Here is a 72089-nt window from a genome sequence, read left to right on the forward strand (position 1 = left end):
ACACATACGACCGGCTATTTTTTTTTAATCAGTAATAATGCTTAAGGGAAAAAACATGTTTCAAGGCATTTCGTGGAAAACGCAAATGAAATAGTTGGAAACATAAGATTTCGCCTCGGAATCTTAATCGTTCATTCCCTCCCCTCATTACATTGCCACCCCACGCCAGGATGTTCTTTTGAAACATAGGTTAAAAGGGGTGGGGGGCGATCAAATCACTGTTCGGTATTGCCCTAAACTTTCATTACATTTGAGAGCAAGGAAGCAACAGCACTCTACTCCCTGATAGATTGTTGAGGGGGCCGTCTGAGGTTCTATTTTCCACATAGGGTCAAGACTGCTGACATGGGATTAATCAGCTACTCCTCCTAAACCATGAATCAGAACAATTGCTGTCAGTTTCATATGGTACAACTGCCTGGAAACAGAAGAGGTGGAAAGTGAGAGAACAGATCAGGAACGTAGGAGAGGGGATGTTAGTGGATAGTTGTCACTCCAATTTGGCTACTTGTGATTCGGTATAGTAACCAAATTAAAATGATGAAATATGCGCTCAACCCAGTGATTTTGGAACATCATTCCCCACCTTCCCCACACCCCCCACTCCCCGCTTTGAGATCTTGCTCTTATATCAATTGTGACATTTTATAAAAACTTCACACTCGTTTACTTTCTTTTGGTAGACATCATTTATGTTCAAGTCCACATTTAAACATGTCTGTTGACCCAGGGTTAAATTCAACGAAGCCTGTGCAAAATGCGTGCAGCTCTTCTGCTACATATTGCAAAGCCAACATTGTATTTAACCTCTCCGTGAATGTTTGCATTACAGAATTGGAAAATACTAGGTGCAAATGTCTGCATAAAGGGGAACTGAAATCCTTCACTCTTAGGGAGGAGTGTGACAAGCTTCTTTTTATACTAGGATACACTTACATTAAAATGGCCTTGCTCCTAAATGAGATTGCGTCTATTACTAACAATGATATGAAAATGGACACTTATTGATCACATGTTTGGAAAAATAACCATCTCTTGCTTTATAGATGACATTCAGACAAAACCAAGAAGAATTTTTCCTGGGGATAAAGTATTACACTCAAAATCTTTCTCTATTTGTTAGCATTAGGATTGGATATTTGCAGGAAAGCAAGTGCAATATATGATCAGGCTACACAGGCAAAGGTGATTAATTATGGTGCCATAAAAATGAAATAATATTTTATTAGAAAATAGGAAAATGCAGGGAATTTTTCAAAATGAAAATTTATTTTCAATTATTAACTTTAATATTATTCAATAGCAATATTGGGTTCAATTGTAAGATACAGTGCTCTGGAAAATGGTCCTGCCATGATTAAAAAAGTAAATGCATGTTTCTATGTTGATAGATTTTTTAAAAGAATTTGTTATTCAAAATGTTAAAAACAAAAATTATATATAAATATAATAAGTACAGAGTCATGGATAAATATAATTATTTTCTATGTACCCTGAGGTTTGCTTTTACACAACTGATTAAAGGCAATAAACTTATTTTGGTGTTTCATGATGCTACCACAAAAGTGATCATAGCACATGACATAATAGAAAAATATTCACACTGATAGTAAATAGTGCAAAAATTATAAACCTATAAACTAAATCCATTCAACTTATACTCAAATTATATTTTGCTTTTTTTATTGAAGTATAGTTGACACACAATGCTCCATTAAATTATATTTCACTTTATCTTAACCACATAGTACAGACAGACGAGCAATTAGAGTCCTGTCATTATTAAAACACGCTGCAGAATCAGTGTGTTAAAGGAAATGGAATTACCCCAAAAGAAAGGTATGTAATATAAAAAATACATATTGTCATTCTAGTGAGGCAATAGTAAACACTCACTTTATACCACAAAAATTCTATAGACATTTGAAATGCAAAATTTAGTGTATCTGTACTAAACTCTTTGAGACAATTGAATCACTGAAGAAATAAATAGAAGCATCTGTAACTATTTGTCACAAGAATGTATTCTTCTCCAAAAGAATTTGCCCTACAACTTTATGACATCACTTGAAAGAAATATATGGCTAGCATCTTAATGTCTTTAAGTTTAGAAAAATATTTAAAGTGTTTTGTAAATACATTTAGTTTATTAAATAGTAGGTAACTTGAAAGTAAAGCTATCAATGCTTCAATAAAAAGATGTTTGTGTAATAGGAAAAAGTGCAAAATTCTGTGAACATAAATTGGCCATGCAAAAGCACCTACAAGAAGCAATGCTTTTGGAAATAGCTCACTTATTTTTACCTAAATGGGATAAAAGATTAATGCATGTTGTAATTGATGAAATATTTGATTATAAAAATAATTGGATATAGTGTAATTCAAAATGACTGTTCAACATTACTCTGACAATGATTTATAAGAGGTTTGATAAAATTACTGCCAAATTTTCAAACTGTACAAGGCAGCCTAAATAATCAGTAAAAGGCTATTTAGAATAACTTTAATCTTTTTCCCGGTTTTATTAATTTTTTATAAATAAAAACATTTCCAAAAAGGTCCATTCATGTATGGATTTAACATTTTCCAGGATACATTCTAATTCAGAACACTTAGTGCTATTCCTTTTATTTCAAAAGAAAACCCATAGTATCAATGTTATTGCCCTAAAGCTTGAATGAAAGCATTATAATGAATCACAAATGATATCATACTCTTTTTTTGAGCATGAGAATATTCTGCTTATCCAAAATCAAATAACATGTGCCATATTATATATATATACATATATATTTTAAATGATTTGATAAGCGTGGTTGGAGATGAAAACACACAACATGAATCTCAGAGTAAAATCGGGGTAACCGAGAATAAATAAAGAAGAACAGAATTAAGACTTAGTATTATACCTGAATACAACTTCTGCAAGACAAAGTCAAACTGCTACAGAAATGCAGAGGTGTTCACAAAGAGTGGGCAGAGGGAGGAGGCCAGGGAAGGGTGAAGAGGGGATCTTGATAACCTTTAGTAAGGCAACCAATTCATTGATGTGACTCCTCCCATTCTGCCCAGAATGATTTGCACTTAGAAAGGCTGGACACTTAGATCAAAGCCAGACTCAGCCTCTGGACTGTTGCTAACTTGTCTTCAATTACAGATGACCTTTAGGCAAAGGAGGGGAAAGAAATATTTCTTTACCATTAAATGGAACAAAATTAGTATTTTTAAATTGCTGAGTACACACTACACAAATGAACCCCAGAACATTTTCACTTACCTTTCTCTCTAGGTTTCATCTACTTTCTGCATACAATTTGGGGAGAGAGTATTAAATTATTATGTATGCCTTTAAACAATATAATCAATACTTAACGTTTAGAAATTCCCTTTTAGTCTATGTAAAAGAATCAAGAAGCACGTATGAGGAAGACTGATGTAACATTTTTTTTCCTGTAAAAAATTAAATTGGCATAAGGCCTTGATTTCTTTTAATGAAAGTAGTATCGAAAGAATTGCTAATCATATAAAAACCCAAAATACTATTATCTCTATTTGAAAAAAGTCCCTTAACAATTTGCTTACCAAATATACAGATGATACCTCAAAATTAGAAAAGTGTAGAATGTAATTCAAGGAAGAGAGAATTCTGCTGGTCAACTAGGAATTTTTTAAGTATATGCCTGGAAAAGACTTTAGTATTTTTAAAATTATCTTTAGCTATATATAAAAATTTTAAATTGTGACACAAATAGTTTGGTTAAATAACAAAACTATCGCAGGATAATAATGGCATTGTCAAACAAGAATTCTAAAATATCAACACACTCTCCTTTGGTAGTATTTGGTTGATACAATTTTCCATACAATTAGGAATTTGCTCTCAGAGGCTTTAAATCACACAGATGATCTAGCCTCTACTCAAATTGTTTGAATCTGTTAAGAAAACTTTTTTGTGGCTTTAAAAAAAGCTTTTATGACTCCCTTGACTTTACAAGAGAAGTAACACTTGAAAAGTTTCTCACTGAGTCCTTTTTGTTCAAAGATAAACACATTTGTAATTATTTTTTTCCTTTTTTAACCCATTGTGTAAAATCTGGAAAAATAGGACCAATGTGTGATAAGAAAATAAATTATCTACAATCCTAACAACCGTAGGCAACTACTGGATATATTTTAAAATATTTCCTTCCAGTCTTTTTTTTCCTCTTAGGATTTTACTTCTTATAAAAATTTATATTAAAAATTTCATATAATTGGCATTTGGCTCTTTTGTTCCAAAGCATGTTATTAGAACATTTCCACATCACTGTATGCCCTTTGTAAACAAAACTGTAAAGGTTATAGGATAGTCAATCATATGAAAATGTTAGCTAGACCACTTGTATGGAAGCAAGAAAGGAAATTTGTTATTTGAATGATATTATGGTGAATATTTTGGTGAAGATAATAATTACCCCTGGCTTTTTTTTTCTTTTCTTTGTATAGTTTAGAATTTTGTCAGTTATTTAAAACAAAAGATTAAAATAAAAAAAAACCACTGTATTATAGCGAAAATGTTTATCAGATGAAGAGCTCAGCTTTAACAACACGCCTTGCCAAAAAGCTTTGCAAATCGTTCCTCACTTGGGAGCATGTGAGAAAGGGCTGTAATAAGAATAGCTGAGATTTGCTGGAGCCAAAGCTTACAGAAGGAAGAATCTGCAGGTTTAAAAAGGTAATGCTATCATCTTAAATTTATTTGGAGCAAATCACAGATGTGTAATGTGACCATTTGCAAATACCATTCTAAAAGGACACATAGCTATGAATTCCATATTTGTTTCAGATAACCTTGTTGTTTTGTATGCTGAGATGATATTTGTGTGTGTGATGTATATACATTCACCTTAAAGTGTTGTAGTGAGAATCAAAGTCACAGGAACGGCTAAATGAAATAATGAGGAGAATGTGCAATGAGGTATGTGAACAAGGTGCCCATTTTAGTATACTTAAGAATATTTCAGGTAACATCAAGATCTCTTTTCCTTGCCAACTTTCTCACTAAAAAAATTCCCCCAAAGAAAGCAAAATGGTCACATTTATATCAATAGGTTTTTTTTTTTTTTTTTTAGTTATTTAGGAACATCTTGTCGAAAAACCAACACAATCTCTAGTCATTGTTACATAGGATTTCTGGCATATGGGCAAACATTTTTTTTCCCTTTCACTGATCATTCTAATTGACTGAAATGACTTGATGCTGAAGATATGGTGGAATATCTTGAAATAAGTGTAATGATCAATTTAACAAGTTGATTGATTTTTTTGTATTTAATTGAACAGTTATTTTGCTTAATTGATCATCTTATTTACTTTGGGGGATGCAGTGTGTGTGTGTGTGTGTGTGTGTGGAGAGAGAGAGAGAGAGAGAGAGAGAGAGAGAGAGAGAGAGAGAGAACGAAGGGCAGGAAAGCTTCATGCCTAAGGAGAAGTAGAAATGATCACAGATGCAGAAAGTATTTAAAATAACACACGCAGGCATCTCTGAAGCCTTGATTACAAGTGTCAAATGTTTCTCACATGTTTAAACTATAAAATGATCCTGACTCCATTACTTTAGAAAGCCAAAATATATAGTGTGTGCATGTTAAAGATCTAAATGAGGTATTAATTGTGTTCTTTCTCATTGGAGTTTATTTTGAAAGCAAAGTGTTCAGGATATATTTAGAAATATGGTTTGATATATCCATGCTTGCAAAGGGGAACAGGGTTAATTTAAATGTTTCTGTAAAAAATAAATATGTCCTATGCTGTGCCTTTTTAATTGTTGTGCTGGTTTATTTTAAATTTTTTTTTCAACGTTTATTTATTTTTGGGACAGAGAGAGAGAGACAGAGCATGAACGGGGGAGGGCCAGAGAGAGAGGGAGACACAGAATGGGAAACAGGCTCCAGGCTCTGAGCCATCAGCCCAGAGCCCGACGCGGGGCTCGAACTCACGGACCGCGAGATCGTGACCTGGCTGAAGTCGGACGCTTAACCGACTGCGCCACCCAGGCGCCCCTGTGCTGGTTTATTTTAATATGAAAAAAATAATCAAATCTCTGCTTGTTAAGAAGATTGTGTAATGTATTAATTTATCTAAAATTAGGATACACTTGATATTGTGTGAGTTCCAGACATGCAAAAGCAGAGAAAAAATTATGAACCCAAACACAAAGGAAGGGTCTAAGCTTGAGTATCCATTTTATTGCAACCCTCATTTTGTAAAGTTACACAGTGTTCATTCTTCAGTTAATGAAAAAAGTAATAGTTTCCATTTTTTCCCCAGCAAATAATCAAACTGAAGAATGTGCACTACTAAATTTGAAGGAAAGTGAAAACTAAAGATGTTTTTTCCTGTTTTCCTTGGGGGTGTAAAAGGAGATTGTTCTTTTCCAATTTGCTTTGTACCAGGAAGTTAAACTTTATTTTGTGGATAATTTAATTACCTTCTATCCCTCATAGATTTAGAACTTTTCAAGGAATGTTTCCACTTCCCACTTTTCCCTGTATCTCACATAGGATATGTGATAGAACTCTTTGAAATGCTAGTGTTTTCACATGAGGCTAATTCCTTGAGAATATAATCTTTGTCTTTCTAAGGGAACATATGTGTGAATTAAAAATTCATGTCTTAATCTAGTAGAACATATCCAATCCTTTAAAAATACTCACTAAATATCTTTTTTTCCATTTAGTTACTTCCTTCTAAGATGCTATAAGCAATTCCACTGGCAAATTCCATTTGTGCACCATATAATTGCCTCCTGACTTTGGGTACCAAAATGGTATAAAACATATCAGGTTTGAGTATAAAGTTTGAGATCAATCTAACCAACAGACCCAAACTTACATTTTCAAATCAGTCTTTTCATTCAAAGGCATCACCTCAAGAGTCTGTATTTACTCCATTTGTGTAGCCATTCTTCTCTTTAAAATTACTCTCTTGATGGACGTCCTATTTACAAATCTGCAATGAAGTCCAATTATTGTGTATTGAGAGGATTTGTATTATCATTCAGTGACAATAATGGTGAAAAGATACATGACCTGGCTTGTTTTAGGTAAAGAAGAAGAAGAAAAAGAAGAGAAAAATTACAAGAGACTGGGTGATATAACCATGTGGTTAAACTTCTTGTGTGGTTCATGAACGTATTCAGAAGATCATTCTAAAAAGGAGCTTCAAAATAAGTTTTTAACAAAGAGTAGTATTGGTGAACTGGATGTTTGGGCTCCAAGATAGCCAGCCCATTTGAAGGACATTACACATTTGGGTCTATCCACACTAATTGGCTACTTTCTAATATACTATATACTCATTACTTTATGGCAACACTTTTATGTTTTTTTTTCCTGCATTTGTATCTTGAAAGAGAAAAAAAATTATGAACTCAGTAGTGAGAAACTGGACCAAGACTAGAGTCTGAAGCTTGGGTCCCAGCCAGTTGATTATTTTCTCCCAGGTTTGCCATTTGTATACAGAGAGATTTTACACTTGGTTCCAACTCATTGGGTTTTGCCTACAGAGTCCTTGATTTGGACATTTCTTCTATTAGTCACACAAGAAGGTCAGTCTTTTTATCTTAGCATCATTATTTTAGACCCCCAAAATGGCATTATACGATCCTCAGTTTATACATTAGACTTGACTTGGAATGAATTCTCATTGTTTCTCGAACCAAAATAATTCTCCAAGGAAAAATGTTTTCAGATTTTGATGGCAGTCTGTGTAGTTTAAGGAACATGTCACAGATTGTGAAAAAAAATTCCCAAAATTACTTTTAGTACTATTTTGATCAATGCCCACTCATTGGCTTAAGAGCCCTACTATTTGAAGAGGATAGCACTGCGAGTCTCTAATTTTTGATGTGTGCATCTAAAACATTTCCACAAAATTAATTTTCACCATCTATTTATTGCAAAACATACAATTACAAAATTTTAAATGTAGTGACTGTAAATCACATTAGTGCTTCCTATATGAATAATCTCTTACTTAGGGGTTAAAATCAATTCAGAAAAAAAGCTGGATTAAAAGGTACACTAAACTAACTTTAATTGTAAAATAAAATCATTATAAGATCTAATATTTTATTTTCTCTCCCCCTCTTCCTATTCCAGGATGTGTTGTTGAGAGAAATTGTTATTTTTGACCAGGGAAGTTTGGAATATGAAAGAACTAATATATTTCAATGCATTGTGGAGAAGAAATTAAAAAAAAAAACCCTCCAAAAGAAACAAAAAAAAAACTTGGTAATATTAGATTTATCAATATACAATTATGAACATTTTATCTACTGACTAACTTAAATTTGGTAAATGTCCATAGATTATATAGGACATTGTCTGGCAAGGGAGCCATCAAATCGATTAATATATTCCCCTGGGCCAATTTCTTATGTGTAGGTTTGGATATTTTAAAAAGTAAATATGTGGAATATTTTAATTCTTTTTAATTCTCTATTGCTATATTTTACTTAAATGGAGGAGTCTACAGATTTCACTTGAGGATAATCTTTATAAATGTGCTGTGAAAATTCTTTATAATTTGTTAATACGCTATTTCATGTCCTAACCATTAATGCTTAAAAGCCAACTTTAAGAACAACTTCTCTATGACTCAAGAATTTTCTGAACATTTTAGGCAAATCTTCCCTGTTCCTTCAGATTTCCCATACATTTCCTATAATATCAAACATTATCAGGCAAAGTTATAAAAATATGATTGATTAGTAGTTAATTTTCAGAGTAAGAAGGGATTTAGCAATAATTTCATCTAATGCCATATTCTGTATATGAGGAACCAAGACGCTGAAGGAGAATGAGACTTTGCTCAAGGTCACTTAGTTTATTGGTGCAAATGTGCCACGTGCAATGTGAAGAATTTTTCTAATATGTCTTAGGACACACCCCCTACTCAATGGGTAGTAGAAAGAAAAATATAGTCTCTTTTTCTTGATCTATTTGTATTTAGCTGCTTCAATGCTATTTAGATTGAGATTTGGAACTCAGGCTGACTTTTTTTTCTAATAATTCAAAGATCCATTTTTCTAGAGGGAATAAAAAGGAAGTCAATACTAAAATAGATCAAGCTTCGAAACCACCAAACTGGAACTGATTCAAAACTTTTCCAAAGCAGTTAGCATCCCCTCACTATCAGCAGTGTCATGAAAGCCAGCAACAGGCTCGTCTTTGGAGCCCTCATCAGCACTAAAGTAATGGCAGTGAGGGACTTGGGTGGCTGTGATGGGGGTGGCCCACTGCCACAGGGACAAGGTAAGCAGTGAATCCTTTCAGGAAAGCACAGGGCTTTCAGTATGTTCATTGTGTTCTTCCTTATTTGGAATTCTGTTTATGCTGCTAACATTAGCACATATTTTCCTTAATGAATACTTTCCAGCTGAAAGACGGTGAGAGATAAATTATGTGAATCTTTTTAATATTAGTTCATTAAATTAAAGCAGCTCTGACTTGCAATAAAGCCGTTTCTTTTTGATGCTAAGCTCAGGTTTGCAGATACTGTCCGTGGCAATACATGTGTGCCCTGCAAAGATGATTTTTTAAACCAAGTAAGGTAGTGTTAGCACTCTTGTGTAACAATTTCGGGGTTTTTCTGTTGGTGGTATGAAAGTAAACATAAAAATGCAGCTATTTTAGGGGCGCTTGGGTGGCTCATTCAGTTAAGCATCAGACTTCTCTGCTCACGGTTCTTGGGTTCAAGCCTGGCGTCGGGCTCTCTGCTATTAGCACGGAGCCTGCTTGGGATCCTCTGTCTCCTTCTCTGCCTCTCCTGCACACACACCCTCTCTTTCTTTCTCTCTCAAAAATAAACATTAAATTTTTTTACTGTGGCTACTTCATAATGTGGATCCATGCATTTAGTTGAAACTATTTTCTTCCCTCAAACTTGGTGACCCTAATGCCAAAAATACATATATCTTGCTTTTCATCTCATTTTTCAAAATACAAGTGTTAAATTAGGCTGTTTTTCTCATTTTCTTACAAATGATTGGGGGGAGGGAGACTCTTTCAAAATTCCCTGTGCAAAACTAAAGGGAAAACATCACCACATTCTCGATGATTGTATTTACTAAATCACTCCCAAATTAGATGCTTCAGAAACAACATGCTACACAAATAGCAAATATTCAATTTATGCATTGCCTGGAGGCTTTGGACTGCATTACCCTCCATATCTATCACAGGAACAATAGAATACAATGATTCTGCAAGGTTAGAGAAATCAAACCCACTCAGCCACTCTTCACAAGGAATATTTGGATAACCAAGGCTTGGTGCAAATATTTGTTACTAGCCATTATGACAAGCTGGGGACACTCCTTGATCTTATTAGTATCTAGTCATTCACAGTTTGCTTCTTCTGTATCAAAACATGCACACAGATAATAGGAATAAATTGTTTATTTCCCATGTTACTAGGCAATTATAAATATTTCAGCAAAAGGGTTACACTGTGCCAAGGTTAGAATCTAATAGAATAATTCAAGATGCAAATGCCATTGTCTGGTGAGCTAATGCTGATGTTCCCAAATAGTCCTCATTTGATTGGCTTTTAGAGAAAAGACTTAAAACAGAATAAAGTATGCAATAGCTTTTAAAAAGCTGCTAGCCTATCACTTATCACTTCTGTAAGATCTCCTTTGTTTTTACTTCCCTGGACAGCATTCATAGTAAAACATGTTATATACTGCACATAGATATTAACAGATGGGAGCTGCTTTATTTCAACTCCAGAATATTTTAAACACAAGAATTGTTAAGAGTTACCAAACTACTTGTTTACCTTACCACTTTCATTATATAATGTTTTTGGAGAATTCTGCCTAATTTAACACTGCAGACTTTTCCACGGTTGCTTTTCATAATTTATTTAATGGTTTGCAATAGCCAGTGTGTAGAGGTTTGTCAACAGGTTATATAGTCTCTGAAAAATAAAAATACAGCTACAGAATTATGAAACTGGAATGGACTTGACTTCCTGAGGCCAGCCATCTCACTCAACAGGTGAAAGACCACTGTGCCAGTAAAATAACACAGTTTGGCCCGAACTGAAGTAACTCTTTTGCAGGAGGGCCAAGACCAGAACCAAGGTCACATAACACACTGATTGCTGTAGTGCTCTTTATACTATATTATACTTTCACCTTTCTGGGACTTTTTTTTTTCCTTTTTTTTTTTTTTTTTTGGCAGGAAGGGGAATGAGAACAGGCCATTTAAGAAGCATACCTACCCTCTTTGCATTCTGCTGAGTCCCTCATAATCCTATATCCCTATGGCAACATGTAACACTTCTATGTTCCACAATCATTGCTTTCATTCCCTACACTTTGCATGACATTTTCTTTGGTGTTCTTTCTATTTCACAGAAGATAAAAAGGATCATCAAAATGCTGTTGTTCTTTTTCTGGGATACACAAGAACAATTTAAGCTATTTCAACCCAAGAACATTTCTTCAACTTCGAAGACGTAGAGGAGATAGAAAGGATAGGACATCCTTGTCAGCAGCCACTGAGATTTTCCTGTGGGAAGAAAACCAGGAGTAGAGTTTTCCAGAAGGCCTAGCCTATTTTGTGATTAAACTTCACAAATGAACTTCACAAACTACCTATCTGTTAAAACCAGTCTTACGCCTCTTTTGATAGAAAGGGATCATAAGAGATGCAGGAAAAAACCAAATCCTCCTTTAGCAGCATTTGAAGGAAACAAAATAAAATAGAAAACCAGGCCGGCTGTTCTAAATCTTAAATATAAGAAGGATGGACAGAAACAAAGAGGACATTTGTATGAATTTAGTATTAAATGATGCATTAATTAATAACCAACGCTTACACATATTAGTGCAGTTGGAGTTTTTTGGTATATGTGGTGGTAGTGAATATCTCAAGTGTATATCATTGAATTTACAAAAGTTCAGAGATATTCCAAGAAAGCCGAAGCACTTTTTATTTCTTCCCAAAATATTACTCTGAAATAGGAAGGATGTAACTATTTCACTCATTGTGCAATCATCAAATTGAAAAAAAGTCTAGTTAGCTGATGAAGATCATTCAGCTCAATATGGATAGATCACAGCATACAACCTTCTGGAACTCATCCTTTAAAGGGATGGCATCCAAAAATTTTAAATATTAATTAAAATATTCCAGCCTTTGAGATTCATATTTTATGCATTTTTCCATGGTTTATTTGTTTGTTAGCATAATACTTTTTTCTGGGTATAGCAGGATACACACACACACACACATGCTACACATACACACATACGCTATTTTATATGTAAACGCAATTGTTAATTGATATAATAAGATGTAAGAGCTAAAAAAAGAGAGAGAGAGAGAGACAGGCGCCTGGGTGACTCAGTCAGTTGAGTGTCTGAGTCTTGATTTCAGCTCAAGTCATTATCTTACCTTTGTGAGTTTGAGCTCCGTGTCGGGCTCTATGCTGACAGTATGGAGCCTGCTTAGGATTCCCTCTCTCTCCCTCTCTCTCTCTCTGCCCCTCCCTCACTTGCTGGGGTGCGTGTGTGTGTGCGCACACACACGCACACACTCTCCCTCTCTCAAAATAAATAAACATAAAAAAAGAAAAAGATTCTTTGTCTAAAGAAAAAGCACAAATAGTAAAAAAAAAAAAAAAATAGGCTACTAGGAGGCACTCAGAAAATGAGCATGAGGCCACTATATTTAACATTTCCCTTTGGAGAGGCAAAAATATTTTAGGAGGGTTATTTCTTCATTTCCAATGGCATACAAGGGTTGGGATACCCAATCTTTAATGCGCAATAAAATGAAATGGCAATTTTCCAAGAGCTGTGAGACTGTTGCTAATTAGCACATTAATTTATATAAATAAAATTCTCTTTGCTGTTCCCCAGTGTTCTGCCTGAGAAATGCAACAAGATGAATGAACATGACAAATCAAAGTGAAATTTACAGGCTTAAAAAAAAAAAAAAGAAAGATACAGAGATAATTCCTTGACCTAATTCCAACTTTTCTGACCCTCCTTCATCAGTGCCATTTTTCCACAGAGCCCCTAAATGTGTACTCCCCCTGCTGCCAGATTTAAATTCTAAAGACAAGTTCACAGAGAGGGTACACCTATCTCCTTACTCTTGGAGTTGGACTCCTGTCCAAAGGGGCCAAGATCAGAACTCAAGAGAATGACTTTCATTTATTCTTATATTTACACTTAGATTTTTGTCGCACATATTTTCTTAGCAAAACTATAAACATTTTCCCTGTTTTTAACAGTTTTCCTAATGTAGAAAATATTGTGTTTAATCATTTTTAGTTTTAACTAATTTTATGGTTAACCCAATTTAAAAAAATGAATATTGTCTCAAAGCTAAGTCAATATTTCAAAAGAAATGGCTAGTTGAATAAAAATCGTAATTTCTAGGAAATGTTTTACTAAATTTATGTTTTATAGTAACTCTGTTATTCTGAAAATAAATTTAATGTAATAATACTTTCAAATATGCGCATATGTTTACACTCTTACTTTCACACAGATAGATACATGAATATGGCTATAACCTCTTTGGCAGATACTGCCTGCAAAGCCATAAGTAGTAACCCTGTTTATAATCCATTTCTAAGTAGTAAAATCAGTTTTTTTAATAAATTTTTTTAATGTTTATTTATTTTTGAGACAGAGGGAGACAGAGCGTGAGTGGGGGAGGGGCAGAGAGAGAGGGAGACACAGAATCTGAAACAGGCTCCAGGCTCTGAGCTGTTAGCACAGAGCCCGACGTGGGGCTCAAACCCACGAACTGTGAGATCATGACCTGAGCCGAAGTCGGACGCTTAACCGACTGAGCCAGCCAGGTGTCCCAGTAGTAAAATCAGTTTTATGAAAAATAGAATAGAACAGAAAAAAGAGGGGTGACTGGGTGGTTCAGTTGGTTGTGTCCAATTTAGATTCAGGTCATGATCTCACTGCTCACGGGTTCCAGCCCCACGTCGGGCTCTGTGCTGACAGCTTGGATTCAAAGCTCTGCTTCGGATTCTGTGTCTCCCTCTCTCTCTCTGCCCCTCCCTGGCTTGCGCTCTGTCTCTCTCTCAAAAATAAACATAAAAAAAAAAAAGAACAGAAAAAAGAGAATGCATTTCATACAGTAAAGATAAGTACTGTTTTGTGAGACATACTTATCAGTTATGTGTAGGTTTCTGAGTGTATATATTGTGATGTATTATGTATTTCTTCCAGGGAATCATGTTCATAACAGTTGGGAAGATCTTCCAATAAAACAGCATATAAAAAGGATAGAAAAAATAGAACCTAGACTATGAAATGCATCCCTTAATTTATATTTCAGTAAACTTTTATCATTAATACTGCAGTGAACAAGACAAGGCCTGTGGAATCATGGAACCTATATTATGGTGAAAAGTCAGAAGGTATACAAGTAAACAAAATGCATGCATGATGTAGTCTCTAGGGATAAGTGTCATGAAGAAAACAAAGGAAGATAAGAGGATTAGAGAATGAAACTAGGGAGTAGGATGGAGGCTACAGCAACAGGACCCTTCAAGTTCACTGGGGAGGTAACCTCTGATCAGGAACCTGAATGGTGTGAAGAAGAGTACAACAAATGCAAAGTCCCTGAGGTGAGAACTAGATTAGCATGTATTGAGGAACTGTACAAAAATCAGGACAACTAGACAGGAAAGATCAAGGCAGGGAGTGTTTGAAATGACAGAGAGAGAGAGAGAGAGAGAGAGAGAGAGAGAGGCAGTTGCCAATTATGTGGGACCCTGTCGACTTGGCAAAAACTATGAATTTCATCCTAAATATGATGGTAAAGCTGTTTGGAGAACTATGGAATGATTTCCATTTCTAACAGAGCTCTCCAGGTACTATGTAAAGAATAGACTGTGGTGAAATGTTAGAGTTAAAAAAAAGAAAAGAAAAGAAGGGAAAGGAGAGAAGTTGGGAGGGAGGGAGATAGAGACAGACAGGGGCGCTTGGGTGGCTCAGTCGGTTGAGCATCCGAGTTTGGCTCAGGTCATGATCTCATGTTCGTGAGTTCGAGCCCCATGTCGGGCTCTGTGCTGACAGCTCAGAGCCTGAAGCCTGCTTTGGATTCTGTGTCTCCCTCTCTCTCTGTGCCTCCCCTGCTCATGCTCTGTCTTTCTCTATCCATCAAAAATAAATAAAAACATTTAAAAAGAAAGAAAGAAAGAGAGGGAGACTAGTATGAAGCCAAGACAAGAAGAAATAGCTTGGTGTTGGAAGGATGAGAAATGGTTAGAGTTATGATACATTTGTCCCAACATGGCCTGCTAATGGAGGTTATGAGTTATGATTATGGAGGGAAAAGACATATCAAGGATGATTTTTTGATTTTTGGTCCTAACAATTCTATAAAGGGTGGGTAGCCTCTCTTACTGATGCGTGGAAGGCTTGAGGTGAGAGGGTCAAGGTGGGTGATTGGGTAATTAGGCACTTTCACTTTTTTTTCTGATTGATATATTACCATTATTATAGCATTCCAATAAACATTGACCAAGAAATTGCTAGGATCCAGGCTCTGTGCTAAGTGCTGGGAATATAAAGTCAAAACAAAACCAGTGTTTATGCAAAAAAAAAATAAAACAAAACTAGAAATTGTACTATGGTATAATTGGTACTATGATAAGTGTATGAATACTATATTTGAGCAGCAAAACGGAAGGAATCTATATTAGTTTGAGGAATTATCAAGTATTTCCAATAAAGATGAAGCTGGAGGGGCGCCTGGGTGGCGCAGTCGGTTGAGCGTCCGACTTCAGCCAGGTCACGATCTCGCGGTCCGTGAGTTCAAGCCCCGCGTCAGGCTCTGGGCTGATGGCTCGGAGCCTGGAGCCTGTTTCCGATTCTGTGTCTCCCTCTCTCTCTGCCCCTCCCCTGTTCATGCTCTGTCTCTCTCTGTCCCAAAAATGAATAAACGTTAAAAAAAAAAAAAAAGATGAAGCTGGAGCTTTCGAAAGATGAATGGAAATTAACAAGAATAACAACTGGCATGAGACATGGAAGGATACTTGAGGCATTTAGTAGAACATAGGCAAATGCATAGAGAAATTAAGCACATTTGTTTGGGAAACTAGAAGCTCACTGGATTAAAGGTCTATATTGGGTATTGGCCAATGACGTTGCCAACATGCGAGGCACGGACAAAATCATGAAGGGTCTGGCCTAGCAAGCTAGGAGTTTGATTTTTATTAAAATCTATAAAAAGACACTACAGGATTTGAACAGAGGGAATAATATGATTAGATAAATTAGATAGAGACCAGACCACAATTGAAAAATGCAATGAGGATGCTCTTGCAGTAATAAAAAATACTGAGTTCCAGAGTTGCTGACTCCTTACACTTTGGTCTCCTAGACTAGGTCCTAATTTTTACCATAATAAACTCCCTGATCTTCATTTTTACTTTGTCCTGTACACTTCCTACTGCTCCATTACAAGTAATGTGTGTGGTAGAGTCAAGAGCAGTGGCAGAGGAAAGAACAGTGGCATGGACATCACAACTGGTGCAGAATTAGCCACCAACAAGTTTCCAGAATAGAAGAGTTTTCATGACAGGGCTATTTGGCATTGTGAGAAATCTGAAACATTCAGAATGCCCCATAATATGTAATTGATTAAATACAAAGTTTTGAAAAATCATAAAATATAATACTGCTTTAAAAGTCATGCTCTTAGAATATTTAATAATACAGAAAATGTGTGTGATATAGTCTCGCATAAATAGAAAGCAGTTTATAAAAGTGCACATTTGCTTTAAGCTATGGATAAATAGATATATATTACAAAAAGTTGAAAAAATATACAACAAAATGATATTAATGCTTATATCTATGAAAAGTGACTATGGGTAATTTTAATTTTCCTCTGTGGTTTTTCTGTATTTTTTATATTTTCTATATCAAAAATAGGTTAATTTTAGTTTAGTTTAGCTTGCTTTTTTTTTTGACGGAGAGAGCAAGAGTGCAAGTGGGGAGAGACAGAGGAAGAAGGTGAGAGATAATCTTAAGCAGGCTCCACACCCAGTATGGAGCCCCATGTGGGATTTGCGCCCATGGCCCTGGGATTGTGACCAGAGTTGAAATCAAGAGTAGGATTCTTAACCAACTGAGCCATCCAGGCATCCCACAAAAATAGATTAATTTTATAATGAGGAAAAAAGTAATTTAAATGATCTATGGTTTTCTCATCCTGAAGAACAATTTCAAATATAGTATAGATCTGATTAGGCTAAATTCAGCAGCAAGTAACAGAAAACTCAATTAAAAGTGTCTTAAAGAGACTTCTGCTTTCAATTAGGTTAAAGACAGTTACAGGATAATGTCCTTCCATCCTAACAATGAGAATAACCCAAATAATCTATACAATCATAACTCTGTGTGTGTGTGTGTGTGTGTGTGTGTGTGTGTGTGTGTGTGTTAATCATGATGCAAAGAATGAGGATGCAAAGAAACCCAAGTAACTGAAATGTAGAGAGTGACAAGCTCTTCCCACAACCACTGTCATTCTTGGAGGAGCAGTGAAGGAAGAAGGACAAAGGTAAAGAGAAATCACTGTAATTTTTAGAAACTTTTAAGGTCAATATGGACAGGCATGACAGGTTAGAATTCAGTGGGTAACAGTCACATACAGAATCTGCACCCACCCACAAACTCTTTCCTGTAGGCCTTTCCTAAGTACACATATAAGACTGAGTAGAGCCAAAAGCCTGAAGGAGGTTAAGAGCAGGGTTAGCAATCCCATCCCCCACAGAGTATGAATCAGTGGCTGCCCAAGGCTGGGGGAGAGCAGAAGAGCTGAGAGGGACCACTTCCTGGTGACCAGGCAGGCAGAGCCAGCAAAGTTGGGAGCAGAGCTAAAGAACTGAGGAAAAATTCCTGAAAGGTAATTCAGGCCTTCCTAGAATCTACCCCTTTAGTCCTCCAAAACCTGGGTTCATGGCAGCAGGAGGGGGAGGTGTGGGGGGGGGCAGTGTCCTAAGGCACAAAAAGCTGGGATCAGCAATGGAGAGCTAGGAATACAAACAATAACCCAACCAAGTAGTAACCTGCTGTGAACATGAGATGTCACATGGCTTGAAAACTTGGGGTGGACTATAAAGCACAAGATGTGTCAAGAGTCTCCTGGTGCTTAGATCTCCAGTCCTGCTAAAAGAAATGTCTTGATCTCCATCTCAAATCATGTGAAGCCAATGTTGAATTGGATCCAACTATAGTAACAACAATCTCAGTTCATCTAGAGATTAGATTGACTCAACCCCTCACCCTAGTGGCCTGAAAGAAAAATGAATCTTCATGCTTCTGAGTCTTACTATTATTCACTTTAGTCTCTACCATTTTTTAGATGCAATTTCTTGCATGCAATAAAAAAGATGACACATAAAAAGAGGCAAGGAAATGTGACCCATCAATAGAAGCAGATACAGAAATGGAATAGATATTAGAATGATCAGATAAGGACTTTGAAATAATTATGATAAATATGTTAATGAAAGTGGAAAAGTGGACAATATAAGTAAATAGAGAATAAATTTCATCAGAGCTGTGGAAACCATTTTTTAAAAGAGCCAAATGGGCAAAGTAGAAATAAAAACCATGATATCAGATACCAGAAATCAGGGATCATTTGATGAGTTTATCAGAAGATGGGTCACAGAATAGAAAGAATAAGTGAACTTGAAGACACTTCCAACAGAAACAATCCAAACTAAAACAAAGAGGGAAAAAAATAGAACACAGCATCTAAGATCTGTGAAACAACAGCAAACAATGTAATGTATGAATAATTGGAGTTGCAGAAAGAAGAGAGAAATCAATCTGGAAAGAATATTTGAAGAGGTAATAGACAAGAATTTGCCAAAATTGTTGAAATACGTCACCCAAAAATCCCAACCAAATAGGATAAATACCAAGAAAACCACACCTAGGCATTTTAAAATGGAACTACTAAGAGCCAATAATTAGAAAAAAAATCAAGTAACATATGCAGAAAAGAAAATGTATCATCACATCATAAAATGTCTGGAAATGGAATAGATCCAGAATTGACTAGTTCAGCATCTAACACAGGACAACAACCCATACCCTTTCCATCTTTCCTTTTTGTAATATTTAGCAGAGTCTGTTCCCCTTGTGATCAAAGATGCTTACAGGAGTACCAGGAAACACATCACTGCACACATCCAAATGCCAAAAGTGAGGATCTCTTTCTTATATCCCCTATTAAGAGTAATAAAATCTTCCCAGAAACTTCCTGGAACATTAGTTCTTCCAGCTAGAATGGTATCACATGCTCACTCCTAAAGTAATCACCAGCACAGAAGAAATAATTGATTGGCTTAGACTAATTAGTATTGACTCCTGAAGTCTCTCCTAAACTATATAGTCCTTCACACCTTTGCCCAAACAAGACTTCTTTTAGCAAAGAAGTAAAGGCAAGGTATAATGGTTGGATAGAAAACCAGATGTGGCATTTGTTAAAATGAAATGTTACAAATGCAGTAGGAAACCAAGGATGACCATAATCATAAATCTTACAATCACATTACTAATGATTTCAGTACATCTTTGAATTTTTCCTGTCACAATTTAATTATTGTTATATTCTTATATTTCATTCTACAATGTCTACTGGGTGTGGAAAATACTGGAGAGGCATTGTTTCTTTTCTCTGAGTTTGCTTTAGGATGCAGAGGTAGACCTAAAACAAATGAATACCATTGGCAGTATGATAGCAGCGCATGGATCTGACTTCAGCTCCTTCACTTACTAACTAAATTACCTTGAACAAATTACCTAAATCCTCTAAGCCTTAGGATCTGCATCAGTGACAGGAGCTAATATGGATCATTCTCATATAATTGTGGTGAGTTTTAAATCGATAATCCATGAAGTGACTGGTGAAAGCGTTCCATAAACATTGCTATCATTATTATTTACCAATGTGTTTACAAAGTTCAAGAGGCATGCATAAAAACAATGGTTGAGAAAGTCAACACAGAAATGGTAAAGCTTGAATGTATCTGGATACATGAACTCTTCACCTATTTGTAGAAAAGACCAGGATAGCAACCAAAGGCATTTCTAGAAGAATAACCAGTTTGAAAAAAGAAGAAAAGAAAAGAAAAGAAAGAAAAGAAAATGAAGCATGAAAAATGAAGGGGTAGGGATCCAGGAAAAGCAAATAACCCTCAGTGTAAGCTCTGTGAACGGAGTCTGTGGCTAGCAGATGAAAATGTAAAAGAACACTTGGGTGAGGCATGGAGCCTTATGCATGACATGATGATGGTGTCAAACTATTCTCTAGGCAAAAGGGAATCATTAAAGAACTTTTGAAGGTAGTAATAATGGCTGCCGTTTCCAAATATTATGGCAACAGTGTATTGAGATGAACACTGAGAGAGAGACCAGTGAGATAACAGTGTCTGTGCCAGAGAAACTATGACATACAGAAGGCTTGCAGTAATCTACTTGAGTAATCAAGAGGTCTAAACCGAGCCCGTTAGGAAAAGCTGGGAGAGAAGCAGAGAGTATGAGACTTGTTATGGAAAAGCTGGATTCTCAGGAGACTGGTCAGTTTGAACACTAGAAAGCTTGAAGTTTATGATTAAAAATTGAAAGGCAATTGAATGACTTTCAATTACAGGTACTAACATAAAAATACTAGGAAATAAAGTGTTGAGAAGCAGACATTCTACAAAATGTTTGGATTGTTAGAAAGAACATTTGAAGAATTATTATTTGTAGCCAGTAGGTACTATTAAGCTACTTAAAACCAGCCTGAATGTTTAAGTAAGATAAATATTTCTCTTCAGAAGAACAGAACAATTTTGTTTATTAACTTAATTAGGAAGTCTCTTAAAAAAAAAAGAAAAAAAAAAGGATAAGTGTTACATTAAAGCTCAATCCATTCCTGGTTGAGCTATAACAAATTATAAATTAGCAGATTGTGAAGTAATGAGATTTAAAAATATCTAGTCTTAATCTCTATTGCTTAAATTTAAATTTCTCTCTTATTTGTTTCTCTTTGGAGATGAAATAAAACTGCTTTAACCTTACATTTAGGATGTGGTTCTAATGGAGAGTACACATGAGTGTCTTCTGGATTTACTACTTAAATTATAAATAAATTAACATTTCCTCTTGGACAAAATCTCTTTCCCCATTAATCCTAGTGTTTTGACAATACCCTGAATCCCTCTTTCAAGTCTTTTCCAATCATTTTAGAGCAGTCTGTCAGGGTTATTCATTAATCCTCACTCTATATAAAGCAAAGCAGTCATAGGCTTTATTCCCATTTCACAGATAATTTATTTATTTAGGCAAAATTCTCTAACACATAATGCCATTCAAAAGTAATTTTTATACAAAACTTATTACATGTATTCTTGGTTGTCAGTTATAAAATTGGAAAACTTTTCTGCTTGCTATGCTTTTCTGCAACTCAGTTAAAGACACTTGAGGCTATAACCTGAAATTTACTATATTGTTGGTGATGTAGTGACATTTATCAAGTATAGAGCAATCCCATATTACAATTTCTATGATATTCTAATAGTCCAGTCTGCTTTATAAAAGAATTATATTCCAGTGACCATTTAGGCTTTAACAATCTAAGGAGGGAGCGCCTGGGTGGCTCAGTCGGTTAAGCAACCAACTCTTGATTTTGGCTCGGGTCGTGACCTCACGTTTTGTAGTGTGGAGCCCCACCTTGGGCTCTGTGCTGTCAGCACAGAGGAATTCTTTCTACTTGGAATTCTTTCTCTCTCTTTCTACCACTTCCCCGCTCATGCACTCTCACTCTCTCTTTTTCTCTCAAATAAATAAACATTAAAAAAATATATCTTAAGGAGTATAAAGGAATGAGGGCCAGTTTTAAGAACATTTAAATCGGTAGCAGGGCTCTAGTCTCCGCTCTGCCACTGGCTGCACTTCTTTGGGCAGTTCACAGAGAGCTTTCTGCACCCACTCGCACATCTCTAAATTAGAGGTCATGGTCCCTAGATCTACTTCATTCAAAAGATGTTGTGTGAATGGATGCAATCATTTGTCTTCCGAAAATGAAGAAAAGAAAAACACTTCCTATTTCATACCGATGATGCATAGGACTTGCTCTGCTGTAGATCCTCTACTGGTTTTTAATAATAAGTAAAAAGTAATTTCTGAATGTCTACTTTTTATAATACGTACAACTCTAATTCATTGGATTAACTGGTTTCTGATCCTTGCAAAATGCTTGGGTGGCTATAGAAATTTCCTCCAGCTGCTACAATTTCCTCTTTGTGTTCATAAACAGTGAAACTAATGCTACCCATTAGAGGTGAAGTAATTCACTGTGTCTGCTAGATACTCTGATCTAAGGCACAAATAAATTCCAAGTTACTCCCCTCTGCCAATTGCAATCTTTTTTAATCCCTCCTCAACCAGAAAGGCCACTCTACTATACAAAAACAACTATATAAAACACCAAAATAAATGACTCGGAGGTGGGATTGCTTGCGTTAATTTGTAAACCCCATTAGAACATCCAAATCAAAATAAAAGCAAAGTATGTGTGAAATATATGTATTTACAGAGTTTACAAATAGTGAATTAACATTGGAACTTTGGTAGGAGCTCTTAGATATTTCGAGATGCTGATAGTTACATTCCGATCTGAGAATGGGCCTATACTGTCGCTACTTTAGAGCTTCCAGCTAGCCTGCAGCATGAACCCCGTATCTGTCTACTAGAACTTACACTAAAAGGTGAAAACTCTTGTTACTGCCTAGGCTATGAATCCATGGATATCTTTATTTGAAGGACATGAATAGCTTATTAACTTACAGTCTGCTTTTCTTTCATCTGTGAACACTGCATCTTCCTTCATTCAGGCTGGACCCCAGGAGCCTGGCACGTTTTTTATACAAGAGAGTAAATTCCCATTTGGCCAATGCAAAGTTGTCCTTGGAATCCACATCTCTGGCCACAGTTGTGTTTATCCTTAGTATCTAGTTTCAGTTATCCTTTTTTGTGCCATTTTGGACTCTGATCTGTTTGTTTCATTTACTAAGTTTCCCATTACGGAATGGCGAACAGGGCCACGAAAAGGTGGCATAATGTGGTGAGGCTCAGCACTTCCTGGCCCTATGGCACTTAATTACTACACTTTGCTTGCCAACTATTTCTTGGCATCTAATTTAATTTGGGGACTTGCCTAAGCATTTAATTGAACTTGAAGAACTCCTTTCAAATATTTATTCCCATTTTCTCTTTCTCCTCCTGCCATATCATCAATAATTCTGCACCACATTTTAGATCAGGTCCACTTTTATTTTTTTCCAAAATGCTTGCCATTCCCCCTTTTCTATTAAGTATATTGCTCATGCACCAAATCCTAATACGAGTTCGTTTTTAAAAACATAAAGTTTGCCCTCCTTTTCTTCTAAACCTTTTCCTGCCTATTACAGCAGAAGAATTCTATACTTTCCCTGTCCATAAAGCTTTTATTCTCCCATTTTATCCAAGCTGTATCTCACCCCTCTGATAGGTTTCTTGTATAAAAATAGGCAGCACGAAGGAAAGAACAATGGATTCCTTATTCTGGTCACAGCCACATAAGCTTCAATATTCTTGTCTCTGACCACGACTCTACCCACTCAGTTCTGTTACTCTCAGTTATGTTGAACATGTTCTTGAATTTTGTCAACACCTACAATGTCATGATGAGACTCTTCTTTTCCCAACATGTCAGTGTTCTCCTGGTTTTCTCTCCTTCTGAAACTAGCATCGGCCCCATAGGTCATGATTTTACTTAGCCTTTTGTAGGTGTCTTTGAGCCCATATCAGTGCTGGAACAATCCAATCATATCCCTTCCTCACACTCATACAAATACACACGGTGCTGTATGGGAAAGTACAAGTCAGTACCTCAATATACATGTGGTTTCCAACTGCCTTTGGAATTGCAACGCTATTCGTCTATATTTTTCTTCAGCCCCCCTCCTTTTTTACTTTTCTCATTGCTCCTACCTACCTTTTCCAGACATTATTCAAAGTCCTGAAATCACAGAACCAGTATTTCCAGTCACAATTTTAGCTGGGAATTTTCCCTATGAAATCCTTATGTTAATAATTGATAAATAATGATTTTATTCACAACACCTGCAGTATTTTGAAAAGTGTAGTGCCAGTGCAAACATTAGCAAAACAAATGAATACAATAGACAATCCAGAAATAAGTACAATTGTATATAAGAAAATATTCAAATTAGTGGGAAAATAGATTATTCAGTAATGATATTGGAACAACTGGTTAGCCATTTGGAAAAAAAAATAAAGTGGGATGTCTTCCTCATTTCTTCCACCTAACAATAATAATGAGAATATACATAGTAATAATTCATTTTGCATCAACGCAATCATGAATTTACCCATAGAAAGTGATGTCTAAAATATTTATAAACTGGCTTTAGGGAAAGCCTTCTAACGATGTCATAAAACCTGCAAAGAAAAATTAAAATGTGGACAAATTTGATTACATAAAAACTGTGTTTTGAAAAACAAGACAAACATAAGCAAATAAAATGGAAAACCGGGATGGCATGATTATGTCATTGCAGCATTATTTGTAATAATAAGAAATTAAGAACAGTCTATACATTCACCCATATGGGAACAATTAATTAAATCCCAGTGTATACCTATAATGAAATACTATACTAAAATTAAAACTGAAGTTGTATTACAGCCACAACATATTATTGTCAAGGAAACAAAAGGAAGGTACAGTATACAGTATTATAATATTAAATCAGGATGTATGTGTGTATGTACATGTATATGTGAAAATATATATGTGAATTTTTATAAGAAAAAGGTTGAAAGGGCCTGGATTATTGAGTTAATAGAATATCTCACTGTCCATTTATAACATATTTTATGTGAGGGGCAGTATTCCGGGCAATTAAAAATACTATTTTAACCCAATTTATAGGCTGGGAACAGTCTCCGAACGTGTGAGCAACTTGCCTTGAATGAGAAGGTAAGGCCGTGATGATACCAGACCCCAAGAACCTTACGCTTAGTCCGCTGTTTGACCTACCACATGATAGCAGATCCTAAAGAGAAGATAATCATCTCAATCCAACCAGTTACTCTCTATCTTTACTACAGCAAAGAAGGAAAATAATGTAGATTAATATACCAGTGTACACACTATAAAAGTTCTTTCTTTCTGACTATACAGAAACTGATCGTGAAGTACTAAAATAGGTACCAAATAAAGTACCTTCCACTGATTTATCTGCAGCCTTGCCAAGGAGTTAACACTGCTGGTGCGCTTCCTGACGCTGACATCTGTTGGTTTAATATAGGCATATAGGATGGATGAAGCATAGCCTAGGACATATGAAACAGGTAACATCTACCTCAGCTGTCTGAGAACAGCTACTGAAAAGATGTTTCCTCCTCAGCTCGTCATTCAGTTCCATGAATCTCATCTCAGCCTCCTGCCCCCGCCCCCAAAGATAAACTTGATTCACACAGGGTATCTAGGTAGAGTGGGAGTAATATGGGGAGTGGGGATGGTTGCTGCTCACATCCCAAGTGGAGGGAAAGAGAAGGATCACTCATGAGTCTTTATCCAGATGACCCTTATTTAGGAAAGAGGTAGTTTACTGAGAGCTTTAGTGAGAAGTTTACAAGTCAAAGCTTCATTAGAAGAAAAGGGGAATTCACACAAAATCTAGTACTGTTGAATTAAATCTAAGGATTACAGGTGTCACAATTACAAGATTCCAGATAAATCCAAAGTGGTGAAGGGGGGAATGAATGTATTATTTATTAAAAAATCTCTGTGTTGTATGCAACTAGGTCCTTTATATACCTTATATGACATTTTAATCCTCACAACAGAGTTTACCTGACCCAAAATCTGTGCAGTAAGAAGCCAGCTTTGAAATATCTGAGAACAAAATGTACGAAACACAGAACTACCTCCCTATATTTCATTAGTTATTTCTCAGGTGATTATATAGAAAATCTCTGGCAAAAATATGGTATCTAGGTCAACCTTCTCATCCCCATGATATTTCATTCTATTAAGTAATGACACTGACGCTCCTATTTCTGATAAAAGTCTTTATTTGTGTTTGCTACCCTTCTTCAACTAAAGTGGTGTACAACGTCAAACTAAAGTTGATAAATGGCACTTTTATATTGCAGTTCAGGTAAACAGTGCAAGTCAGAAGAAGGTAAATGCAGCTGTTCCACTGGGCGTGAATCTCCAAGCACATAAGTCGGCTGTGCTATTTTGCAGACTGTGTGAAGGCTTCACCGCAGCACAGCTAGCCGGGACTGCTGTGCAGAAAGTCTTTTTACAACACCTTTTATATTACCGGAGTAGGTCTATTAAAGTAACATGCTTACTTTTTAGCAGGTGACATTTGGAATAAAAGTACATGATAGGTGATAAAGCCAGGGGTCAAGGTTAAAGTCACCACTGCGGATGCTTAAACCAATTATTTTAATAAACTGATTATCAGTTGTTAAAAAATATGCAAGAATCTCCAGAGCCTGGTTTTTCTTCATATTTGACAATTGGCTTTAATGTATGTGTTAGAAAACTACTGTACTGGTTATAGATACTTAGATTAATAGATTTAAACCTTTCAGATTAAACATCAAGTGGGTACTGTCACAGTATTGCAAATATAAATATTCAACGTATGTTTTGATCATCTAGGCAGGAATTATCTTCAGAAGAAACAGAACACGAAGGATATTCATAAGGATAAATTCCTAAAATTGCAATATATATGTATATATGTATATGTGTTTGTGTGTACATATACATATATAAACATAGTATGTATATATATTCATTGCTGTTGTTAAGCTACCAGTTTAACGGTTCTCTAAATTTCTTATTTCTTTTTTCTTCTAGTTAGTGTGAGATCGTCCATAGCTCACACTATCTGTGTATAATGAAATATGAAGACATTTCTTACTACACTGTTAACTGGGGTCATTTTTTTTAAGAAATTGAGGGACAACACATGCTTGTCTAAGCATGTTATGCAAATTATTGGCATAAAAGGATTTTTAACATGTAGGTAGTGTAAAACATGTCATAGTGACAATTCTTACATTCGGTATTCATTTATCCCGACAATTACCATGGTTATAACGCCTTTCTACATGTAGCCATTTTATATGCATGTTGAAAAGCAAGGCATGCGCATGTACCTGCAAGATATTGGAATTATATCCTCAACACTTTATCTTCAAGTTGGGGCTTGGACTCTGTAATTTTCCTCTGTTTATAAAATCGCATACATGAGATACCCCAGCAAGGTGAGTTTGTCTATTCAGAATGTTTGAAGCAGAAATATGTTAACACAGAAGGAATTTTCCCTCTGCTGATTTTAGACTCAGTCACATGGTCAGAGGCTGGAATTTATACCAGACGGTCTCAGAAATCTTCTAGTAGCCATATTATTGCTTTCTTCAAAAGACAACTGCACATTGCCTATTTTCTAGCTACCTTTGCAACACTGTTCTGCTCCCAACACACAATCCCCATTTTTAAAATGTACATTACTAACAAGTTTTCTGTTATAAAGCAGAACAGTACGAACACCATCTATGCAATCTGCTATTCTGTGTTGTCAGATATGTCTTTTAAAGGAAAACTCTACAGCAATCAATCACGTGACACAGTAAGGTCTCTCTCTTTTTTCTAAGAAAAGAATACCATATTTCATCTATGAAGGAGGCAGCATAAAATGCTACCAGCATATCAGTATGATTTTTTAGTCATTTGCAAATGCACTATTTTCCACATTTGCTGAAATAAAGTCTCAGAATAAATGCTTGTCAGTTGGAACAATTGTGTGGGGATGGGACAGATGGGCAGCTGTTTCTGTTTTAATCCCAGATTTTGTTCTTTTACTTTAAATAATGTTGAAAATGTTTTTTTAATTGTGAAAAAATAAACATAGGCCGTTTTTAAAAAAGAAAATAAGGTGGTAGTTACTGAATTATAATGAAAGATAGTTCTTATAATGTGGATTAAAAATCTCTAGCTCTCTTAACTGAAAACAATGGATTTCACTGGCTGTACTCAGCTGATACTGATCATTATTTATACTATAATTGATATGACCAACTGTCTTTTTAGTTTTATAGGAATACACAAAAGTTCCGGTGGAGTCAAATTTGCATGATCAACTGGGCATCATAATTTCACTGTTAGTGCTTATGGATTTTTCACATTTTAATCACAAACATGAACTCTTTTCTTAGCTGTACACTGCATTATGAATTAATCTAAACTAAAACTATTTTAAAACCCTTTTGTTCCCATAAAAAAACACGTAAGAATGCCTCTATTTTTAAATCAGCATTTCTTTCTTCTATCATAATTACTTCCTCATAATATGAAAGAATAAAGATTTAACTAATGCCCTAACTAAATAGGCCAAAGATTATAAATAATGACTTTTCACTAGGTACAAATCTTCTGTAATTAGAAAGGGAGGCAAATAATCTGTAATGAATGAACTGTATTTAATATGTAAGTACTGAATATTGAACACAGATGCCCCGACATTGGGCTCAAGTGAAAAAACAAACAAACAAACAAACAAAAAACCCAAAAAGCAAAAACAAAACAAAACAAACAAACAAACAGCAAAAAACCCCACATTTATCTCCTTTTCTGGACAGAAACTCCATTTTCCAGGAAGGTAAAACACTCAACTCAGAAAAGTACCACCAAAAAAAAAAAAAAGGAATTTTTATTAGTTGAAAACCAAATTGCCTTTAATAGAAAGATTTTAAATAGCAAAATGGTTATTATCCCACTATGTTACTTGAGATTACTCCAGATATTATAGCTGACCAGAAACTATTTCTGTATCCTACTCAAAAATCCGAATTATTCTGACCTTCAATTAAGTAAAAATCATTTCATTGGTCAATTCCATACCATACAGCAATGCTGATGTGGGATAATTTTATGTAGGAAATATAGTTCTATTGAATGCTTTTAATGGATTGAATCTGTTAATACAACAGTGGTTGATTAAAGAACCTATTTTAATATCTTAACTTTAAACAGACGACAATGCTTTACACTCTAAATTGTTAGAACCCATTTTTAATTTCTTTAAAACTGATAAGCCTCCCTGCCCTTCCCTAATTTCAAATTTAATTAAATCCACGACACCACCACACTGAAGAGAAAGGCCAGTTTTATTTACATAACATAACAATAGTAATAACAATGAATGGACTGCACTAAACCAACATCAGTCTTCACCACAAAATATTATTCTTGACCCCCTCAAAGACCAGCCTTTTTTTCTACCCAGCCAGGAATAGCATTCAATTTTGTATTAAAATAACTACTGCGACAGAACTCACAAACGAACAAATATATTTTTGGAAGTAAATCAGCATATTCAACATCACAATCATCACTAGGATTTTTTTTTCATAAACTGAGTAATCTTCCATCTTAACCCACATCGGCAGTGCTTAAATTTTATGTTTTTTAGATACTATAAAAACTACCCACTTATTAAGCTCTCAGGATGGGCAATGAGGAAGTTAAGGTACAGATTACAAAAACCTGGGACATCAGCAGGTTAAGGGGGCAAGATCAGAGAAATAAAAGTGGTGGAACCAGGGCTTTCAAGCAGTTCCTTTCCTCCCAGGTTATATTCAGACCTGAGGCCTGCCTCAGGCAGAGTCAAAGGAGGAGTTTGCCTGGAGCAGACAGTCCAGAGGGAGAACCCCACTACTTTATTAACCAAGCAAGTACCGACTGTGGTTGCCTCAGACTAACATCTACTCACAGCCTGAGAGCTTTCGGACTCTTTGGATCATGTGTACACGGACCACAAAATCTCTCTACATGCTTGCAGAGTTATGCACACGTATTGGTTACTTGAGAGTCAGAGTTACTGACTTCATGAGAGGCCCCCACCAAAGTTGAAAGGCAATTCACAATGTCAGTTTAATATTAGACACTTAAAACTATGTTCTCCCTATACTGAATTTTCTAATCAATATCTAAGAGTACTTTTGGCCGTTAGTTCACTGTTTTCACTTTGACACAGCAATTCCCTTCCCATGATGCCCTTTACACACACACACACACACACACACACACACACACACACACCCTTCTCAGAGTAAAACCTGACCTCCTTTGTCTTGGATGGGATCCATCCTTCAAAGAGACCACATCCCTACTAGTGCTCACTCTATTTTAGTTTTTTTTTCTTTAACTCTTATTTCCCCTTGAAATATGTTTGAATTTCCAAAACCTTGAAAATTCTTCCTATTTGAAACTACTGATCCATTTTAATCACTGTCCTATTATTTGACATTATTTTACAGCTAAGATCTTTAAACAAGCAACCTACCTCCAGACCCCACTGCTCTTACAAGCATCCCTTACTTCCTTAATCTCCTGTCATCTGATTTATGGACCCATCAATATCCTGACACTGTTCAATTAAATCATTTTTCTAATGGAATTGAATTTCTTTATTCTGACCCTCTTCAAATTCTCCACTACACTTTATACAGTTTATCTCATTTTTAGTTTCCATGATATTGTCTGTGATTTTTTTTCTCTGTATGTCTCACAAACTGGGCTTTTTCTTCTTTCTATGCTCCAATTTAGTGATTCTCTTTGTTGTCTATCTGCTGACTTTCCTCTACGCTTACATATTTTTTCCATTCAAGTGTTTTAATTATCTCCTCTATACCAAAATTCTTGCCTCCTGGACATCTTATTTCCTCCTTTCTCTCCTGTTCCATTCTCCAAAATTTATTATAGGGCCCTTCATTATTTATTTAAAAAGAAAAAAAAAGAACTGTTCACACTTCTACCTATATGCCAGGCATTCCTAAAGGCACTGAAAATAGAGTAGTGAAAAAGATAAAAATAAAAATTACCTGCCCTCATGCAGTATGTCTGGTATTGAGGGAGAGAGATAATAAACAGGATAACAGTAAAACATTAAAATCATGGAAATGAGTGTTAACGGGAAAACATAAAGCAAAGAAGGGATATGTGAAATCTCAGGGGTAGGCTTAAAATTTTAAAGGCTGTCAACTATACACTACAGAGACCAATGCAGAAGCTAAGGCATCAATTTTAAAAATGCTGTAATGATTCAGGAGAGAGATGATGAAACCATGGACCAGACATAAGAAGAAGGAATCAAGATTAATACCAAAGTTTTTGATCCAATGCCTGGAAATATGTCACCACCACTAACCAATATAGGTAAGTGAGAAGAAACTGCATGCTAGTGGTAGGGTTTGAAGCATTTTCTGTGGGAGTTGTCTGATAGATAAATGTTATGTTGACTGGGCAGTTGGATTGATAGATTTGAAGTTAAGAGGAAGATCCCAGCTGCAGAATACAAATTTTGTTGTCATAAATATAAAAATGGTATTTAAATCCCATGAGAGGAAAATCATATGACTTTGGAAGTGAATAAAGGTAGGAAAAAAAAGGTCAAAGAATTAGAGTTTAGAATAGAATTGAGAAAAAGAAGGAGGAACCGGCAAAGTAACTGAGAAGTAGTCAGACATGTCAGAGAAGTGATGGACATTATGAGAAAAAAGTGATTCTAGGAGAAGGATATCAGTTGTGTCTAATGCTACAGATTGTACAAATATGAAAACTGGCAATTAAAATTACCAATATGAATGTCTTTGGTGACCTTGACAAAAGCAATTCCCATGGACTAGGAGAGAAAAACCTGATTAAAGTAAATACAAAAGAGAAAGGCAAGAAGGAAACTGGTAACAGCAGACAGAGAAACTCCTCGAGAAGTTTTGTTTATAAAGGTAAAACTTGGGAACATAGCTGTAGAACTAAGTGTAATCAAGTGATGATGTTATGATGAGTGAATTAGTAGTATGCCAATATGGCAATGAGACAGAAAAAACATGATGTTGTTGGAAGTATGGAGAAATCCAGAACAGGCAAAAGAGTATGGTCTTTATGCACAGATGGAGACAGAGCCTGGGTAGAAACATAAATGAACACGGTAAAAGGAGGTACTTTGGAATATAATAGTATAGGTACTCTTAGGTGGGTGATGCATTACTAGGAACTTACAGAAATTCTCTTTAAAATGCTCCAACAATAGCATTTGTTGGGGAATGCTAAGACATCAGCTGGAAATAAGAATGAAGGAGGAGGTATTGGCAGGTTGAAGAAATAGAAGAAATCATGAAAAATCCTCCAGGAGAGTGGAAGGGAGAGTGGATGAAGAAAATATAGTATGCTTACATTAAGAAACTCCCTTGAAGCTATTTATAACTAATTTAAACTGAGATCAGTTATCATAGCCGTGTATTCCATGTCATCGAACTGTATATGTACAAGTGCATCACAGAAAGTTTTACTTTACTAGAGTTATAGTTTCATCAGGATAACATGATGAAACAAGAGAGCCATGAGGGTTGATGATATATGCAAAGGAGAGATTACAATGATTGAATACAAAATCTAAGGTCGGTATGGAGGAAATGAAAGATTATTAGGAGATGAGGGAAAGTATAAAGCTGGCAGGGTTGATGCTAACAAGGTCTCAGTGGCACTGAGAAATGTTGTAGTTGGGATTTTAAGGGTAGTGACTCAAAGATAGGAGTTGAGAATCAGAGAGTTGGATATTTAAAATATAGTTGATGGAGAGTCATTGTGATTGGGAAAAAAGGGTCAAAGGAATAAACATGGAGGTAAGGTTCAGGTAGGGAAGGAAACACCATCATTTGGTGGGGGAAAAGTCAAGGAACTGAGGAGCCAAAGCATTAAAAAGTTTATCTGTGTGGACATTGAAATCATTAAGAACTATGAAAGAAGGCATATTAGAGAGCATGACAGTGACCCAGTGTGGTGTAGAGATGACTACTACAAACAGTGACATTGGCATAATCTAATGATAAAAATTGCAAAGTGGTGATCATTAGGGAAGAAGGAGGGAACATGACCTGTGAGCAGGACTGATTAATAAGGAAGACACCTATTCCATTCCAAATGTTTATTCCTTCAGTTGCTCAACCACATTTTTTAGGTATGTGGGGTGTGATAGGCACTATGCTAAATGTTTATATTCACTGTCTAATTTTGATTCATGAAATAACATTATGATGTAGGAACTCTTATTATGTGCATTTTTACAGGTGACCAAACTGAGGTTCAATAATTTACTCAAGGTTATTCAACTATTGTTTCTTCTCTCTCATATTGTGCTTCCTTCATTCCAAAGTAATACCAGCGCAAGTTTCTCAACACTGAGGGTTGACCACTTTGGCGATGGTGGCGAGAGATGCTCTGCAGACCCCCTCCATAGTGAAACAACCGATGGAAATTATACACATACACGAAAGAACTTTAAATATCTAGAAGCTGTCCCAGGGATTACAACAAATCCAAAAACATTTCTTTTTCAAGAAAAGGTACTGCAACAGTAGATTTGACCAAAAAAAGGGGGGGGGGGCGGTTTCCTGGGTGGCTCAGTTGGTTAAGCGTCCTGCTTTGGCTCAGGTCACAATCTCACAATTGGTGAGTTTGAGCCCCACGTCAGGCTCTGTACTGACAGCTCAGAGCCTGGAGCCTGCTTTGGATTTTTTGTCTCCCTCTCTCTCTGTTCCTCCCGGGCTCGCACTCTGTTTCTCTCGCTCTCAAAAACAAATAAAGATTTTTAAAATTAAAAAAAAAATAAAGACAAAAAAAATAACAAGAGTCTATGGCTATTGAGCCTTTACTGTCTCCCTCCTTCTTGCACTCCCAGCTCAGCATGACAGAAGGTCTACTTGGGCAGGGATGGCCAAGAAGATAGGACTCCCACTCCCCATGCTCCTAGTCAAGGGTTATGATAGCTCCTTGGAAGGGGCAGGCCACCAGCATTTCTCATTTCCCCTAGCTCCATTTTATAGAAACTAAATTCCAAATGACTGCATCTAAGAGTTCAAGGACTCCCTTTCTCCACCAAGCCCCCACTTGTAGGTCAGATGTTTTACCCCAGATATAGCAGACTGACAATAATATCCTTTTAACACCCCAGGTTGCTTATACGGGGGAGATTTCACATGGAGAAAGATGAGTGGGAAAGACGAGAGGCTACTTCTCCTCCTTAGTACCCCACCAATGAAGCAGGGATGTCAGTCTGAAGAAGTGGGCTACCGTCTCCACTTCCAGTTCTAGAGCAGTGGCTCAGAGACTTTTTCCAAGGGGAGAGGTAGGCCATGACAGAGACCTCCAAGGATCTCTCTTAAAGGAACTAAAGTTCAAGCCTAAGATTGCTCTCAAAACTAATGGAGATTTGGGTAGTAATCAGTAAGAAGAGGCTAAGAAATCCATGAGAGCAACAAGCAAGACCTAACAGCAGCTAGTCTATAAAAGAGAATCAGGGTGAGAGAAAAATAGGAAGAACTCTCCTGGGATTGGAATAAACCTTAAAGGTTGGTCTCAAAACTATTCCTGTAAAGGGATTCAAATTTAACTGGCCTGTGTGGGCACTTTGATTCCAGAGTGTCATAAAAAACAGTAGCACAATTAGTTGGCAATTAGAGTAACCTAGTATTGGACTGACCAGAGAAAAATAAGGAAAGTCTAAGACAGCCTGATAAAACCACTGTCATCTCAGGGTGACTGTGCATGCCCAACTTTGTACCCACTAAAGAGTGACACCAGAGACTTCATATTATGGGGAAACAGACTTTACTAAAATAGTTCAGGAACGTCCACAAACAAACAAGCAAGCAAACAGCAACAATAAAAAGCCCTTAAGAGGAGGGCAGATAGGATCTCGAGTTGCTACAGCATACTACTGAAAATTATGAGACAAGCAAAGAAATGGGGAAGTGTGACCTACACATGGAAACAAAAGCAGGCAATAGGAACTAATTGTGAGAGGGTCTGGTTGTCAGACTTAACAAAGACTTCAAAGCAGTCATCATAAATACGTTCAAAGAACTGAAGGAAATCACCCTTAAGTAAATGAAGGCATCATTACAAGGTCTCATCAAATAGAGAATATCAACAAAGTGAAAGAAACTTAAAAAGAACCAAATGGAAATTCTGGAGTTGACAAGATCACTGAAACAAAAAATTCTCTAAAAATTCTCAACAATAGATTTAAACAGACAAAAGAATCAATTAGCTTGAAAATGCTCCCTCGAAGGACATTATGTTAAGTGAAATAAGTCAAACAGAGAAAAACAAATATTGTGTGATCTAACTTATACGTGGAATCTGGGGGAAAAATAAAAATCTCATAGATACAGAGATTAATTGCTGGTTGCCGGAGGTGGGTGTTGGGAGTGGGAGAGATGGGTGAAGGTGATCAAAAGGTACAAAGTTCCACTTATAAAATAAATAAGCCCTGGGGAGATACTGTACAGCATGATAACTACAGCAAATACTGTACTGTGTGTTTGAAAGTTGCTAAAACAGATCTTAAAAGTTCTCATCAATAAGGAAAAAAAATTGTTAACTATGTATACTGATGGATGTTAACTAGACTTATTGTGGTAGTCATTTCACAATATATATGTATATAGAATCATTATGTTATTCATTTAAAAATAATATATGTCAATTATATCTCCTTTAAAAAAATAGCATGGCAAGGTTTGAGTGTTGGTAACTGGTAAGATAACTAATTTAAGGGATATTTCATTGCTGCTGTGTACAGGACTTGGCATCTGATAGGAATAGAAATATTAACTTATAGTTATCCAATTATAATATATAAAGACCTTTTCACAATGAAAATAACAATAAAATAAAGTTCTCAAATCAGTGAGCTAACTTTCTATCTTAAAATACTAGAAAAAGAAGGAAAAAAATTAAACCTAAAGCAAACAGAAGGGAAGAAATAATAAAAATTAGAGTGTTAATTAATGAAATGGAGAATAGAAGTATAATAGAGAAAATCAATGAAATTAAAAAGTGGTTCTTTGAAAAGATCCACAAAATTGACCACCTTTAGTTGGACTCAACAGAGGCATGAAAGAGGGGACATTACTACTAACCTTACAGAAAGAAAGGATTATAAAGTAATACTATGAATAATTATATGCCAATAAATTAGTTAACTTTGATGAAATAGAAAAATTCCTGAAAAATAAAAACAAAATATTGAAGTTTAAAGAAATAAGAAACCTGAATTAGCCTTCAACAGGTAAAGGGATTGAATAAAAATTGGGGATCTCCAAGACCACTTTAAGGATTAGTGATTCACTAAGAGGACTTACAGGACTCAGCATATGATTGTATCCGTGGCTATGAGGATACCACGGCTAGTGAGAGGATACCAAACATAATCAGCAAAGGGAAAAAGTACATGTGGCAAAGTCCAAGGAAAACAAGGCATAAGTTTCCAAGGGTCATCTCTCACGGAAGTCACAAAGTGCATGCTTAATTCTCCCAATAAAAAGTTGTGACAACGCACATGAAATGCTGATTAATGAAAGCTCACGAGAGACTCAACATCCTGGGACTGGCCATTTAGACAGCATCTGCCTAGTACATATCAAAATTCTAGACTCCCAGAAGAAATGCAGGTGTTCAGCATAAACCACATTGTGTGCACAAATAGGTAAAGCAGAGTGAGCCACTCTTTATCAATTCTGGGAATGGTGGGAACCCTCCCCAAATCCAAGTTCCCAGATACCAGCCAAAGGCTATAAATTAGCCTTTCTAAGGATCTAAATTCTGCTATCTTAACTTCTTTCTGAACAATTGGAAATTTTCTAATTTCTGCACAATTAAAAATTTTAAAACTTTCTACAAAGTGAAGTCAATATCCAGTCTCCTCCCACCAACGGGTGAATTCTACCAAGCACTAAAAATAAATAGATAGATAGATAGATAGATAAAACATTAATAACAAATTTTCACAAACTCTTCCAAAAAAGAGGAGACAACATGTCCCAGTACATTAGGTTAGGACCTAATAAGGTTACTTTGATATCAAACCTATAAAAACACATCACAAGAACAGAAATCATCAATTAACTCTCTAGTGAATAAACATGCAAAAATTCTCCAAAAAATCCTTTGAGTCGAGTCTTACTATTTGCAGAAGTTATGTTCTATAGAGTCACTGAGAACCCTGAATAAGTGCATAGTGAGCCATTGCTCATAAGAGAAATACAGGGTTAGGTTCTCAAGAGCCTCTGGTCACAACATTTTCATCAATTGATCAATAATAGCTTTGTTTTATGTGTGTTTGTGTTTAAAGGCACTTTATTTAATATATATTGCTGACTCATTAACGTTGAACTCGTGGCCAACAGCACTATAACTCATGCCTGAATAAACCTTATCTAACAAACATTTTCTATGTAAGCCACATCACAACCTTCCTGCACTTAGAAGCTTTAGATAGCATTTGAGAACTAATATTGGAAGCCATTTTAAACACCAAATCATCAACAAATGCATGGCACAAATGCATGGAAAATATGACACTAAATAGGCCACAAAAGGATACTTGTTTAAAATATGAAAGATGAAATAGAAAGCAGAATATTGTCTTTTTCAGGGTGCCTGGGTGACTCAGTCCGTTGAGCATCTGACTTTGGCTCAGGTCATGATCTCACAGTTGGTGGGTTTGAGCCCCACATTGGGATCTGTGCTGACAGCTCGGAGCCTGGAGCCTGTTTTGGATTCTGTGTGTCCCTCTCTTTCTACCCCTCCCCCACTTGCTTGTCCGCATTCTCTCTCTCTCTCTCTCTCTCTCTCTCAAAAATAAATTTAAAAAAAGAAAAGAATATTGTCTTTTTCAACTTCAACTTGAAATGTGCACATTGGTTAACAAAATTTTCAGTGCTCTGTGTATGTTCACAAATGACCACAAAAGTGCCACAAACATTGATTTGGGGGTTACAAGTAGATTTTAGTGAGTAAGTGAATTTGCAAATATGGAAACTGCAAATAATGAGGATTGATTGTACCAGCAAATAGATTCTAGCAACATATAAAAAGGATTATACAACATGAGTAAGTGGGATTTATCTCAGGAATGCAAGTTGGTTTAACATCTGAAAATCAATTAATATAATACATCATATTAATAGAAAATAGTACAAAAGCCAGATAATCATCTCAATAGTTTCAGAAAAATCATTTGACAAAACCCACATCCTTTCATGATAAAAACACTCAATGCACTGAAAATGGGAGGGAGTTTATTCAACCTTACAAAAGCACCTACAGAAAGCTACCATTATACTTAATAATAAAATACTGAAGAATTCTCCCTAAGGTTGGAAGCAAGAATATGTCCTGTCTCAGCCCATTTATTCAACATTGTACTGAAGTTTCTAGCCAGGTCAATTAGGCAAGAAAATGAAATAAAAGGCATCCAGATTAGAAAAGAAAACTAAGATTAACTCTTTAATCTTACAGGTGACATGATCTTATATATGGAAAATCATAAGGAAGCAGCTAAAAATATTATTAGAACTAATAAGTGAATTCTAGATACTTTCAGAATTCACATCATATACAAAATCACTTATGCTTCCATACACTAGAAATGAACAATCAAAAAATGAAATTAAGAAAAAACAATTCCATTTATCATGTCATCAAAATGAATGAAATATTTAGAAATAATTTTTTTTAATTTTTTACCATTTATTTATTTTCAAGAGACAGGGAAAGACAGAACATCAGCAGGGGAGGGTCAGAGAGAGAGGGAGACACAGAATCTGAAGCAGGCTCCAGGCTCTGAGCTGTCAGCATAGAGCCTGATGCAAGGGAAAAACCCACAAACCGTGAGATCATGACCTGAGCTGAAATCAGATGCTTAACCAACTGAGCCACCCAGGCACCCCAGGAATAAACTTTTAAAATAAAGACAGAACATATACTCTGAAAGTAAAAAACACTGTTGAAAGAAACTAAGATCTTTATTTAGATTTGAATTTATTTATTCAAAGACATTCTGAGTTCCTGGATCAGAAAACTTAATATTGGTAAAATGGCAATATTCCCCAAATTGTTCTACAGATTCAATGTACTCCACTGAAAACCTCAGCAGTATTCTTTTTTAGAAATTGACAAGCTGTTCTTAAAATTCATGTAAAAATTCATGGTACCCAAAATAGGCAAAAGTCGTGAAATGGAAGAACAAAGTTGGAAGATACACTTCACAATTTCAACAAAGCTATAGTTATCAAGAGGGTGAGGTACTGGAATAAGGGTGGACACAAAAACCAATGCAACAGAATTGAGAATCCAGAGATAAACTCTCACATGAACAGTTTAGTTAATTTTGGACGAAGGTACCAAGACAACCCAATCGTGAAAGAATAGTCTTGTTGGCAAATGGTGTTGGGATAACCGAGTATTCATGTGCAAAATAATAAAGCTGGAGCACTGCCTCACACCATACAAAGGTATCATAAACCTCAATGTAAGAGTTACAACTTAGAAGAAAATACAGGAGTAATCTTCAGGAACGTCGGCTAGCCAAAGTCTTCCTAAATACGACATGAAAGCAAAAGCGAGAAGAGAAAAATAGATAAACTAGACTTCATTCAATTAAATCGTTTTTGTATTTCAAAGAAGAGCACCAAGAAAAATAAAAGGCAGTTCACAGAACAAGAGAACATATTACCATAATACATTTGATAAGGGATTTGTATCCAGAGTATGCAAAGAAATGTACAACTCAGTAGTAGAAAAATAAATAACCCACAATTTTTAAATGGGCAAAAGATCTGAATAGCTGTTTCTCCAAAGAAGATATACAAATGACCAAATAAACACAATGATAGTCCTTCAACACCATTAGTCATTAGGAAAATACAGATCAAGGCCATAATGAGATACCAATTCACACACACTAAGATGGCTAAAATTAAAAAGACATATTTTGACAAATTTGGCAAGGGAATGAAACATTGGAACTCTCATACACTGCTGGTTGGAATGTATAATGTTGCATCCAACTCTGGGAATTAGGTTGGCAGTTCCTCAAAATGTTCCTCTAAACATAGTCACCATAAGACCTAGCATTTCAACTCTTAGGTATATACCAAGAGAAATGAAAACATATGTCCATGCAAAAACTTGTACACAAACACTCCTAAAAGCATTACTCATTTTAGCACAAAAATGGAAACAACCCAAAGGTCTATCAACTGATGAGTGGATAAATAAATATGGCATCTCTATATAATGGAATATTACTTGGTAATAAAAGACCAAAAAACTGATTCATGCTACAGGACAGATGAACATTAAAAACAAGCCTAATGAAGGACATCAGTCACTAAAGACCACATATTGTATGATTTCTGTAAAATGCCCAAATCTGTAGAGACAGGTCAGCAGTTGTGTTCAACTGAGGTATTAGAGAGAAACGAGAAGCTGCTGTTAATGAGAACAGGTGTTTATTTAGGGGTGATGAAATGTTTTACAGTTGGTTTTGGTGATGGTTGTAAAATTCTGTGAATATACTAAAAACCATCGAATGATGTACTTCAAATGCACTAGGTGTATGAGATATGAGTTCTGTCTCAAAAAAGCTGTTACCTATATATTAGAAAAAGCAGATAACTTTTTTTATATCCATCCATGCCAAAGTCTAACAATAGTGCTAGCCCCTAGTGCACGCTCTAATCACCCTTACATAGATTACTATGAATAATCTACTACAGAAACTGTTTCCAGTTTTGATGAGCCAGCTGTCGCAATATTAATTTTATTAAAATACTATTTTCACTAAATCACTCCCTTGCTCTATATCAATAAATCTCTAATCTCTGCAGTCTGCCATGTAAGACCCATAATCAACTGGCCAGTGTTACCCATTGTGTTAGGCAAAATAACAAGCCTCTCAAAGATAGATGTCCATAGCCTAAATCCCAAAACCTTTAAATATGTTACTTTACATGGCAAAAGAGACTGTGCGGACATGATTAAATTAAAGTTCTTGAGATGTAGAGATTATCCAGGATTATCCAGTTGGGCCCAATGTAATCACAAGCGTCCTTCTAAGTGAAAGAAGGAAGCAGGAGAGTCAGAGAAAAGGTGCCACAAAGGGAACAGAGGTCAAAGTGATGTGTGCCACAATCTAAGGAATGTGGGCAGCCTCTAGAAGCAAAAGTTGCAAGGAAACAGTTCTCCCCTAGAGCCTCCAGAAGGAATGCAACCCTGCTGACCCATGTTTTTTTACTATGACATTCAGAGCAGTAAGATAATAAATTCGTATTGTTTTAAGCCAATTGGTGGCAATTTGTTACAACTGTGATAGGAAATGAAATGAATACACCCATGCAGTCATATCACTATGATTTTTTTGCTCTTTTCACATCTCTGATTTGAATAATACTTCTCTACTTAGCTGGAAATCCCTTTCTTTCCCTCACTGCTGACACAGGAAGTCCTGCCTGAATACGAATACCCTCAAGAAGTTCCCCCCCCCACCCCCCACTAACTCCATCCTCAGGTCATTTTAATTCTGACTGGAGATTTCTTTAGAATGTACTTACGCCATCTACATATTACTAGCATCTGAATTACGTATGACAATCATTTGATTTTAAGTTAGACATGGAAGGCACGTGGCACATTATATGGAAACAAAGCAGTGAAGTGTTAGGGTGCTGACGGCTCAACTTTTTCCAAAAAAAGCCCTGATTTATAGTGTTTGCTGATTACTCCCAACAAGACTGATTTCTATCATCATATTATACACCTTAAAACTTACATAATGTTATATGTCAGTTATATCTTGATAGAGCTGGAAAAAAAGTAAAAGACTGATTTCAAGCCACCAATGGCTTGACCACTAGATCACAAAATCCCTGACTATTTAATAATGTCTTTAGTGAGCTAGTTCATGCCTCTGGTATAAGGCATCAGATATTTCTCTTAGTTCTTTCTTTCCAATCTATGGTTATAAATGTATTCTCAAGTACACAAATATGCTTATTTTTTTTTTTTGCTATATGTCTAATAGTATTTAACAAATATTTCTGAGTCTTTGAATTTAATTTACTTACTTACTAGGTGAGGACTCCCTTACCAGTGGGGAGGTCTTTTCCCTACCATTAACATGCATTGGTATTCAGGATAATACCTTACGCTACTGGAGAGGGGATTTCTCTCCTCATCCCAGTCCCTATCACATCTTTTACACAGTTGCAGAAATGTTTTTAGTCAATAAAGAAAACTTTTAACAGTCATTAAGTTTAAAAGTAAAAAAAAAAAATGAGGTTAAAAGTCTCGAGCTCCCAATTATCAGCTTCATGAATAGAACCTTGTCATTTATCATCAGTTGAGAGGAAATCAGGGGTTCTGTAGCTGTGCAGAGCCTTGGTACCACCCACTGCAGGCCATAGTTCTTTCCCAGTGTGTGTCTTCTTTATTATGTCCCCCACTGATGTGATTCTTGTTCATTCACCGGACAAATACTTATGGACTCTCAAGAATTCTCAAAATAGGAACCAGAGATAATTTTTAGGGACAACTGGGCACTTATTCTGCTTTTCCACTCCTGCTCCTCACCTCCACTGTATTAGTTTTCTAGTGTGTCACAATAACCACAAAATTATTAGCTTAAGACAACATCCATTTATCACTGTATAAATCTGTTGGCTGAGCTTTATGATATCACAAGGCTAGAATCAAGGTGTTGGATAAACTGAGTTCTCATGGAGGAGGCTTAAAGAAAAATCCAGTCCCAATATCATTTCTGTTATTAGTACAATATAGTTCTTGCAGTTATAGGACTGAGTTTCTGTCTTCTTGCTGGCTCCCAGCTGTCTGGGGCTGATCTAAGATGCTAGACATCATCAAAATTCCTTGTCACATGGTTTCTCCATCTTTAAGTAAGTAATGGTGTGTCAACTCCTTATACATCCAATCTCTGACTTCCTCTTCTACAACCAGATGAAGACAACTCTTGGCTTTTAAAGGACTTGTGATTAGCTAAGTCTCACACAGATAATCTCTTTAAGGTCAACTGTGGCATTTAAGACAAGCTCATCACAAAAATAAAATTCATCATATTCACAGTCCTAGGGATTATTCAGGACTCACACACATGAGAAAGGAAGACAGAAAGTTTTGAAAGCCATCCCCACCATGGTCTTTCTGATGCTGACTTTGGTTCAAGAACAGGAGAAATTGATGCGGTAAATATAAAGACAAACATGTAGATTATTAGCATAAATTCTTATGGAATGGAGCCTCCCAAATCCAAGATCCTACTCTGGGCCAGAAACTATGTGCTGCTTTTAGAATCTCAATAAGCCATGGGAAGCTACACTGGTAAGTGAGATATACACAACATAACCACACCAATTTTTATAAAATCTCATTTATATGGATAATTAAATCAGGATCTTAATTTGTTTCAGGACGGCAGGGGGTTTCTGGTCTGGAACACCAGAAGCATTACTTCCCTTGGTGTCAAAAGTGAGATGAGACACCCTGTAAAGACAGAAATAGATGTTTTCATGACGCTTGCAGTCTAGTAAGAAATATACATAAGAAAATAGATGATAAAGAGAAAGCATGCTGACTATATCCTAGACAAAGGGAGCAATTTATGCAAGTGTCCAAAGAAGAAAAAAAGGGTATAGTGCATTGGAGGAACTGCAAGTTATCTCAGTAAGATTGGAAGGTGAAGGAGGAATGGAAACAGCGGCTCAGAGGTGAAACTGGAGAAGCAGGTAAGTGAAAGTTCATGGAGAGCCAAATACACCACGTAAAGGTAATCGATCCTAAAATTAATTGGGAGTTCAGCAATCCCATGAATAGAAATTTATTCTAAGGAGATAATAAATCAATAAAGATTCATGGATCAGGATATTTACTACAGCATAATATAAAGGCCACCCATGCTCCTGTGCCCATGGAAATAAACTCAGTGTTCATTAAAAGGGGATTGATAAAAAATAATGGATGGAGTTGGCCGCCTTAAAAATGATGATACACACTCCACTCATTGACATGGAATAACACTGTATTAAGAATAAGAATATGAAGGAGTAAGAGAATAGCATAAGTACTCATTATGCCCCAGGCAGAGAGATCAGCTTTTATCAAGTATTATGTCCAATCCCCTCAACAATCCAATGAGGTAAAAACTGCAATTGTTCCTATTTTACAAAAGAGGTAACTGAAGTACAAGTGGTTAGATAACCTGCCTAAGTCCATACACTTATTTAGAAGCAGAACCAGGCGTAAAACACAGGCAGGGGCAGTATTTTTCTGTTTCTACCTTGAATTCTGAAAAATAATAAAATACAAGGGAAAAAGGTAGAGAAGGAGTGGGAGAGGATAAGGAAAAGGAGAGAGAGACACAGAGAGACAGAAATAGACAATGAATAATGATGACCAGAAAATCGTAAGGGGCGCCTGGGTGGCTCAGTCCGTGAAGTGTCAGATTCTTGATTTTAGCTCGGGTCATGATCTCATCATGGTTGGTGAGATCGAGCCCTGAGTCGGGCTCTGTGCCAGGAGCACAGAGCCCGCTTCAGATTTTCTCTTTTTGTTTCTGCCCCACTCATGCTCTTTCTCTCTCAAAATTAATAAACTTAAATAGGAAGAAAATCTTAAGAGCAGTTATCTCTGAGTTGTAAGATTTTAGGTAATTTTTTCCTTCCTTACAATTTTTTGAGTTTGTATTCTCACAGAGAGTGATTTGATTTTTTTTAATTAATAGACTCTTTAAAAAGCTCAATTTTCAGTTTACACATAAACTGAACAAAAAGTATGGAGTTCCAATATGCCTCTCTCCTCCCTCACACATTTTTCTCTATTATTAAAACCTTGCATTAGTATGGTACATTTCTTATAATTGATGAGCCAATATTGACACACTATTATTAACTAAATTCTAGAGTTTACATTAGTGTTCACTCTTTGTGTTGTACATTCTGTGGGTTTTGACAAATGAATAATGTCATGTATCATCATTACATTATCACACAGAATAATTTTTCTTCCCTAAAAATTCAAAATAAACTCTGAAAGGCAAATAATCATCACATATATAAAGGATTTACGGTGAGTGTATGAGACAAGTTTAGTCCAATTTCCCTGAGTCTAGTCCTCTCTCTCATACGGGGATATGCTCTCATGTTGCAGGGAAAGGTCCTATATAAGTTGTTTCTCTCTTTGCATTGTTCTTTAGACTCAAGCTCGGGTTTTACTTCTATGGTATCATTTGTCTTCCTCCTAAATTCCATGGTAGTGTCAGCCCATGGAAGCCTGGATGACTGAGTTCAAGAAGTTGTATTCTTTATGATGGCCAAATCAAGCACAGGAAGAGCAAAGCTCTGCAATGCCCCAAATCTTCTTGATATGGATGCCCACACAAATCAACAGACTTTATATAGGTCTTAAGAAAGAATTAAAACTCAACATCCGTCACCAGTTTTAGGTTTCTGTACTTTCTCTTTGGTTTATCTGTAAACCTATAACTGCTCTTTTACTGAAGGATAAATGTTACTGTGTAACATTTTGATTCATGGCTGAAAGAAGGGACCCATGTAAGAATCACTGAAGTGTTTCCTTGTTTGTCTGATTTATTAGGTAGTTTTAGAGAAGGAGAAATATAGTTTCCTCTATTTACACTTATATATCTTATGTTGTGGGTTCTTTGTATTTGGATACTATGTTTATAATGTTATTATTTATGACGTTGTCTTTGTGAAAATATTAGAATATTTATCAGAATTTTATCTTTACAAAAAATGTTCATGTTGCTCTTCACTGAATGCCAGTGAGATTTGAATTTTTGTCTACATCTCCTGAGAGCAATTTACCAGTTTTAGATTTTATGAATGAGAATTTGATGTGTAGTTACCTGTTTTTTAAAATCAGCTTTAGCTTAATCCCTTGGAATTGTTTTCTCTTTTTACACTGTGGGTGATTTAGGGCGTTCAAGTAAATGAACTGAAGTAGTTGTGGAATTGGGTCAAATAGAGACTAATACATGGTAGTGAACATTAAGGGGATGAACAAAGAATAAATCTATAGTAACAATAAATACATACCATAATTCAGGCATATTATCAAAGTAAAAACTATACGCATTTGAAGCAAATTTCTCACTTTAAGTAGTGAAGACTTGAGGGCTACAATGTGTTGAAGGTGTGTTTTGTAAAATTAGTACACCTTCAATGAATGCTGCAACTCAAATGGAAAAGGTCATCATAAGATGGGTTCTTAATTAATTAAACAAGAGACAAAAACATGCTATCACTTTTAAAAGTTATGATAATAATCTTACAATAATAACCTTATGATAATAACCTTATCCTAACAATTTGTTTTAACCCGATAGCTGTAAACTTCATTGATACATCATGTAGCAGCTGCAATATATTTGCTAGTGGAGAATGTGTCTAAAAGGAAAAGTGAGCAAATTCATTGAGGACTTTATAAACAGAAAAAGGAGAGAAAATTAGGAGCAAATAAAGGGTGCACCAAATTTACCTATAAATCGGATCTGGAAAAAAAAATTGTCTTGAATATGGCTTCTGAACTATCACTGGCCACTTTTTGCCCCTTTTCAGCTGCTTCCCAGTGATTCCCAGAGCAATAGTTAAGTTCATAATTATCTCCTGAACTAGAGGCATCTCTACCCAGTAACATATGGTACAACATTTCCACTCACAATCCCAGTGGGACTTCAGACTCAACAGGATCCAAACCAATCTTTTTATCTCTTCTCTGCCTTACTTTGATCCAGATTTCCTCCTGGTTCTGCATTCTCTTTCTTGGAATGTTATAGCAGCATTGACCCATTTGCACAAGCTGGAAACAGAGAGGTCATCTTGCATTCCTCCTTTTCCCTCTCCTCATCATGAAATTATGACAATGCTGCTTTTATTACATTACACTGGTCCGCCCTGCCTTTATATCCTATCAGCTGACACCTTCTAGCTCAACTACCTGCTCTCCTCTGCACAGATCCTCATTTCATTCTGTATATTCTCCTTTGTTCTATTTCCCCACAGACAATCTTTCATGTACCTTTTCAAAAACCCTTTACTGATTCCTTCCATAGATTGATAAAGACCACATCCCTTTGAACAGAAAGCTACTTGTCATTCCCTCCAACATCCTACCTGTCCAAGGCTCTCCTGAAACCCTACCCACCAGTGTATGTATGGAACTATTTGCCTTTCTTGGAGCACATTATGTTTGGTAATGCCTTTGCGATTTTGTGTAAGTGATTTGCCTTTTCCAGAAGATCCTTTCATTTCTTTCCTTCTGATGAACATTAAACAAGTCTTGGACACCATTCCAACTTGAGCTGATCTTTACATATGCACAAGTATAAAGCACTGACCATACTGGATTGTAACTGCTTGTTCACGATGTACTACATGGGGGCAGAGACCAGTCTTCCCCTCCCCTGTCCCCAGAAACCCTGATGCCACACAGTTTCCAGCATGAGTAAGGGTGTAGTAATTATTTTTTGAGAGAATAAAATGGTTGCCAAAGCCAGATTCTGAAGGGCTTTGAATATCACAAAAAGGAATTTTATTCTATAGACATAGCTTTGAAGCATAGGAGGGATATAATCAAATCCATGTGTTAGAGAGAAAACTTGGGTAAAGTAATTAATTGATGGACTAAAGATGGGATATATTTGTTGTAGGGTTGGCAGAAATGTCTGGAGGCACAATTATGGATTTACTGGGATATTGGGCTGAAGAGTGGGGATATGATTAATGCAATGTTGTATGCCAGGGCTGAATTACATTTTGAATATACAGTAAGAAAAAAAAATAAGAACTCTTAGTCTGCTTCATATCCTACCCAGTACTGCAATTCAGATATTAGGTAGGAAAGCGTGATTAACACATTTTATAGTAATTAAACACATAAAAGACTTAGGCATTTATTTAAAAAAATACTTCTAACTTCTTATAATACCCTACTATGGCTGGATCAATCACAAATTTATGAAACCAAGTTGTACTTGTTTATATTTAAACTCTTGGAGCAACACTTTCCACAGCTTGACACTGTATGTAGAAATTTTCTTAAATTCTTCTACCTAGAGCCTTATGATGATAACATGTTATTCTAGTAGTTGGTGAAACTGTCTATGAAAATAAATAATACATATTAAAAACATTTTTTATAAATTTGTGAAAGAAGACCACCAAACTTTCAATAATGAATTATATTAATGCCCAGAATTTCTGCCAGAAATTCTTTTAACTTCATCTCAATTTTCTTAGAAATGAATTGTTGGATATAATCTAAGAAGGTCTTCTGTAAAAATTTAATCTAAACAAATCTCAGATAATCCCATGATGTTTTCCAATATTTTATAACACAACCAAATTAAGAGACCATCCTGTGCTGTTTTATAGAATTCAAACTTCTGAAATATTAAGGCAGAGGTATGGCACATACTTCCATTAGAAAATGGATGGAAATAAGTAAAAGTTGGGCAGAGTCATAAAAATGTTGCTGCTTCATAATATCCAAGTTTTTTGTCAGAACATATTTAAAATCCATAAGATTTTTTTCTGTGAAGCAAGTATAATTAGATATATTTCACCTATTTCATACATTTAATGTAAAAGAATGAAAGGATTTCATATAATTCTAAACTTTAATATGAAATTATTATTATCACCACTATCCTCATTTAAGAGAAAAATAGATTGTGGTAAGAAAAGAAAGGTTAAGGTAACACATTAAAAGTAAAGTATGGCCAAAGAAGAAATAATTCTCCTAAATTATATAACCTATGAGTAAATATACTAGAAATAGGGTAACTGCATTTCAAGGGGTCAGCACTGAATCTATTTTATTCCATGAAGGGTTGTTTATGACAATCAATACTGTCACTCATTTTTGATAATCTTTTGTGTCCTCTGTGCCTCACATTAAATGCATCAACATGTTTGATTTTTAATTTAGCCCTGTTAAAGTAATTTAGTTCAACCTTCACTGAGGAAATGCTGTTATTTGCAATGACAGTGAATGCTATTTGGCCTCTTAGGGCAAATGGGACTGTCAGCCACATTGTCAAATTTTGAGTTGACACAGTCAAGGAGCTAGTGAAGAGGGAAAATGGTAGGTTCCAGCTTTTAACAACATTGGGTGGTGAGATGCCAGGGGTACACACTGGTTTTTAGTTAGTTGTTGTCGTTGTTGTTTTAAGTTCATCATCTATCTTTGATTCAGTGAAAGTTTCCACTCTTCTCTTTATCACTGAGGGTCAAAATGTCAGTCATTTTTTGTTCTTCTGTCTTCCATAGCACCCATCCCAAATCATGTCAACCCACATTTTATGTCTAATCCAAATGTCCTCGTCCTAATTCAAACTTTTGTCACTTAACAATTGTGTAGTTTCAATGGCATCATAACTGATCCCTCACCTTTACTTTCTATGTGAGCCAAGCCACCAAATAGATTACCACTATGTTAATTTCTTAAGAAGTCTCATTCCCAACCATGTCTCCCCCAGATTTTTAGTGTCTTATATGATCTACAAACTAATGTCAAAAATTCTTTGCCTAATACCTATGTTTTTTTCATAATTTGCTCAAGCTTTTTGTCTTCCTTAACCTGTGTTCCTTGAGACACATGGGACTTATTGGTTATATCTATCACTAACTTCCATTGGCTATTGATAATACAGGATACATAGAAAAAATAACTCCTCATGCTAGAAAAATCAATCTATATTTTCTAGTAACTAAAAGAACAAGTGTGTGTGTGTGTGTGTGTGTGTGTGTGTGCGCGCGCGCACTAGTCTATAAAAGTAATTTAAAAATTCAAACAATTCAGGAATCTCTAAATATTGCTAAACTTTATAAAAGTTGGACATTATTTATTTAGTTGTTTATTGTCTGTCTACTGCTTCTCATTCCACTAAAATATAAACTCCACAAGAACCAATGTCTTGGCTCTCTTGTTTACCACTGTATCCTTAATCTCTAGAATAGAGCTCAGAGTCTAGTAAACATTCAATAAATAGCTGTTGCATAAATGAATGTATCCCCAGTACTTGGCAGAATGCATGGTGTTTAGTAAGCAATCAAGAAATATTGATTAAATGTAAAAAACAATAAATGACAAACATTAAGAATTAGCATGGTAAGGTCAAAGGTAGGAATATGCATGAATATTTCCAATACACTTTTAAGGACCCCTTAGAACTACTACTATAAATTTTGGAGTTAGCATTTGACTCAAGGCACTGTTTCTTAGGGAACAAATACTCAGGCACCATTAGGGCATGCAAAGTCACAGGGCAATGTGGCTGCACATGACCCTCAGCAGATCAGCTCTCTCTGGCTAGGATTCAAAGTAACCGGTTGGGTTGAAAGAGAGAACAGGGAGGGAAGGTGAATGGAAGATTCAGAGAACAAACCAAAAGGTAGGACCTATTATGTAATTTCAGCTCAGTGAAAAATGAAAATCTCTTGTTCAAAAAAAAAATATATATATATGTATATGTATGTCATTAAAGGTAATAAAATATAAAACGTGTCCCTTTCTCTGTGGTTTCTTTCTTGACCTCTCACGTTGCTTTTATTTGCTATTTAATGTCACCCTCATTTGCCATAGAAATACTCACCCACAAAGTACAGACCCTTGCAGGAGCCCAGGGACCCCACCTGAACCTGATAGGCATGCAGGCCACCACTTCCAGGATGCCTACCTAAAGCCATCTGACAGACCTGCAGACCTGACTGCACAGGGAAGTCAACCTCCCCTTCTCACCACTGATACCCAACATAGACAGGACCTACCGGCATCCTTAGAGATTGGAACTCCTACATCTGTACACACTGTGCCCCTGGACCCTGGACCATGAGTGGCAGGATCAGCACCACTGAGTCACCTACTGGAGCAGGGATGCTGCTGCCATTGCCTGCCCTGAAACATCGGTGGGCACCCTTTATCTCAACCCACTCCAAGTCCTTGCCCAGGCCCCACGGAGCTCAAAGCAAGAAAGAGAAATGAGAGTCTCATATGAGTGGCTGCCCCAGGCAGAGGGCAACAGCAGTCATGGGAGAGGGGCAGGAGGAGGGCCCAGGGCCTGAGGAAGCAGAGGACAAGGAGTTGGGAGCTGGCCTGAGAACCCATCCTGAGGAGGAGCAGAGTGTGTGAGCCAGGCTCTGAGTTCTGGCCATATGCTCCAATGTCCCATATCACTTCACTTACAAGCTGTAAATTTACAGATAAAATTCTCAAGAATTTCAAGACTGGAGAGCAAAGCATTAAACCCCAACAATGGGACCTTCCTGCATGTGTGTGACCATTCCCATGAAGATGGCCTCCAAAGGGAAACCTCCAAAGGGAAACAAAGCCAGGGGCTAGGTCTTTTAGCTCCTGACAGGACAGCGAGGGGTAGAGCACAAAGGTTTATTCTTGTGGGTGATCCACATCACTACAACACATCCAACTGCACTATCTAATCTCCCTGCAGACTTAACATGTGCTGTGGTTTCTGTTTTCCATTGCAGATTAACTTGCTATAGTGCTATGAGACAATGATTTATAAAAAAAAAGGAAAAGAAGCTGGAAAGATAGCAAAGCGTTTGGTTCAGACACTTAAAAATAAAAATAAAAACTAATGAGGGGGCACCTGCGCAGCTCAGTTGGTTAAGTATCCAACTCCAGTTCAGGTCATGATATCATGGTTCATGAGTTCGAACCCCACCTGGGGCTCTGGACTGACAGTGTGCATCCTGCTTGGGATTCTCTCTCTCCCTCTCTCTGACACTCCCCCCGCTCCCCACTCATGTGTGCACATGGGCATTCTCTCTCTCTCTGTCTCAATATAAATAAATAAACTTAAAAAGGAAATAAATAAAAATGATGAAGGTAAGTAAAAAGGAGAACAAAGGCAATCTTCCCTGGGAAAGGTAATACTTATTTAAATCATGGTTTTCTGGCTTTGCAAAAGATGCCATATTATATCCATTTAACTATCAAACTAGGTTATGTGATATGAACGAAGCTACTTAAAAGATAGGAAATCTCTCAAATGAGAAGGCATCCTTAATATTTGTTAAGTGCAGTCTGTATACTAGGAACTTGAAAAACATTATATTTAGTTTACACACAACACAATATTTAAAGCAGACATTATCTTCATTTGTCAGTTAAAGATGTGGAATTCAACAGTTACTCTAGGTCAGTTATTATTCTGGTCAAGAACAAGTAACTAGTAAGTAGAATGGCAGGAGAGGAGACAGGACAAAAAAAAAATTCATTTTGTACTTAGATTTTCCTCAATAAGCACATAAGTTGCTAGTCCGAAAAAATGTAAAGAAAATTTAGAATGAATACTAATCATCTATTTGTACTGGGCAAGTTACATTTATGAAGACACAAAGCAGGTAATGCACAAATTCATTAGACCACTCTTATATTACTCATCATTCTTTTTTTCCCTCACAAATCACTAAAGAGAATGTTATGGAAAGAAAGTAAATCTCTTTTAGATCAATATATTGTACCTTATATAGTCATATATGCATAATATAAACACATTGCTCATAGCAGGAAGTAAGGGTAGAGCTGGTCATTATACTTTTCTTTGCAAATGTATTCCACACATATATTTTACCAAACATTCTAAATAGCTCATAATCGAGAATTCTGAAAGTGCTTTAATTTATAATTTTCCTATATTTGTACGTTCGCCAGGGAATTTGTCCCATTTTTAAATATTTAATTAGCATTCCTTGACTCCTGGCTTTTTCTACCTAAATTTATTTAAAGATCTTTAGAATCTGTGTGTGTGTAATACAGGAATATTACATTAATAATTCTAGTCAAATTGAGAATATATTAATTCTTTTTTTTTTCAAGAAATGGTCCATTTTCAAAAACTCTTCCTCAGTTACAGTTCTGAAGAGATGACATATTGGTTCAATTACAGCAAAATTTGTTAAAGATATATAAGTATATATATCAAGTATATAATATTTGAGCTGAAATCGCAAGTCATATAAGAGATTTTTATTAATTTGAAAATATTTAAAAATCTATAGTTTGCCTAAAATTCCAAACGGAATATTTTGAAGAAGAATGCATTTTTACAAATAAAATCTCAGTATATTTTCAAAAACTCTGAAAAAAAGTTTGTCTTGAAAAGATGTTAAGACTTCTGGGGCAAATGGTCAAAACATTACCTTATGTAAGATGTATTAATCACAGGGGAGCCTGGGTGGCTCAGCTGGTTAAGCATCCAAGAGGCTCTTGGTTTCAGCCCAGGTCATGATCTCATGGTTTGTGGGTTTGAGCCCTGCATCAGGATCTGTGTTGACAGCACGGAGCCTGCTGGGGATTCTCTCTTTCCCCCTCTCTCTACCCTTCTCCCGCTCACTCTCTCTTTCTCTGTCTCTCTCAAAATAAATAAATAAGCTTAAAAAAAAACTTAAGATATAACCCTAAAAAATCCTAATTCTAAAATGACAAGTCAAATCTCTATTATGCACTGATTGCCAAATTTGAGTTAATAGATTTCTATTATCAACACTAGGAAATTCAACACTCTTCATTTTAGTGAGAAAAAGCAAATCATCATCGATATGTTAGTATCTATCTATAACATCCTTAATTAACTTAATCTGAGGGGTGTTTGCCACCATTGTTACCTTTTTGCTAGAATAATCCAAGGTATGGTGCTATCTGGTTTCAATATCAATTCTAAAAGCACTAATTTGATTCATTTCTGAGACATAATAATAAAAAAGACATATAAGAAATTGGAGTTGTGTTCATGTAACAGCTCTTAATTACAGCCCCTGTAATTTGATATCTAAGGAATATTGAATGATAGTTCTAAACCAACTATCTGTTGTCTCTTACTCAAAGCATATCATCAGGGTTCCTGAATAAATAGCCATGATAGAAAGGGAATCCCTGTGGCAGAAATTAAGAAATAAAGTACAGGAAGGATTAACCTCCAGCCTCCCGTGCTTTTATCTCTAGCATGCCTCAAAACCAAAGAGAGAATGCCTAACCATTAAAAAAGATTAAAGGTGTTAATTAGACTAAGAGATAGAAACCTATCACCCTTATGTCAGGCAGACCAGACTAAATCTTCTAATGGATTAAAACACTCATACACCCACACACCCCCCCACACACACACAGAGGTTTTCTTTTTTTTTTTTGTCTTTACTGAAATTCTGCTGATGATGGTCTGATGTACATTTGTGAATAATTTTTGTCGAAGGTGATTAAAAATTGTCGACAATATTTTTATAGAAAAAAGTCATTTCAATTATTCTAATCAAACTTCTTTGTAACATTCAATAGTGAAATTTAACCATATGGGGCTGAGAAGAGTAAGCAAACTTCATAACAATGAAATTCAGAATTGCCAATTCTCACATTTCCTTCACTTGAGCCCATTATGAAGTTAGTATCAGATTATGTAGAGATTCTTTTATTTTTCTTTCAGGAGAAACACAGAATATGTTAGTCACGTACATAACTTATGTGACATCGAGATGGATTTGAAGTCTTTTTTTAATGTTTATTTATTTATTTTGAGAGAGAGAGAGAGCAGGGGAGGGGCAGAGAGAGAGAGAGGAAGAGAGAGTCTCCAGCAGGCTCTGTGCTGTTAGTACAGAGCCCAACACAGGGCTCAAAGTCACAAGCCTCAGATCATGATCTGAGCCAAAATCAAGAGTCAGATGCTTAACTGCTAACTGACTGAGCAACCCAGGCATCCTGGATTTGAAGTCTTTTAGTGTTAGTTGTCAGAAGAAGATAAAATTATTGTCCAAGATAATAATTACTTTTAAGTAAGTCATTTTGTCTTTTTATGTTTTACCATTTTAAAATTTATACATTTCCATTGTTAAAATATAAGGGAAAACCTCTATTTCACGCAGCATAAAATATGCCTATAACGTTAATTTACTTACACACATATATACATGCATACATATGTATGCATATACATAAATGTGTATATGTCTGTATGCATGTGCATATATGTATATACAACCCACGTGTATATGTCTATATGTATGTGTTTGTCTACACACATACATAAATATACACACATGTATTTTAGTTTCTATAGCAGAAGATGAAATATTCTCTATTTTCTCTCTCAAATGTTAAATATTTTCACTTCACTATACTTTAAAGGTAATGTAAAAGATAATGAGGCTAGAAATCAAAATAAGTTATATGAACGCACAACATTTTTTAGACGATTATTTAAAAAAGCATTACTTTAAAAGAACTCTTTGAGCACATCGTAAGGGCCAATAAAACCCAAAACAACAATTGTTGGTAAAGATACTATCTTTATATAAAATGAGCTCCACTAGCTCATCCCGGAGATGGTCTCCAATCCACCAATCCCCAAAAATCAGAGGGACTTCAGCTTTATTTTCAGCAGAGTGTGGACAGTGCAGTGACAATGCTGCCTAAACTGGCCACAGGTCTGGATGGCAATGTGTGATTCACAGGAGTCTCAGATTTTGAGTAGGCATCGGAGTGCAGGACCTTTGACTTGCTAGGCATATCTATACCACGGCTAGCTAGCTTGTTGATCCCCGGACTTCTGAGGCTGTGAGTGCAGTTTGGAAAGTGCGTTATAACCAGCTGGTAGAGAAGATCTTCACCTGCAAGTACGCCAGCGACACCAACCTCCTAACAGAAAGCCTGATTGCAGAGAGTTCCTGGAGACCGCTGAGACACAGCAAGGACTTACAATAAAATAGTCTCTGTGAGCTAATGGCAGCTGCCCAGGAAAGTGAACTTAGTGTCTTTTTCTAAACTTTGACTAAACATGAAAGTCGCTTGTACCGAATGGTCACCGACCAGGACTTTGCATAGGAGGAGCAAGTAGTGTGGGAAAGTTGCACAATGCGGGTGGTGACAGCTGCTTTTGTGACTCTGACTTGAACTTAAGTCATTCCCTGAGCAAGTTGGCCGGAAGCAAAAAGTGGGAGCAGCCACCTGGCTTGTTGGGCCTTAGCGACTTGGAGCTGGCCCAGCAACTTCAGCAAGAGGAGTACATACAGCAACAAGCAATCCAGCCTGTGCCAATGTGAGCCCCGTCACTGCAGGAGAGAGGAGCCCCATCTGTACGCACAGCTGGGGAGAGTTGGCAGCAGCTGAAGCAAGAGGCAGACCGCGTCCTCCTGTGCGCCTGCCCAGTGTGAAGCTGCCCTGCTCCTTCGTTCAGAGGCTATGGCTATTTTGCTTGCTCCCCCAGCTCAACCTGTGAGATATGCAAGGTAACTTATTTATGAACTGTTGGGAATCAGAGCATGCAGCAAATACCAAAGTCAGACTCAGTGACACTCACTGAATGCTTATTACATCGAGGTTTGAGTCACCTCATTCAGTCCCCGCAATATCCCAAGGCAAGAACTGCCATGCCTATCATCTTTTTATAGATGAGGATACTGAGGCACAGAGGAAAGCCGCAGTTCACTCAAGATTGCCCAGCTAGTCAATACGAGAACAGAAATTCTCCCAAGCTTGTCTGATTCTAGATCCCAACCTCCTAACTCCTATAGTGCAGCCTCATCCCCCATAACTTGGGAAGGAAATTGCTAGCTAAATAGAGACGAGTAAATGCCATTATAATGATGTATATTAGATGAGTTAGCAAATTTAGATACTAATTCAACCAAGTATATTGAAAATAGTTTTCGAAATGTTTTGGATCACTTCCCTTATTTCAACTCAAATGATCAAAGAATTTTCACCTAATTATCTTATCAGTACATTGCTGTCATGGCATGGTATGGCACTCTCAACAAGGTGACCAATGAATCAGAATCACTACATGCTTAAAAATAATTATCGTGAGTCTGACAAATTTCTTAACTTATCAACTTACACGTTTACAGCATCAGGTCAACATTGGATGCAAAATTCAGTCCATTGTTCCCCTCACAAAGATGAAAGACCTATGATCAGAATCCTTGTGCTGTGGAAATTTGATATGCAATATCTCTGCACACTAAGCTAATGGTGGGTTCTACAGAAATGCACTGGCACCCAGATTCTGCTGAACTTTCTCGGGGACAGCTCTCTACCATGGCAGCTACGATGGCTCTGACCGCTAGAATCCAATAGAACAGGGAGATTTCATCACGCTCGAACTTACTTTCTTACCCTGTGCCTTTTGACTGCTTCAAGGGCTAATGCTCAGCTAGTCAGGCCTTCAAGCCAGTGATCTGACATTTTGAAATAATAATTAAAAGGGAACAGGCACTTTCATTTTAATAAGCTTCCTTCCTTCCTTCAGGGAGAACCTCAGCTGATCCAAACCCAAGAGAAATATGCTTGGGTTTCTCTTCTTTTTATCTGTCTCTGACTCTTATACCCATACTTGACATTACACATGAAAATAAAAGCCAAAAAGTATTCACAGTGATTGCAAACATCCTGATTTTCCTGACGGAGGAAGGAAAATAAAATATACCAAGCCTAATAAATCTCTAACCTATGCTTAGTGGATTAATTCTAGTTTAACAATAATACATAGCTGGTAGAATTTTGTTTAACATATATGAAAAAGTACAGCTCATATGAGCAAAATAGGAGATTTTTTTAAGTGAGCATTGTCTAATGGTATCTGCCCTCCAACTAGCAGCCATCCACTTGAGAGAGTAGCTTCCATTCACTGCTTTCACTTCCTCATTTCCTATTTCTCAAACTGCAACATTTCAGCTCATACATTTACCTTTATTAAGTTTCTTCTCGGAAGCTCATGTTTGTCGGGACGTTCATGACATTTGTCAAGAAATCCAGTGACTCATTTTCATTTGTACTTTAATTGGGATTTGACACCTCTGTAGGATCTGACACTGCTGGTAATTCTTGCTTTCTTGATGAACTCTTTTCCCTGGCAGCCGGGCAACCAGGTAGATTTGTTTACATTTGCTTGCTGCCTCTTCCAAGCCTTCATTTTCTCCACCATCCCTTACAGACTTGGCATCTGAGGAATTCTGTCCTCAAATCTGATTGCATCTCATCTCTTCCCTTACATTCCCTGCCTTCTCTCAATCCCAATCGCTGTCTCTGTTTCTCCATCTCCATTCTCCCTAGTTGATCTCATCCTCTCTACACCATAATTTGCTTGTGTCTATATGAATAATATCCACACCTACATACATAGCCTAAGTCAAGTCCACATAGCTACCTACTAATTGGACATTCTGTGGATTTTCCATCTTCAACTACAATGCAACATACTTCAAACTGAACTCATCTTCTTTCCTTCTAAAACCTCCTCTGCCACTCACTGTAAATTTTTCTACCATTTACATAAAAACAGAAGTTAAAACTACCTAGTTACACAAAACAGAAGTGAGGGAGTCATTTTTTACTCTTTGCTCCCCCTCCCCCACAATTGTTCCCATGTTAATTTTGATGAATCTTTTAATACTCCATTCCTGTCCATTAGCTACCTTTACTGAGGTCACCAATATCTTTTACCTACAATTTTTCAGTGGCATCCAACTTTCCAACTATTTTCTACTACAGAGTGATGTTTCTAAATTTCAAAATAGTGTATGTCATTCTTCTGCTTAAAATTCCCTACTAGTTTCACATTGCTTTTGGAATCAAAATCCTTAGCTTTCTGTACTCTAAACTTGTTATATCTTCTTCTTAGGTCCCAAAGTCACTTTCCCATTCTACCTTCATTTTTCCAAATACCTCTGTGTTGCTCATCCTATGTTCTACTCATCTTTACGTCTAAATTTAGACATGCTCAGGATCAATAAATCTTCTATAACAACTAAGTGTGAGAACCTAGATTGCCCCATATTGCCCCATGATAACATTTATCACACCAAATCCTAGTTGCTTCTTCAGTAGACCACAGCTTTTTAAGATAAAAATTGTATGCTATACTTCAATACCTAGCACATAGTGGGCACTCAATCAATTTTTAATGGCTGGCTGTCCAATGATAACAGGGGTGGGGCAAGAGTTCATTTTATACACGGATGGCAGGTAAGACTGTTCATTCAGAAAAAAATGTCCTTTCTTCAGAGCTCTTTTCATTGAATATTTGAATTTAAATGTTGGAACAACCTGCCAAATGACAGAAACTTGGCAAAGATATAAGCTGGCTCAGTTGAGACATATTATTTAGTATGAGCACCAACATTTAGAAAATTGAAATCTCCTTCTGAAATCTTTTAATTAGGTAGTCTTTTGTTGTTGTTGTTTACATATGATATTGCACATCCTGTCACTAATAGAAATTAACTTGGACTCTATTTGGAATGCACACTGGTAATTATTCTCACTTCTCAAATAAATGCGGCATAGGATAGCAGTGAAGTTTCACTTTAAAACTGAAGTGGTGAAACTCCAAAAACCCTGAACATTCATTACAGGCTAGCTAATAAACTCAATCATTTCTAAAGATTACAACCAGGATTGTGTGCCTTGTCAGCTGTTTTTACTTCTTTCACCAACCAAACTTTTTTCAGTCATGATAAGCATGATAAGCTGTCAACTAACCTGAAATCTTATCTTATTCTAATGTAGGGCTTCTTACACATTCATGGATGAACTTCAAGCATTTTGTAAAGGCCATAAATTTGTTTCTAAGATTGTATGAGTATGTAAGCATTTATCTGGGGCAGGGTCCAAACCTTTCGTTGAGCTTCTCAAATCGATTCACAATGCTAAAGAAATTAACAATTGGTAACCAATTTATACGTAAAAGAAAAATTACAATCTATTTAAATATTTCCATATATAAAAAGATAATCTTTTAGGAGAGAGAAAGACATTTTTGGAATATCTGTAAAATAGTTAAAATTAGATAGTTATATTTTCATTTATCTCCCAGCCTAATTATAGTCTAGAAATAATAAAAAATAAGGTAGGTTATCTCTGGAATTTTAATTTTTATGTGCGAGTAAGGCCACAGAAGTGACTCTGCCATATAGACTCTTATTTTCCTACTAGAACAAAAGCACTTCTAGAATACTGCAAAAATGCTTCTACTGACCCCACAATGGTAATTTTCTAGTACCTTCTCCAGATAGTGCCTTAATCCATTCTTCATCTTTTCTGATGAGTGAGTTCCTCATATCTTCTTAATCGGTCTCTCCATTCCTCTCTGTCTGTGCAGATTTAATATTCCATTTGTTCTTTTGGCCTAAGGCTCATTGATTAAACTAGAGTCTATTTAGGGTCTAGAATCAAATGAGCATGAAAGTGATTAAGCATAATAAAAAATTCTCCTGAAATACCCAAATGCTTTACTTGAAAACAAAGAGAAGCATCTGCTATAAAAAATTATGCCTCAAATCTTAGAAAATTTCCTAAACTGAAGGGAAAATGACATAGATCAGCTAAAATGTCCAAAATACCAAAATATTCTCAAAAAAGAAATGACAATTTAAAATGATATTTTTAACAACTTATTAGAATATTTCTTTTTCATTCCAAATAAATGCCTAGAAATTACTTTGCAATAAAATTCCATTCTAGACATGATTGTGTTTGAGGCTTCTTACTAAGCAGCTAGCACATTATTTTGTTTGGCACTCAAACAACAGTGTGGCTATACCTTAGCCAATATCAGAAAGTAATGAGTCTTAAGATAAAGATGAAAGTAAGTGTATACACCCTTCAGTTGGAGACAATTTCATTTTTGCTAATCCTATTCTGGATGCCTATCACAGAGCTCCAGTGCCAAACCATGAAAGAATCATGGAATGCTTCCTTCAGACTACCTCACGCCTTTCACAAACTTTTACATAGACGACTTTGATCATGTCCCTGAACTCCAATGACATATTTTACACTGCCCTTCAGAATGCTATGGTATAACTGATTCTAAGAAGGGAGAAAACACTCTCTCTCTCTCTCTCTCTCTCTCTCTCTGTCTGTCTCTGTCTCTCTCTCTATCTCTCTCTGTCTCTCTCTCTCTCTCTCTCTCTCTCACACACACACACACACACACACACACACACACACACTACTGAGAATATGGAAAGTTTTGAGAAGAACTGGGGGATGGGATGACAGAAACAAAAACAAAACACACATACAAAACAGGGTACCATGATGGAGGATTGATCTTGAAGGTAAGTTTCTAAGTTAGATCTCAGAATGTCTTTGTTTATAGAAGACTCATTTTGTGCTATTTCCTTTTGCTTAACTTAGCAAAGAGATTCCTATCAGCAGTGGCTTTGGGATGATCCTCTATAACAGTGATTATCTTTTCTTCCACTGGAATCACTATGTTACTTTTGTGATGACCATGGGAAAAAGTACGTTACTTTTAACGCAGAAACAAGATTGACTGACTGAGTGCATAACAGAAACCAAGGTTTTGGGGGTGCTTAAACAAAGGTAGTGAGTAATACTGCTACTACTTAAATTCCTAGAACTTCATGGAAACTCAAAAAAAATGAGAGAGAGAGAGAGAGAGAGAAAGAAAAGAAAAGAAAAGTGGGGCATGAATACTTCTAAAGAAATGTTTTGAAGAAACTTAGAACTTTATTTACATTGTTCCAATAGATTACTTTAGCCTGCAATCTGGAAATAAATGAATTGTTTTGAATATGGGAGTTGTTCAGCCCAGAAACTAAAGAGTAAGGCTCTGAAATTAATGATTCTGCTTTAAGCATCAGGCAAGCTGCATGTGTGATGATAGAGGCGATGACTAGGAATTGATTATGCATCAGATTTCATAGGGACTCTTGTGCACTCAGATAATAACACTCACAGGTGTGTCATTTTTAAATATGTAGGGCAATGAGTGAGGAACACATACTCAGGCATTCCAACAGACCAATAGCCTGGTTGTCTGAGTGATCCAGAATCTGTTGACCTCCATACAGTGCCAGGTCCTTCAAATATTGATTCAGTTCAGTCTTTCCTTACTGAAATGAAATATATACTCTATGTTACACTGAGGTCTGGGCTGTGGATGCACTTCTGTAAATTGAAATAGTAAATTAAATACATTTTCTTTTAGTTACAATTGGATAGAAAGGTGGCTACTTTCCAGTGGAAGAAGTTATTAGCTCTCTGTATAGCTTCACATTTCTTTCTTAAGCTGAAAAAGGCTGTAGGACATTTGAAAAATACTGACTACATTCTGCCATTCTTACGACCATTCATCTAGAGTTTGCTAACTCTGACATATAAATTATGGCCTATCATTATAGTTCATGATATTTGAAACCAGTCGGCCCATCAAAAGAATGAAGAGAAAATGAGGAAGCAGAAAAGTCCATTTCACTAACCAATTTGCACCAACATCTAAATAGAGCCTAATGCAAAGAGAAGAAATAGCCAGACGCATTTTAGAGGGCTCTACGCAAGTGAAGGCTTTTTTTTTAACCCTATCTTTCTCTTCCATTTCTAGAAGGATTAATATTTTGTTTAGCCGTTAATAAAAGATAAAATATGTTTTCATACTCTAAAGTAACTTTCAAATATTTGATTTAAAACTACTACCAATAGTTGTCTTTTGCCCTTGCATTGAATTCACAGAATTGAGGCCAATGGCTCCCAAAATTAGTCTTTAGATCAGGGCCAATCATGATGTTTTTATTGGCCCATGACAAATTGAGAGAAATAAGAAGAATGCCCTGAGTTTTCCTTAAAGTTAAAGTTATTCATATTAACAGAATATCCTCTACTATGAGATTATGTCTGTTCTACTTTAGCGTGAATACATTGTTACATTTATAAAACGGTAATAGCAGAAGGAATTATGTATTTATTTTTATTTAACTACTAAAAATATTGAAAAATCAAAATTTCCTTCTTAGATACAACTAAGTGTGCTTCTCTCTAACTGTAGCTACTCATTTAATTCTTTCCTCTGGAGCCACAAAACATTATATAATCATGTCTCATAAGAAACTGACAAAATTAAAAGAAAGAAAACGCCCCCAGAAGGCTTCTCCAGGTTGAACTTTTCCAGTTTTCTCAAACCTTTCTCCAACTACATCGTACACAAGTGACCTTCCAAAATGCATGATTGAGAAATAGATGCATTCCTCCAAATGTGGTCTTCCCAGAACAGGTATACCATTACATTTCATTGTTATGTATTGATTAATGCAGACCATAGTTACCCTAATAGTTTAAAGGATGTCCATGCCTCTCTTAAGCTGCTACTAAAGTTGCATAACCTTCCCTTTGAGAAACCATCTTGGTGGTATTTCTTGAGCATATGGACAGCACTCAGTTCAATTCAATAAAAAATACTTAATCCCCAAACACTGCGCACAGGCATTAGTGATACTAAAAAGAGACACAAGGCACACAGTGAGATATGATTTTCATCTCCTTTGTTCTCAAATAACACAAGGAGTTTATCTTGGTAATAAACCATCTTAGAAGAAAAGGGAGACACAATGTAAAGAAATGAGCAAAGTCTATAATTGACTACCTAGCTGGATTTTGTTAAATGACATGTAACTGATGACTGTTTTAAACCATGGCAAAAAATATTCTTCATTCATTAATCTTTCTCACATTGACAGTCTCATACTATCTGCATATCTTTCTCACTCTGTCTAGAAAGTTTATAAGTTTGTAAAATGGAATTTAAAAAAATCACAAACTGTACCTGTCTCTCACATGTGTATGTATCTGGCATTTATGGAGCTATCTATCTATAGATATATTATTAATTTGTATAGTTGCCCACACTTGCCTTGGTGGCTTTTATTATAACCCACTAGAAAAAATTGGTCCACATATATGGGATTCTACAACAAAAAATTCATGAGGAGCTACAGAACACAGCTTGGGACTTTTGTCTTCAAAGCTGTCTTTGACCTTTATGAAATTCACTGAAGTTATTCTTACCCTGCTCATTTACCACAGCTCAATACAATTTCTTTCTTGGATCAACCATTTTGAACTACTTCTGGCTTTTTGCCTCCTGTCATAATATGAGTTTTCTTAACTTTTTCTCCTGAAATTTAAGAAAAGAGTAAACCAAAGATTTTCTTAGATGTAGTATATTTAAGTCCTGGCAGTGACTGCCACTTGAATTCATATGCAGCTTTTCTTCTAGGGAGCTCAAAGTCTTTATAAATCTCTCTTACGACCTCAGGATATCACTATCAGAAGGTGGAGCCTGACACCATTAGTCCTGTGAGCATCGTCATCCCAAACATTGAAAGCTTAAGTGATTTTCGTAAGTGCCAAGACCAGGCAAAAAAAATATATATATTAAAGCAAAAGCTATATTAATTATATTCACCTTCATAAGAGGAATAATCTTTTTTTTCTATAATTTGTAGAAGGACCCTGGAATTCTTCTATTTGTTCTTATGCATTAATTCATTGATTTACTTATTCATATTTTCTCTGCATTATCTGAAAATATGCCAGAGTAGTAACAATTCTTTATTTAAAGGTTTTGGTCTCAGAATAATAACAATAACAATAACAATAACAATAATAACAATAATAATAGGAAAATTGAACCACTAAAGTCATTAAAGATGTCTTGATTTTCTTAAGGAACAATCTTAATTTATTCTTACTCTATTTTAGACAAAGGCAAATTGAAAAGTCTCTGGCCTCTAAAATATCAACACAAAATTGTGAAAACCATTCAGGTCTTTCCTGGAGAGTAGATTCTAAAATAATAGAATACAAACCTCTACAACCCTATCACCCTCTTGTCAGAAAATAATCATGTCAGCTGTATTCAATTGCCAATGTCTTCTACTAAAGATAACGTCTACTACTTTTATTTCATTTTCTTTTATTGCCTAAATATTTTTTAACAAATGATTTTGCTTTCTTCTCAGATGTGTTGAAAAATACCCTTTAAGTAATGTATATCCTGACTATGATCCCATTTATAGCAAAACAATGAAAGCAGTTGGTGCTGTGATGGTGTTAATATATTCATGCAATACATTGTTAGACATATGGGCATCCAGGTTTTTTCTGCGCTTGTGGAGTTTAAAAGCAACCTTCTAGACATGCATTTTAGGTACATAAAATATAGTGTTCAAATAGGGACAATGTATGAGAACACCAGGACTTGTCAGCTATATGCTGTCAGCAAAGATGAGTTTTCAGTGTATGGTATTTTAGACTTCATTATATTTTCCCATGGTGCATTCCCAAAAAAGTAGCAGGTAAAAAATCAGGAGCATTCAAATGAAATGATACTCAAGGGGGTGAAGAATGTTTTTCCCCCCTCAAATTGTCTCTATTGACAGAGTTGACTTCACTTTGCCATTGAACTGTGACAAGGTGATTATTTTTAAAAACCAAAATATGGTGCATAATACATTTTAGCCTGAAGCTAAAAGTTAAGTGTGAATATTCATTCGTTTTTTGCTCTTCTGTGGGAAAAAATGTGGCTGGAGTAGCAAATAAAGTGTTAAACTCTATCAATTGCATAGAGTTAATGCATGATGTTTAAATGGAATCATTCGTAACACGGGGCAATTCTTTTTATCTTAACACAGATTTTGTTGAAATTAAGCTACAGCTTTTATTTGCAGTAACCTGAGTATAAACTTCTCAGGAAAAATAAATAAATAATGAATTTAAATATAGTGAAATATATTGTATCCATAAACACAAAATGGACAAAGCTACATGGGTCCCGTCAGCAGATACATGACTGTATAAACAAAAATTTGTGCAAGAGAACTTTTGACTAACTTAAACTAATTGTAAAGTCTGGCTCTATAAAATCCTCCCTGACATGGAATGTGTCCCTTTGTGTGGATTCTGCAAGTGGCCAGAATTACAGTCAGTAGAGTGACTTGGCCAAGGTCAGGCAATAAGTCAGTGAACCAGCTCACCCTCTTCTGCCAGACACTGTAATGTGTTACACATCAGGACAGGCTTCCAAAACCACATAGAGTTTTAAATACCTTTTACCACAAAAGCATTGATCTGCTCAAACCTCTAGTGAATTAAACCCACAGAGACCTAATGAACTTGTTTGTCTGGAATTTATGCTTCGCCTTGTATCTAACACTTTTTTTTTAAAGCCTTGTTTTTTTTAATAACTCTTCCAATCAAGTCTACAAGCAGGAGCACACAAGTATAAGATAATATAAATTCTGGTCATTTGTCCTCTTCCCTTTTATCTGCCTGGGACAAATTTAGCAAAATCCACCTCTCTTTAAATATTATCAAAGAAGAGTCCAGTGGACAGTAAGGGATTCTTCACCTCCATCCAGATAAAAAAAATCACATTATCAGATATCATTTGCAAAACTCTCCCTTTAAGCATCAAGATACATCTTTCCTCCTGGACCCACCAAATATCAGTTCTACTTGCCTCATTCTCAGTCACAGGACAATTGTTCTGCTTCTAGGGTTAATCTTTCACTTCTGCCTTTGGTCAGCATATAAATGTGCTTCCTGAAATCATTTTTCTTTTATAACGAGTACATGTTACAACAAAGTTCTTTTAATATGAACAGGATGGAGTGAACTGTTAAGCAATCCTATCCTGGGTTTTTCTTGTTAATATTACTTATTTTACAATATGTTTTAAATAGAATGTCAGAAAAAAACAAGAAAACACACAAAAATATACTTTGATTCTATATCAGAATTCAAATTTAATGATAATTTAAAGGACTTCTTCATGGAATCCTTTGTAAAATTTTACTTCTGAAGAGATTTGTTTATCTTTTCATAATAGCACCAAAAAAAAAAAAATTGGCTGGCTACACGTAATTTAATATACACCAGAGGAAAGGAAGAAAAAAATCAACACTTGGAATGCTAGCTATGCCTAACAAATATGTTTTAAGATTTTATTTATTTCATCCCCATTAAGTTCAATTTTATTTAAGTAATATCAGAATTAAATTACAGTTTCCACTTTCTTTCCTTTTTCAAACCATCTTTAAGACTAAAGTAAGATTGGAGAAAAATCTGAAATGACTTAAGGAATCATAGTGATTTCTTAGAACTTCTATGGCATATATTAACAAGCATTTAATATCCCAACTCTGTGCAGTTAATATCATAGTATGATTTGAGGTTAAGGCAAGAGTAGTTTACACCATAGTCTAAAGTGTGCCCAATGGATAGAAAAGCAGGGCCTGCCTACAAAGGAAAAGGTTGATGAATTTGACCTTGTAAAAATCAACACTCCGTGAGGGGGTGGAGGGAACTATAAGCAAAGTAAAAAAAAAAAAAAAAAAAGACAACTTTGGAAAATTTTGCAATTCACATCATAGAAAAAGAACCAATTTCCCTAATATATAATTTTCTCTTTACAAAATTATAAGAAATACTAACCACCCAATAGAAAAAAATGGGCAAATGGTTCAACAGAAAAAAGATGTTCAGTTTTACTCAGAATTAGAAAAATGCAAATTCAAACTATCCTAACATGACATTTTTGACCAATTTGACAAGCATTAAGAATTTGGTAACAACCGCACTGGTAAGAGTATAGGAAACACAGATTCTTTCTTACTTGGATGGTGTAAATTCAAATTGCTGAAACCCATACACAATGCGATTTTACACTAGCCATCAAAATTAAAACCTCATCATCTTTTGACCTGGCGATTCCACTATTAGGAATTTATCCTACAGATTAACTTGATCACATTCAAATAATATACAAGAATATTCACAACAGAATATTGTTCATCCACTGAGGGACTGATTAGAAAAATTATATTCAGAAGTTGGAACGTAATTCAACTATACAAAAGAATAAGGCAGTTCTTCGTATACTAGTAAGGAAAGAACTTGGAAATCTATTAGTGATGTAGAAATGGTGGGGTTCAGAGCAAATGGTCAGGAAAGAACTGAGACATCTTTGTTGTAAAATGGTGCTTTTATTAGGGCACAGGGACAGGACCCACGGGCAGAAAGAGCTGCTCTGGGATTATGAGAAGCAACTGATTATATACTTTCAAGTTGGGAGGGAGTTAGGTAAAGCAGAAGTCTGTAAGGAATTTTGGAAGCAAGCTTTCCAGGACCTTGAGGGGCTCACTATTGTTAGAAATTTATTACTGTCTAGTAAAACCTTAGTCACGAGACGCTTCTGATGTATATCAGTGGGCCATAGGCTTGGAGGATGACTGCTACCATCTATCTTGGGGATGTAGAGAAAAAGGAAGTTTCCAAAGGAATTTATTTATTTATTTACTCATTCATTCATTCATTCATTCATTCATTCATTCATGTTTATTTATTTTTGAGAAAGAGAGAGAGAGATCAGTTGAGTTCCTAGAGGAAGGTCACTCTGCCTATCTCAAGGACTTCTCAATGGTTAAGTTGTAAGGAAATTTAATTTTTTTTCTCTTGCCTTTGTTCCCCACATCACTATCAAGGGAAAAAGTAAGGTACAGAACTATGCTTATAACATGCCACTTTTTGTATTACAAAGAAAGGAGAATATGTATGTTCACATTTTTTTATAAATACTTGTATATGCCTAAGGTATCTCAGGAAGCATACAAAATAAAATGGTAACACAGGTACCATTTTGGAGGGAAACTGGATGACTCCGGGAAGGATAAGAAGGGGACTTTTCACTTTTTAGTTTTGAACCAAATTACTAGATTATTGTGCTATTGTGATTCATGGTAAAGAATATATAGTTGGTCTTTATCCCCATTTCTGTCACAGAGCTCCTAAAATCCCTGGAATTTCCTAAGAGATTAGAGCAGAAAAGGTATCTTTTGTTATGTTAATAAGGTCATTTTTGGAAAGCCCCTAGGTAACCTAATGATGGGAACTGGTTGCCAAAGAAGCCAAACTTGTGTCAGAGGGTTGGAACTTTCAGCACCATCCTCCAGAGAGGGAGTGAGGGGGAGGGGGGCTGGAGATGGAGCTCAATCACCAGCAGGCAATGATGTAATCAAGCATGCCTATGTCATGAAGCCTCCACAAAAACCCTAAAGCAAGACTTTTGGAGAGCTTCAAGGTTTGGGGAGGGTGGTGTCTTCAGAGAGCCTGGACACTCTGTACCCCACCCCCACACCTTGCCCTGTGCATTTCTTCCAAGTGGCTGCCCGTGATTATATTCTTTTTTTTTTTTTAACGTTTATTTATTTTGAGACAGAGAGAGACAGAGCATGAACGGGGGAGGGGCAGAGAGAGGGAGACACAGAATCGGAAACAGGCTCCAGGCTCCGAGCCATCAGCCCAGAGCCCGACGCGGGGCTCGAACTCACGGACCGCGAGATCGTGACCTGAGCTGAAGTCGGACGCTTAACCGACTGAGCCACCAAGGCGCCCCGATTATATTCTTTTATAATGAACTGGTAATCGGGTAAGTAAAATGTTTCTCAGAGTTTGTAAACTGCTATAGCGAATTAAATGACTCCAACAGGCAATTGGTCAGAAGCACTCAACTTGCAATTGTCATCTGAAGTGGGAGACAGTCTTGTGGGACTGAGGTGAGCCCTTACCCTGTGGGATCAGAGGCTTTCTACAGGTAAATAGGGTCAGAATCGAGTTGCCTTGTAGCCCTGCTGTGTCAAAGAATTACTTAGTGGTATTGGAAAACCCACACATTGGAACTGGTGTCAGAATTAGAGTTATCTACTGATAAAATTTTGAAAACATCATTCAGGGTCTCTAGAGAAGATAGATTAGCTCTGAGCCAAACAGACACCCTGTGATTTTGCTCTTAGGACTATAACTTATAAACAAACAAACAAAAAAAAATGAGTTTATTCTTCTTTGATCAACCTCTACCCTAAAGAATCATAGCATTTTATTTATTTTTTTTAAGTTTATTTATTTATTTTGGGAGAGAGAGAGAGAGAGCATGAGCTGGAGAGGAGAAGAGAGAGAAGGAGAGAGAGAGAGAGAGAGGGAGAGAGAGAGAGAACCCCAAGCAGGCTCTGCACTGTCAGTGAAGAGCCCAGTGAGGGGCTCAAACTCATTAATCATGACATCATGAACCGAGCTGAAACCAAGAGTTGGACGCTTAACTGACTGAGCGACCCAGCTGCCCCATAGAATCGTAGCCTTTTAGAACCAAATACCACGTTAAAGACACAGTGCCTGTCTGTTAGTAATATGCAGGAGCGTTGACCAATCCGTCCTTGAGACTTGCTCCTTATTCTTGGCTTTCATGACATCACACCATTGTAATTCTTCCTAATTCTCTCACCTCTCAATTTCAGCCACATTTAGGGGTTTTTCTTCTCTCTATATATCAGAGCACAGCAGGGCTCAGTTTTGAAATATTTTATATTCTCATTGAACATGCATTCTGTATTAGTTTGCTAGGGCTGCCAGAGTATCACAAACTGGGTGGTTTCTCTCATGATTCTGGAGGTCAGAAGTCAAATGTCCTCATGAGGGCCATGAAGGAGAATCTGTTCTCTTCTCACTTCTGGTGGCTTGCTGGCGATCTTTGTCATTCCTTGGCTTGAGAAGCATCACCCCGATCTCTGCCTTAATCTTCACATGACCATCTCTCTTAGCACGTGTCTGTGTTGAAATGTCCCATTTTTATAAGGGCATCAGTCATATTGGATTAGAATCCTAATAGCCGCATTTTAACTTGATGATCTCTATAAAGACTCTATCTCCAAATAAGTCCACATTGTAAGAAACTGAAAGTTAAGCTTCCACAATTCTTTTTAGAGGGAAATGGGAAGGGAGAGGATTGGAGGCTTGTGAATCTGGAGGCTTGACAATCCAACCCATAGCATATTTTCTAGATTATGTCATCACTCTTATGCCTTGAAATGCTATCCATATGCCAACAAATCCTCAATTTATATATCCAGCTGAGATATATGCTCAATGTTTAATCCAACTGCCAAACTGAGATCTCCTTTTACATGTCTCACAAGATCTCAAACTTATATCAAAAACAGTGTTGATCTATCACTGCCCAGTTCCAGTGTTCCACATCTCAGTTAATAGCAACTCCATCCATGCTCTTACTTAGACAGAATCCTGGGGGATCATCCTTGATGCTGTGACATTCAGTCACTTACTAAGTCCTCTGTCTATTCAGACTCCAGCATGAATCCCATATTTTCCCACTCCTTGGCATACTATTGCTATCACTATTGCTGTCCAAAAATTTGTTTCCATGAAATATCAAAAACTCACATGTGGTATATTAAAAATATTGGGAGAAGGTTATGTTTCTTTCAAGATTTTAGGAATGAAGGCTGTTAAGTGGTTGATTCTCTCCTTTTCTGAGCTTTCAACATTAGCCTTTAAACAAGGGCTATTTTAAAGCAGTCCCCCTCTTTCTTTTTTTGTGTTGTTTATAACTGAGTTATTTTCTTCTCCATCCAGTTTAAGAGCACAATGGTTTGTTACTATGGTATGGTGAGATTACTAAAAGTACTGCCACTCTTTTTAATTTGTTAAAGCATGAAGTGATTAAAAAACACAAGGAGTATGATGTGCAACCTCAGAGACATGAATTAGACATCCACTACATTCTAAAAAAGCATTTAGGTATACATATTAAGGAACGCATATGAGGATAATGGGTTTTCTAAGTTTTAAATCCACTAACGTACTGTAAAACTCAGGACCTGTGAATTCTAAAGTAAACAGGCCATAGCATTTCTCAAGAGACAAAGTTTGCACAATAGTTTTTAACTATAGCCTTAAATAGAACACAGAAGTGTCGTCAGCTGAGCTGTGGGTCACCCAGATAAGCTTCACATTACCGGGTGGCCACGAAGAGACGCCACATGAAGAGGCAGACAGGTAACTAGATGAAATTAACACGTGAAGATTACATGACTGACTCGGCATCAATCAAGCAAAGCACATTTATTATTTGAAAAAAGTTTACTGATTTCACTAATACATCCACATTTCCTTGTTAAGACATCCTTGTGTAAAAATGTCCTACAATTTCAAAATGGCCACTGGGGTGCAATTTGGGATAGAAAACAAAGCAAAGCTACCTAGTTTATATGGGGGAACAAACTAATTAGATTGGCATCATTAGCACAAACCTCTAACCAAATGTGCTAATTTAACTCCAAATTACACAGGAAAAAGAAGCCACATTGACCATTTTGTAAGACAAAATATAAATGAATATTCTGGAAATTCACAATAAAGAAT

General features: G+C 36.1%; 1 pseudogene; it reads left to right on the forward strand.

Annotated features, from left to right (window-relative positions):
- The first annotated feature begins 14547 nt into the window (after positions 1-14547).
- On the forward strand, positions 14548-56227 carry LOC124507526 (ubiquitin carboxyl-terminal hydrolase MINDY-1-like; annotated as a pseudogene).
- Positions 56228-72089: the final 15862 nt, after the last annotated feature.

Source organism: Lynx rufus, unplaced genomic scaffold (genome assembly GCF_022079265.1).
Source record: "Lynx rufus isolate CCGP_SWC_20201006 ecotype Redwood Valley unplaced genomic scaffold, mLynRuf1.p SCAF_12, whole genome shotgun sequence".
Lineage (NCBI taxonomy): Eukaryota > Metazoa > Chordata > Mammalia > Carnivora > Felidae > Lynx > Lynx rufus.